The 72,089-nt window shown below is 45.3% G+C and overlaps 1 protein-coding gene across 1 annotated transcript; it reads right to left on the bottom strand.

Moving 5' to 3' along the window:
* Nucleotides 1-15,832: 15,832 nt before the first annotated feature.
* Nucleotides 15,833-69,533, bottom strand: C2H14orf132 (chromosome 2 C14orf132 homolog; the record flags this gene model as incomplete). Its single annotated transcript, XM_077319108.1, has 2 exons — nucleotides 15,833-23,329; nucleotides 69,096-69,533. Coding segments are annotated over 2 exons (663 nt in total), but the record flags the coding sequence as incomplete, so codon positions are not given.
* Between the last annotated feature and the right edge of the window lie 2,556 nt (nucleotides 69,534-72,089).

Raw genomic sequence — 72,089 nt, 5'->3', positions numbered from 1 at the left:
TTCGCCCTCCTACGGCCCCTGTTAAAGGGTTGTTACCCCCAAAGGGATCCCAACCCCCAAGTTGAGAACCACTGCTGCAAAAGGTCCATTTGCCCAATGGGCCCATTGTAAAAAAAAATGTGGATCTTGAACAAACAGAAGGAAGTTGAAGCATGTGACAGTCAGAGACTGCCTAGAGTTCACAGAACTTGTTAGTGGAATCCCAGTCCTAGAGTTCATAGGACCAGCCAGTGAGACCATCTTTCTCAATGTAGGACATCCAAAGCTAGAAGTTTACTGACAGATCTCTGTCTGGCCTCTGACTGAATACATCTGGTGAGCAGTTCTGCCAAGTTTCTCTTGCCTGCCATGACACTGAGTGGGAGAGATTTTCTTTTAAATGCCATTTGTGATGTCATGTTACGTTGCTTCTGGTTAAAAAATAAAACAGAAGTGATATAGGGTACCTCTAAAAATTGCTTGAAAATATTTCACTGTAGAGTTTCTGGCAATTCCTAGAGATACCTGGGTCACTTCCTGTTTGATGCCAAAAGTGACGTGACATCACAATCAACATTGTGCCATCACCCACAGCCCTCTCACCATTGCCTACCAGGAAGTGAGAGAGAAAACCCTGATCCAGGGTAACAGTGAACTGTTCTTACTTGAAACAACACCATGTTTCTGCCAATGTTCTACTGCTCTCTGTTCTCTAATGTTCTCCTGAAATCTGCCGTCCTGTTATTTCAATCCAATTGGATCTACTGTTCTGGAGCCTTGCACTGTTCATTAAGATAGGCCTTAAAAAAATGTTATCATGCTATCCATTCCATCTTCTCTTCCCCAGCCTAAACACCTCCCGTTTCTTTAATTTTACTTTCCAAGGCTTGTTTCTGAGACCTCAAGCTATCATTGTTGCCCTCCTTGGTGCTAGTTCCATTTTGTACAGCAAAAAAAAAGTACTCCTGTTTTTAAGACTCTAATACAGTTAGCAGTTCATTTTCCCTGGACGGCCACAATAACAAGTAAGTGGAGGGTGATGAGCCAGAATCACATTTCCCCCACAAAGAGGGCAATCCCCCAAGAGGACTGCCATTGCTGCGATGATTACTACCTCCACCTTTTCACTTGCTTCTGGATTGGCAGCTGGGGAAAACCAGCTGGCATTGCTCAGGGAGCTAGATTTTGCCCCATGACCTTCCTTTGCTGATCGGTATCTCCAGCTGTTCTATACGTGGAGACAGGAAATTGCTTGGGCTGCTGGTCGCGTTCTGCCTAATTGCCCAGCAAGCACAAAATCCATTTCCATCTTCCATTTCTGTCAGTGTGTAATTAGGGTGACTGACAGGTAATAATATTGCGACGCAAAACTGCACAAGTCGGAATTGAAGCACTGAGTGAAGACGAGAAAGGTTTCTGGACCAAATCTCAACATTAGGGCCCTCGACCAATTAATAATGATAATAATTTGTCATTCTTGCTGCTCCATCTTCCTGCCAGAATTCACTTTAACAAGCGGGATCGCCATGTAAAATAAATCTGCTTTTATTTTCTGTTGGCAGGGTCCAAGGAAAAGACTTTCATTTGTCATTTAAAGACAATAAGTAAAGATGGCTTCTGAAAATTGCCATTAGTAAACTTTTCTGGTTTCTCTTTCTCTTTCTTAAGGCTACTTAATTAAAATTTCATTCGCAATGGGGTGTGCTGGGTCTTCTCCAGTGTAACATCCCCAAAACCTAAAGAATCGAGCAATTATGTTACTGACTTCTAAACTCAAGGCTAGACATGATCCAGTTTGTTAAGCGCTTCCATTGATTTCCATGAATGATCTAACCTCATGCTCAACTCTCAACTGGAAACCAAGCACCTTAATTTCACATGAACGTGCCTTACACTGAATCAGACCCTGAATCCATACACTGAATCCATCCCTGTCACTATTGTCTACTCAAACTGGGAGTGGTTTTCCAGGTGCTCAGGTTGAGGTCTTTCACAACATCTACCACCAAGACCATTTATCAGGAGATGGGACATGGGATCTTCTGCATGCCAAGCAGAGACTCTACCACTGAGCCACAACCCCACCCATTGGCTGGCTGGTATTCATGTTGTACACTCATCCTGAGTACTTTTCATGTCAAGGTTAGATTAATTAGTTTGGGTCTGAAACTCAGGACAGATCTGTAGCTATGATTGTGACACCCCAACACTGGAACTCTCTCCCCAGGGAGAAAAATCTTCCATCAGAGGAGGATGGCTTTTGCTTTGTTTGGTGTTCCATCGATGATACCTCCTTTCTGACCAATTGTTTAATGTCTTTATCTCTGCGGTGCTTTTAATTGTTTTAACGATGTGTGTTTGAGAGGTAGGGTTGATCTCAGTGGTTGTAAAATGTGCTTTTATTATACAAATTATAAATTTGTTAGCCATTTTGGTGGCCCTTGTGAGGGCAGAAAGGAGGGATATAAATTCTGTAAAATAAAAAAGGGTCATACAGTGTCAGAACATGCTAGGAGCATAAGCCATGGCAACGAGAAAAGGATGGGGATGGAGGAGAAATAATATCCAGTATATCTGGGGGGGGGAGCAGGGGGGAGGAGGGAGACGATCAAGGGCACAGAATGGTGGGATGAAGGGGTGCAACAAAAATAAAGGTGCAAGCAGGAACCATTTTGCAAATTAAAAAAAAAACCCTCCAGGGATATGTGAAAGATCAGTGGTGCAATACGATTGAAATTGTTAAAAAAATAACAGGAAATTACCAGAGTACAATGGCTTGGCTGCATTGTCTGTACTAACACAGTGAATGAATAATTCTAGGGAAAAAGTGGCTATTGTGGAAAAACATGCCTTCTGATTCATATGGAAATGACAAATGATGCCAGTTATTTTGATTCTACAACTCAGGCATAGACCAACAAACAAAATGTAAAACAATGATCTGCTACCATGAAAATTTGGGATTTCATTGGAATTCTTTATCTTCTCACTGTGATTTCTAATTATCCTTTCAGTGGAAAGAATTACATTATGGATCAGACGCCCATGCGGACTAAGGAGAATAAATGATTGTGATAGCATCAGGGATAAACAGAAGACCAGCGGTGGGAGGGGGGGGGGGAGAAAGAGTTGTGATATCATCCCCAAAGGATGATTCATAAATAGGGCAATTTGCATTATTCATAATGAAGTCTTTGCAGCTCTCCAGATTCAATATCCCTTTCAAATGTCAGCTGTGGCCCGTTGCGTGGGAGGAAGTTATAATAAAATTTCACAAAAATCCCAGTAAATATGCCTGCCCACACTGAGGCTTGGAGAAAACCAGGAGTTCCCCAAGGCAGAACTTTGCCTCTGGGCAGTGTGAAATCTGCCCTGTTCCATCGTACCTAACCACCACATATTTTAGGCAGAATTCATTGTGTTGCATCATGGACTTTTCCCTGAAGCTGGATATTGCATTGCTCCAATTATGTCTGAATCATGGAGTCACATAGCTTGGGATCACCTTGTTCATAGACTGGAGCTGCATCTGCCAAGGGCGACATAGGGACTTTCCATATAATCAGACTCATGTTTGCACTATTCAAATAATATCAGAGCTTAGATTGAAATGGAATACTGTCTGAGGCCATAGCATGTACTCCTGTGACTTTCCACTTGCCAGCATGGTTAAGTGGTTAGAGATTTGGACTAGAGATCTTGAAGAACCCAGGTTTGAACCTGACTCTGTTATGGAAGCTCAGGGGGCAACCATGAGCCAGTCACTCTCCAGGCCTAACCTACCTTATGGGTTGTTGTTATGAGTATAAAAGGGAGGAGGGGAGAACAACATTGCAAGTCCCTTTGAGTCCCCACTGCGGAGAAAGGCAAGATAAATAAATATACATTGAGCTACTTCCTGTGTAAAACAACTGCTTGGCATGTCGAGCTGATTTTCATGGGTAGCAGCCCAGTTTTAATTTGATGGCAATTGAACACAGAGTCCCCCACATGGATGCTTCTGCCTCGGCCAGCCTGATCTAAATAAATCAGGGCAGTGTTTGGTCATGTGACAAGAGCTGCCATTTTGTTTTTTGAATGAGGGAAGGTTAAAGAGATTTCAGCAGGGTGAGAAAGTGAGACAAGGATCTTGGAAGCACTTATAGTCCTTGGAATACCAATCCGTCCGTCCATCCATCTGCCTGCCTGCCGATTAAATTTCTAGCCACTGCTCCTAGCCAGCTAGCTTATGGTGGTTTACTTGCTAAAGTACATTCAAACAACCATAAAACAACCAGTAAAAAGCCCCTCTCACCCTTCCCCCTCTCACAACCCCCCACCTTTCTCCAAGCCTGTAGTCAACTGCTATACGTCCAGGGAATGATGTAGAATTGGAGCACCAAAGGAGGGGCAGATGCTCCTTTGCATGACCTCAACATAAATTCATAATTAAATATAAAAAAGAAGAATGCTTTTAGTTGCATTTGTTACAGTTAAGTCCACATAACTCGTGTAGATTGTAGTGATGCAATCAGCGTAGGTTGAACAGTCTTTTTTTCAAGCAAAAAGTTTTGTTTTACTTGGACATGTGTATCTAGGACACAGTCATTTAATTGCTTAAAAAGTGATCGTCATAAGGTGCGGCAAACAAGGGAATAGGTCAGAAATATAGTTGCTCATGAGCAATAATCATCATATTTGGTCTGAGATGTGCAGGAAATGTCACTCTTGCTTCTCCAAAGGGCACACCAGCACTATGAGGTGACCATGCAAATTATATTTTGAAGCACAGAAGATGGATGGTTAAAAAGGCTACTGGGGAGGTGAGAATGTCACAAGAATTCACAGTCCGTGAATAACACTAATAGGACCTGTTGCCATAGCAACACGGGAACACATTTATTCTCTACACAGACTCGGAGTGTGTGGGGGCCTTCTGGAGCATCAGCATCCTGCTCTGCCCACTTTGGAAAAGGTAATGGAGGCTTCGGTGTAACAGGAATTTGGAGGATGGCTATAAAATTGGCCTGCTGGACCTGTCGTTACTGAGGGAGCTGATAATATGTTACACACAAATGTATATAGAAGATCTTTTTTTAAAAGAATGAGATCCTGCCCAAGGCTGAGGTTTTCAGCAAAGGAGTAGCATATAGAGCAGCCAAAACCAGCTTGGGAAATTCCGGGAGATTGTGGCCTGGGCCCAGAGATGGCTAAGCTTGAGCTATTGTGAAAGCCATCTTGGAGTAGTGGTTAGGAGTGCAGACTTCTAATCTGGCAAGCCAGGTTTGATTCCCCGCTCGTCCTCCTTGGGCTGGCCACAGCACTGATAAAGCTGTTCTGATCAAGCAGTAATATCAGGGCTCTCTCAGCTTCACCTACCTCACCGGGTGTCTGTTGTGGGGAGAGGAAAGGGGAGGTGATTGTAAGCCGCTTTGAGACAGCTTTGGGTAGAGAGAAGTGACATATAAGAACCAACTCTTCTTCTTCTACTGGTTAAGAATGGCAGGCTCTAATCTATCGAACCAGGTTTGATTCTCTCCTCCTCCCAATGAAGCCTGCTGGTTCGCCCTGAGCCAGTCATAGTTCACCCACCAAAACAGCTGTTTCAAACAGGGGAAGCAGCCTGGAGATTAGTTGTAATTCTGGGATATCTCCAGGCACCATCTGGGTGTTGTCAACCCTATGGAGACTTCTAAGTAAAAGGCCAAATACCACTTACCCCTTATTGGGGGTCGGGGGTTACCTGCAGGAGTCACCTGCAAATTATTGAGAGCGAGGGGTGTAATCCTTCCCACACCTGCCAGAAATCTTCCTCAGTGTTGCCTTCCACCTCAGGGACTGTCTTCATGTTCAGAAGAAAAGCAGATTTCCAATGGTGCTGGGGAAGGATTAAGCAGCACAGAGTATGAACAAATGCCACCCATCTGCTATGGGTGACTGTGGGCCAGTCTCCCTCTCTGTCCACCCATGCTGCATAGATTTGTTGTTAGCTGGAACTGGTGACAGGAAAATTTGGGGCTGGGAGTGCATCGGTGCTCATGTTTCAAAGCCACAATGACTCACAAGCCCAGCCTCCGTGCTCCCTGTCCTCATTGGAGTCAAAAAGCTGCCAGATCTTCCAAGCTATGCAGAAACTGCAGCGCTTCAGTTTCATTTTATTCTGCCTTGCAATCTTCATTTGTATGCTTTTTGTGTGTGTTTCATTTATGTGGTTGGGTACATTGGTTCTCCAGAAGGGTCATGGAGGGTCAGATCTCATTGTTGTTGTTGTTGTTGTTATTTATACGGTCACAGACCAGGCTATAAAAATCACACACAGCAAAACATTAAGATTCCAAAACATGTTAGGGCCATATAATTAAAGGATATGTGTGCGGGGGTGGGGGAGGTGCCAGTACAACTTCAGTAACATTGAATGTACTCAAAGTTATCTGAGTAACATGGCTATAAACAGAATCTGGGCAATGGCAAACCACCTTCGAAAGCCTCTTGCTTTGGACACCCTATGGGCTCAACACCACCATGAAGTCAGCTGAAGTCATCCCCAAAGATATAAAAGAACATAAAACCAGGAAACAGAGCTCAAAAGCACCAATACAAATTCTCATAGAAAGCTGTAGGTAAACGCTATCCATCTTTTATTTTGAACCAGCTTGTAAAATTACCCAATATACTCGCGTATAAGCCTAGTTTTTCAGGACCTTTTTTCACACTGAAAGAGCCCTCCTCGGCTTATGCACAGGTATATACGGTAATTGAAATAAAAGCTTGTTCCAGCCATCCAACCATTGCATTGCCTTTTGCAAATGTGTACTGCAAGCTGAGTTTGCTCTGACTTGTGTTTCTTTTAAAAGTTGATTTTTACAGTTCTTTCTTTCAGTGTTCAGTTTTACAGTTCTTTCTTTCAGTGGTTTGTTTGGGGTGGGGGGGGCACTGTAATTAGAGTTGTCTATTCTCCCAGTTTGGTCGTGTCATGAACTGGGCAGAGTACAGTCCTCTCAAATCAAGCATCCGAGATCTCCAGGTGAAATCCAAAGAAAAGGCTTTATTGAGTAGGCAATACAAAAGACTGAAAGCAGCCATGAAGCATTGAGCCAACTTCTTGGCAGAGACAAAGGGCACAGGTACATTGGTTACATATATAGGATTGATACTATAAGGGAGGGGGACATTGGAATTATGGTGGGAGAGCAAAGAACACAAAACGGTGCTAAGTTTTTCAGGCTGAACCAAATGGGCCACCTTTGATCTAATTTGTAACATCTCTGTTTAGTCTCTGCAGACTGCAAGGCCGCTAGGGCGGAAGATATAAGAGCGTCCTGCTGGCAACATTAGGGAGATGCCGAAGGGAGGATGGGCACCAGATAGAGGGCAGGAGAGACATGACTGTTTATGGTGACAGGTTCAGAGGGCATCAGGAATGCCGGAATGCAAGGCAATCGAGGGGGAATGAATCGGGGTTCATGACAGGTAGTTGTTTTACTTGTTGTAGTAGGTTGCCAACTTTGGGTACTGTTGTTCGGATCCAGTTTGCTGGCCTGGGGGGCACTGTTTGATTCTCCTGCCAGAGCTGCTCTCACAGAGCAGTTCTGTCAGAGCTCTCTCAGGGTGTTTGGCATCAGGAAAGGAAGGGAAGGCAATTGTAGGCTGCTTTGAGACTTCTTTGGTTAGTGAAAAGCAGGGTACAAAACCCAGCACCTATTCATCCACTTGACTTTTCTGTATTTGTTGGAGGGGAGGCTGGATGGGAGAGCCTGTGATGATGGAGCATCTCCCACCCTCGGCTTATATGTGAGTCAATAAGTTCACCCAGATTTTGTGGTAAAATCAGGTGCCTCGGCTTATATACGGGTCTGCTTATATGTGAGTATATATGGTAGCTTGCTTGGATGTTATGATGTAAGGCCAAGTGCATGGTGGATGAAGAGGCAAAGACCCCCAACCCGATGGCAGGAAACCAAAGGGGTTAATCAGCTCTTGACAAATGCTGCACAAGCACTCCTCCGGAAGTAGGGCCAGCATCTCTGAGCTCTTGGGCAGGGCTGCTTAGCTCAGCCAGCCATCTGCTGTTTACACAATTCAGGAGCAATTACTGGGGAGCCGGCTATTAGCACAGCTCATTTGTGGCGCTGCTTACATTCTGCCTTGCCTGAGCTTTAACTTGAAGGGAACTGTGCGGGACGTGTGTGGTCAGGGTTGTAAAGTTATTGTAAATTACTGTGTTCTTTCTTCACATCCTGCCAGAAAAAACAAAACAATGTTTCTTGTAGAAGTTTGCAAGTGACCTCTTCCTGGCATGCTGTATAAGTAAAACATGGTTATGAGGGAGGTAAACAAATCCTTTGTGGATCTTGAATTTTGGCTTCTGATATACAAATATTGCCTGAAATGTACCAAGCATCTTCTTTCCGTGTCCCTTATTATAAACTACTAAATTTTTTCCAGGTCTTATTTTAGATGATGCTGCTGATAATAATAATATCATAATCCAGTTTTCCCAAGATAGCTCAGGTCATGTAATAACAAGGTTCAAAAATAATCAATACAGGTTTATATAAAAAAAAAATCATATAATACATTTAGAGGTTGGGGTTTAAATTTGGGGTTTAAAAGCTTTAAAAAAACCACTTTCTCTTCAATTAGATTTGTCTCCTCAAGGTGCAAACAGTTTTAAAAGGTTTTCCTTTAGGTGGATGGATTTTCAGGTAGGGAGTGTTACATATGTGGACTAAATGGTGTTAATCTTGAACACTATGTAAATGAAGGATCATAACTGAACCTATCACTGACTCTTGTTCTTAGGACTCATGAACCAATGGGTAGCTTGGGATAAAGACCAATCAGGTTCTTTGGTGGGTTAGCCAAATTATTTATTTATTTTAAGATTTATATCCTGCCTCTCCCAGTACTATCTCAAGGCACCTTTCAATCTTTAAACCGCCCGTGAGGCCACGGGCGCCACAGACTAAATAAATGGTTAAGGGCTGCCGAGGTGGGATTTGTCCGTGATGAGGAAGGGTCCGGATTGGACCCTTCCTCACGACAGACAATCGGAGGGACCAATCGGCAGGCGCGAAGCGCCTCTCGCCGCGTCAGGCTCCCTGCCTGGCTGCCGCCGCCGAAAGAACACCGCCCAGGGCAGCCACCGCCCCATCAGACCGCCGCCGCCGAAAGGACGCCGCCAAGGGACCCCCACCCACAGTAAGTCCCTAGCGCCCGCTGCATTTAGCTGCAGCGGGCTTGATTACTAGTAAAACAATAAAACATATCAGTGGTTACACAGTAACCAACCCCCATTAAAATACAAACTAACTTCTAGCCAAAACACAAATAAAACAAGATGGTGGAAAATACAAAAAATACAAACATCCTCCAACTCCACCACTACAGCCATAGTTGTCATAGGTAGCTATCCAATTTTCACATACCATAGTTGTCATAGGTAGCTATCCAATTGTGCTCTTTAATGGTTGCATAAGTATACCGGGTGGGACCCCAAGATCGTAACTCTGGGTGCCCTCTCCCCAGCCTCAAACAAACGCCTGGCAGAAGAGCTCCATTTTGCAGGCCCTGTGGAACCTTGACAACTTTGTCAGGACCCTTAGCTCTTCCGAGAACTCATTCTACCATGTTGGGGCCAAAGCCCAAAAGGCCCTGGCCCAGGTTGAGGCCAGGAGGATGTCCTGGGAGCCTGCGACAACCAGTAGGTTTGTCCCTGGCTGAGTGGAGTGCTCTACAGGGAGCATAGACAGACAAGAAGTCCCTCAGATAGGTAGGACCCAAGCCATGTATAGCTTTGAAGTTTAAAACCAAAACCTTGAATTTGATCCAGAAACAGACTGGTAACCAGTGCAGTTGTTGTAGCATGGGCAGGATATGGGTCCTCCTTCTAGTGAGGACCCTCACAGCCGCATTCTGTATCAATTTGTTTTAGAGGGAGCGTTAAGGCTAGGGATGAGTTACAGTAATGGTTAGGAAAGGACATGGGATGTGGAAATATTTTTTCTCATTATTTTTCAGGGGGAAAATACGTAAAAAAATCTGGATTCATATTAAGTTTAATTTTAAAGTTAGGGCTAGCTTAAATATAACTCAAGGTAGGAAGTAATTCGTTTAAGATGGAGCGTTGGGGCTAGAGAAGAGTCATGGTTAGGAAAGGCAATGGGATGTACACCCCCCCCCCCAATTATTCTTCATATAAAGATACGTAGTAGAATGTGGATTCATATTGAATTTAATTTGAAGGTTAGGGTTAGCTTAAGGAGGTTAGGGAGTTGCTAATTTTAGAAGGATCATTAAATCTAGGGAAGACTGAGATCCATTCTGCACCCGATAAAAAACATGAAATTCTTACCTTTTGTAAATGCCATATTTTTGGTGTTTTGCATGACGTCGTGAACATCCAGCATTATAGCAGCAAGCCAGCAGCTGCATCCTTCATTTTAAAGCGCTTGTAGGGGAATTGCATAAACTAAATTCCTCCTGCCATGTAGCACGAGCAGGAGGAGAGCAGCCAGAAAGCCACTAGCAAACGACACGTGTGTTACTAAAGTGGCCGAAGTAGCGAGATATCCAGCTCCAGTGCCTGCCCTCGAGCCCACCTCCCTCTCTCTTCACCTGGAATGGGGCTTTCTTTCTTTTTAAAAAAACTGCCTGGAGCAATGAATAGGCGCACAATCCTCCTGGCAGAGCACAAAATAAACTCCCCCACCAGTTTGCCCATAAAGCATGCCTCTTCCCCACCCAAAAAAAAAAAAATCACCAAATGTTTTTTTTTAAACTGCAACGCTCTAGATTGCAAGAGGGCTTGCAGTCAACTGAGCCGTATGCATCTATGAATAGAAATATTAGAAACACCCCTGTTCTAGATCATAAGAGAAGCTCTGTATGAATAGATGCACCTATGAATAGATGCATACGCATTTAAACACATAAGTTCAAAATAGTTCACATTGTGGTCCCTTTAAAAGAGGGAGAAAGGTGATTGGCCACCTGTCTTAATTGACAGGTAGAAGAGAGGAACCTATAGCACGTTCCCCTCTTCCACCATTTCAAGCAGGTGTGCAAAATGGCAGGAAGCATGAGACAGCAGCAGAGGAGCCAGCAGGTGAGGAATTCTTGGAGGTACGGTTTTTTTAGCATTTTGCCATTGCACTGGCATAACGCTAGTTTTTTTTACTGTGCAGAATTTTCCGAGAGTCATGGTTAGGAAAGGCCTGATCCAAGAGGGCTTCTCTTATGATCTAGAACAGGGGTGTTTCTGATATTTCCCAGCAGCCCCTGGGCCCTCATGGTCCTCACCTACCCACAGTCCTCACCTATCAGCATCTGGTGGTAACAGACTCAGCATTAGAAAAGAGAAGAAGGGATTGTCATCAAGTCCCTACTGACTCATGATGACCCCTTCTATGAGGGCATTCCAAATATGAGATGAGCAGATTACCATTCCAAATATGAGATGAGCAGAGGTGGATTACCACGGCCTTCCTCCACATAGCTACCCCAGCCTTCCTTGGAAGTCTCCCATCCTGCTTAGCTGCCAAGCCCTGAAGCTTGGGTCAAACTGGGTTATGCAGGCCAGTGTTAGATAACACCGGGCTCAAAGGCCAAGCTTTCATACCCAGAGGGTCCTGTCCAAATGATCGGTCTTAGCAAAATTAAAACACGCAGCTCTTTTACCTTTCACGAAACGTACACCATGGATACAAATGTAAGGTGCTCTTCTGCCTCCCTTTTAAGACAAGGTGACAGCTGGTGGAAACAAGCAACTTGCGTCTGGGAATGCAACTTTTATGCATGGTTTCTGCCTTGATTCTGACACCAGAATACAGAAATGAGCAGCAGATGTTTGGGAAACAGCACAAGCAGCAAATTAAACCTAGAGCCTTTAGCCAAACACAACACGCACACAACCCAAAAGTGAGTGGGATATATTTAAAAGTGAGTGGAATATATTTATGTGTTTTTCTCTCTCTGCCTGTGTGCATGTGTGTGTTTCGAGTATCATCAAGCTGCTTCAGACTCATGGTCAAACTATGAATTAGTGACCTCCAAAATATTTTATTGTCAACAGCCTTGCTCAGGTCTTGCAAACAGAGGGCTGTGGCTTCCTTGATCCTTCTCAGCATGGCTCTTTCTCTTTTCTTTCGATTTTCCCTAGCCTTATGGTCTTCTCCAGTGAATCTTGGCTTCTCAGAATGTGCTCCCTTGCCATTAATTATATCCAGGGTTTTTAAAATTTAAGCCACAAGGTATGGCCTGGATTCTAGGAATCAGTTTTCAATGCAGCTCGAGAGTTCTCTTCCTCTTAAAACTTTTTATGCAAGGATCCTTTGAAAAGCATTGATCTTACAGAAATAGAACATGTACTCTCGCATAGGATGCATAGAACACTTTCACAGAATGACAGACAGAGCTGGATGAGACCACAAAGGGCCATTCGCATTGTCTGCCTGCATTTATTTTTCTACTTTTCTCCCCAGTTGGGACTTGAAGCAGTTCAGAGCATCATTCTCCCTGCCTCCTTTTTCCCCACAACAACCCTGTGGGATAGGACAGGCTGAAAGATTTTGATGGGCCCAAGGTCACTCAGTGCATTTCCATGGTAGAGGTGAGGGGGCTGTTGTGCCTTTCTTGTGTTCTCCCCAAAGGCCCTTCTGTGGTACCAGTGGGAGGCAGATTGCTAAGCAAGGCAGAGCTTGGGTTTCATCCAACCCTGCTTTGTACTAGAAGAAGAAGCGGCAGAAGAAGTGTTGTTTTTATATGCCGCTTTTCTCTTCCAGAAAGAGTCTCAAAAGCGGCTTATAATTGCCTTACCTTCCGTCTCCCTGCCACATAAACCCCATGAGGTGGGTGAGGCTGAGAGAGCCCTGACAGGACTGCTTGTGAGAATAGCACTATCAGGACTATGCCCAAGGTCACCCAGCTGTCTATTTGTAGAGGAGCAGAGAAACAAACCCAGCTTGCCAGTGAGAAACTGGCTATATGAATATACAAATATGTAGGTCTACTGTGCTGAGCGGGAAATATTTCTCAGCACAAAGAAGCATGTCATTTAGTGTTTATAGCAGGGGTAGTCAAACTGCGGCCCTCCAGATGTCCATGGACTACAATTCCCAGGAGCCCCTGCCAGCGAATGCTGGCAGGGGCTCCTGGGAATTGTAGTCCATGGACATCTGGAGGGCCGCAGTTTGACTACCCCTGGTTTATCGCAACAGGGAGCAGATTTGGCATGCTGGCTCTCACTGCAATATTTCCGTCCGTCAGGATCCCTGGGTGGACGCCCACTGCTGGAAACCAATTCGGTCAGCCCTTTCCTGAGGGCCAGCGGCAGCACTCACAGATGAAGGTTCACGGGTCAGAAGAGAGCTCCGAAGCTCTGTGACATGGCTCTCTCCTCAGGGGGCGCTGGCAGTTCAAACAGGCCATGTGTGGGCTGTGCGCAAACAGTCATAGAAAGATGCTACTCAGGGGAAACCGGCGAAGCTGAAAGTCCCTGTTGCAAGTGGAGAATTCTGATGAAGGTAAGCAAGCACAGCCGTTTGGATCGTAGGGCTGGTATTACACGTGCAGAGAAATCACACGGGTCAGCGTCCCTGGGACTGTACCATTCCATCATGTGGAGCGTGTAGCTATGCGTCATAACCTCCCTTTGCCAGAAAACTATGTCAGGGAGAATACATGAGCCTAGGCTAATCTTTTCTCTTTGTTTTCCCTCCCCAGAAGAACACTCAAACCTGCAATTGCTCACCTGCAATATGAAATGGTAACCATGACCTGGATACTCCAGGCCTGATCTGGCCAGATCTCAGAAACTAAGATTTTACTCCTCATCCATCCATCCATCCATCCATCCGATTTTTTACCCACCGCTCTCAAAACTGACTTGCAGTGGGTTACTATCCTGAATAAAGCCCCAAAATATAACACATTAAAACCATAAAACTTAACAAAGACCTGCTCTGGTGGCAAGAATAAAAACCGCTCCTCTACTTCCTGTATCCCCCCCCCCTCCATCAGTGCCTCGGGGCACAAATAAGGGGGGGGGGTTGATTGGTCTTAGTTGTGGAGAGGCCCCTGCAATCTCCCTTGCCCTGGCCTTAACCAGAGACCTGGCAGGAGAGCTCTGTTTTACAGGCCCTGTGGAACAGTGGAAGTTCCTGCAGGGCCTGTAGCTCTTCCGGGAGCTCATTCCACCAAGTCAGGGCCAGGACCAGATTAGTCTACAAAGCTCACTTCTTGCAACCCAGTTGGTGAAAGAGATTTAGATGACTTTTTTTTTGGGGGGGGGCAGTAAGTTACTCTCTGTAAAACGGGCAATTGAAAACATTTAAGATGTGAGCATTAGAAATTGGAGCCACTGTCATTTCAGAAAGTCTACAAAGACATCTGAAGTTCTGGTGATCCGAGATCTCAAAGAAGTGATTTCGGATTAGAAAATGGTTGTGTCAACCTCCTCATCCCTACTGCTGATTTGGTGAGCCAATGCGATTGACCCATGTAGACATGAAGCTGCCGTATACTGCATTGGACCACTCATTGATCAAGGCCAGCACTGCCTACTCAGAGGGGCAGAGGCTCTCCAGGGTCTCAGGCAGAGGTCTCCCACACTTTCTACGACCTGATCCTTTTAACTGGAGAGGCTGAGGATTGAACCTTCTGCATGCCAAATCAAGTGCTCTACCACTGAACCGCAGAATTAGCAAAGGTGACCTTGGAGGCTAGATTCAAGTCCCATTTCTGCCTTGCTGACATGATTATCCTATCAGCCTCCAAAGTGAAATACGAGCGTCCTCCCCAATTGTTATGGGGTAACTGGAACAGAAACTGTACAGCAATTGCCAGAACAGGAGTGCCTTAAAAAATACAGAGTTACTCTCAGGGTATGAGTTGCTTTCCTAACACCAGTGTGTGTTATTTTTACACGGAGGGGTAACAGCTGAGATCACGGCAGCCGTGAGAAGAGACCTATATAACAAACACACTCTTCATAGAAACGTGGCATCCCCATGGTTATGACTCTAGCAGCCACCCACACAGTCAGAGATATATTTATGAATTGGGCCTGGGGTAATGTAGCGAGTCAAGGCCAGGAAGCAGATTGGGGATTTGGAACTGTGACTTCCCTCAAGGGGAAGCAGAGTCAAAACGAGATGTTGGGTGAGGGAACTGGGGAACTTGACGGCAGCCTGCTTTTAAGTCAGCTCTGGCTTGGCAGTTCCAGGCTGAAGACGCAAGAGGTAAGTCTTGTCAGGATCAGAGCCAAGTCCAAATAAGCCCAGAAACATCTGTGCAGTCAGGCAAACAGAGCCAGCTTGGGAACCGAAAAGCAGGGCAGGAAGCAGGCCCACAGAAGCTGGCAGATGGGCAGAAATGAGTGATAAAGACAGCCAGCCCATTGTGATAAGCTTCGGGCAGAAGGCTGTACTGTGCAGAATTATCTTGTTGCTCTGAGCCAGCAATGTGGGCCAGCTTCTCCTCAGCCGCTTCTTTTTGCAGGGGACTCGGTGAGACCAGGGTAGTGAAATCAGTGATCACTATTTCCTGGTGAGTGGCACCAGAATTGCCAAAGCCCTGAGCCCTGATATTACTGCTCGTTTGGAACAGCTTTATCAGTGCTGTGGCGAGCCCAAGGTCACCCAGCTGGCTGAATGTGGAGGAGGAGCGGGGAATCAAACTTGGCTCACTAGATCAGAAGTCTGAACTCCTAACCACTACACCAAGGTGGCTTTCATGAAGCTGGAAGTCTGGGAAAGCCTGTAAGTCTATTCCAGCATGTTGCATCTTCCATTTTACTTGCATAAACGTGAGGAGCTGTGCTCAGCCTTGGCGACCCATCAACTTTCATAATGACAGGGAATTTATGCAACGCAAATGCAAACATTGATAACTTTAATATATTTTTTTAAAAAATCACAAATAGAATTGTACTTTAACAAAAGCAGTTCCATTGCCTCTTAATAATGCTCGTAAAGAATGAGGCCTGTAAACAAGGACCACTGAAGTAGTCAAAAACACTACACATTTGATTTGCTAAAACCACTCATGAATACATGATGCAAAGCCCAGATAAACACAGAACCCTTTTCAGCCCCTCCCTGTATCTTGAACGATTTATTACAAGAATAAAAGCTTCTGTAGAACGATTATTACAAGATAAAAACAGTACAATTGTAGGCTTCCACCTGGTGCCCCCTCCCCAAATCTACAAGTAGTATCAAAGAGAAAGAGAAAGAAAGAGAATAGAAGAATGACAATATCACAGGGCAATTGATAAAGACGGAAATGTAGCTTGCTATTGAATATCAATACATGAACTTCAGCCTTCTCCAACTTTAATGTTCTCCCTGCCCATTCTCTCTTCTGGCATTCATTTCCCTTTAATGCTCTCCATCAGTCTCTTTATCCCAGGGGTAGTCAAACTGCGGCCCTCCAGATGTTCATGGACTACAATTCCCAGGAGCCCCTGCCAGGAAATGCTGGCAGGGGCTCCTGGGAATTGTAGTCCATGGATATCTGGAGGGCCGCAGTTTGACTACCCCTGCTTTATCCAGTCCTCCAGTGCCCTCCATTTTTCCTAGACCTCTGGTTTAACCCCACCAGCCTTCTACCACTTTCCCTGGAGCAAAGCAGCTCAGTCAACAGTGTCCAGATGTCCTTCAGCCTCACCCCTTCCTCTGTCATTTTGGTCGTCACCACCTCCATTCACTGCCACAGGCTTCATCCCAGACTGCATTGCATTGCAGCCATTTCAGCATCCTTCTTTTCAGGAGACTGTGGCATTTTAAGATACTATAAGAAGAGTCGGAAGGCCAAGCTTTGCAAAATGGAGGCATTGCGAAAATATCTGAATAATTTCCATCAGACTGCGTAAAAGATTGCAAGAACATACAGAAAAGCCTTGGCAAAGTTGGGAAAAAAAGCAACCTGTATACCAGAGATTTACCCACGCTACATAAATACATGAAAAATCTATTTGACATTGGTGCAAAGGAACCTAGCAGGTAGGACTATAGGATAATAATATTTGCAGCCTCGTATACTATTTTTGTCAAGGGTTGGATAACCTCTTTATCATCACTATGGAACGGTCCCATGAAGCAGTCATCAGGACAGGCTACTACAGAAACAAGGGCGTTGGATAATTCACTATGTGATAATATTTGACTACAAACCAATTTCAGATAGCCACTTGACCAGTCATTAGAGATCAGTGAATGGATCAGCTTCTCAATTCTAGTTGGAAACCAGCTATAAAAGCACCTGCTATATTTTTATCATTAATTTGGAGCACTACAAATATTTATATGAGAAATGCTATTTAAGCGAGCCAGCTTACTGGGAGCGGTGGTATACAAGTCAAATCAATCAATTAATTAATTAGCTAGCACAGAGAGGTTCATAAGGGTTCAAGGAAACAGCTTGCAACATATTTACTCCCCAGCCTCAGTGAATATTTTTCCATTGCTTTCAATCTTACTATGGTAGCAATTTTTTTAAAAAGAAAATATGATGATGGGACACTCAGGATTTTAACAAGTCCGTGGATTGCATATAAAAGCTTTGGGAAGGGAGGTCATTTCCCCACTTCTGTGTTAAAGAAGAGATCATTTCCCTAATACAAAGCCATAGTTCCTACATGAAAGCTCGATTTTGCTCATGCCATGATACAAAAAGAGTTTTCTTTCTGGTGCCTCAGCATTGCCCTACTTAAACGGCTGTTCGACACAGTCCCTCCCCCTCTTTTTCAAAATTCATATCGCTGCCTTACTCTGCTTCTCTGATCAGCTGCAGGAAACTGTGCAAAATTATATTTTCAGAGGCATGGTGTGAAAACGGAGCTGCACTACACATTAATAACTCTCAAGCTCCCTGCAGGAGAATGTGGAGAAGTTATTAGGATAGTGAATAACTCCCGGATATTGGAAAGGAGAAGGCTCTTCAGAAGAGAGGGCAACGTACACCATAAATCATTGAACAAAAAACATCACTCTAATTTGGCAACGCGTAGGTGCTCAAATTCTAGCCAGCATGAGCTGGGAATATGGGAGTGGGAAATTATCAGTGAAAGTCTGGCATACCCTGTAAGATATAGAAAACACAAGCTGATGGTGGCAAAGGCAATATTTAATTTGCAGATAGTTCCGAGCCAAGTTGTCTTCACCAGTGACTCTGGGGCCCATTCTGCACACATAGGATAATGCACTTTCAATGTGCTTTGGCAGCTGGATTTTCCTGTGCAGAACAGAAAAATCTACTTCTAAAGTGCATTGAAAGTTCATTATCTATTGTGTGCAGAATATGCCTGCCTGTGTATTATAAATAGAAGTTTATGTTCACTATCTACTTTATGTATAAATTTCTATTAGTATTCATGGACCACAAAGGCTCAATTTCTTAGGTGGAATGGGGATCAAGAGGTGAGAATACCCACAAAAACATCCCCTTTCATTTGAACAGTGAACATGGTTTGTAGCTATACAGAGTTTTTCTAGATAGTGGCTATCATACTGGTCACAAAGTCCATGAGATTCAAAATTGGTGGGGGATCTTTCACTGGACACACACAAAACCAGGTGAACTGGGAAGGCAGCAATGTATCTGCTGTACAGAGCAAAACACAACTGTTTCCAATGTTGTTGTCTTTCCATTCTTCCTAACAGAAAATTCCATGAATGCTCAAGCTTTCCTACCCAAATCCAAACCAGCCTGATACACTGCTTGTAACAAGAACTTGCCAGCTGAATACAAGGAGCTTATACTGAATTAGATTACTGATCCATCAGGGTTGGCATTATCTATTCCCACTGGCAGAGTCTCTCCAGGATCTCAGGCAGAGATCTTTCACATGACTAACTGCCTGGTTCTTTTAAATGGAGATGCCAGGAATTGAACTTGGTACTTAAATGCTCTACTGCTGAATCTTGGTCCATCCTCTGTTCAGGGCCATGTATGCAATTTGTATCAAGAAGAAGAAAAAGAGTTGGTTCTTATATGCCGCTTTTCTCTACCCGAAGGAGTCTCAAAGCAGCTTACACTTGCCTTCCCTTTCCTCTCCCCACAATAGACACCCTGTGAGGGAGGTGAGGCTGAGAGAGCCCTGATATTACTGCTCAGTCAGAACAGTTTTATCAGTGCTGTGGCGAGCCCAAGGTCACCCAACTGGTTGCATGTGGGGGAACACAGAATCAAACCCGGCTCGTCAGATTATAAGTCCGCACTCCTAACCACACCACCAAACTGGCTTCACTTGGGTGCATGCATGTAAGGAGAAACATTTAAGTGTGGGGAAGTTCCCTTCTGTTGCACTCAAACTCGATAGCATCCACCCTATGAAAATGTCCATATATGTTTCATAGCAATATTTCTCAGGTAGGTGATTTTATCTACATACACAATTACATGGAGCTGATCAGCAGGAAGTACATTAACAAATCAGCCTGAAAACACAAAACCTGAAAATATATGTGTAAAATGTAGATCACAGTACTTCTTATAGCTCCTGGGATCTCTTTTATTTTGTGTCTTACCCTCTTGAAGCAAAAACATAATATCTTTATTAGGCTTGATTTGAGCCTCTTGTGGTGCAGAGTGGTAAAGCAGCCAACACGCTATCTCAAGCTCCGACCATGAGGCTGGGAGTTCAATCCCAACAGCCGGCTCAAGGTTGACTCAGCCTTCCATCCTTCCGAGGTTGGTAAAATGAGTACCCAGTTTGCTGGGGGGTAAAACGGTAATGACTGGGGTAGGCACTGGCAAACCACCCTGTATTGAGTCTGCCAAGAAAATGCTAGAGGGCATCACCCCAAGAGTCAGGCATGACTTGGTGCTTCTACAGGGGACACCTTTACCTTTACCTAGTAGGGAGCCAGTTTTATAGTTTGACACAGTCCACATATGAAGCTGCCGTAGACTGAATCAGATCCTTGGCCCATCAAAGTCAGTAATACCTACAAAAATTGGCAGCAGCTCTCCATAGTCTCAGGCAGAGGTTGCTCCCATCATCTACTGCCTGGTCCTTTTAATGGGAGATGCTGAGGATCAAGTCTGGGACCGGCTACACACCAAGCCGATGCTCTACCACTGAGCCCTTGCCCGAGGCTCAACATTGTGTGATGTGACACAAATTAAAAGGGTGGGTGGTGAATAGGGCAGTGGTCCGAAGGTATGATGAACACCCAGTAGGACCACTGATTGCAGCTGGTCACTGTAGAAGCTCTTTGCAGACTAATTAGGTTAGATTCTACCCCATGGAAACCATCACAGGAGACTGGAAAACATCATGGGAGAGAGAGGCAATGGCAGCTATCCCTTTGAGGAGCGATCCCCAACCTGTGGGCCGTCGACTAATTGGAGGTGGGCCCCGAAGGATGCCTCCCCCCCCCCCCCGGCCCTTTACTTCATCCCCTCCGCCCCCGGCCCTTTACAACACACTTCCGGTGTCCTTGTCTCCCATCACTCCCAGATGGGACTATCTCGTTGCAGAGAAACAAGCTCAGGGTTCCCATTGATTTGTCATTGTCATGAGTTAAAATTTCCATGAAAATAAAATGTTCCTTGTGTTCATTGTTGTGGTGTGTCTGTATCTTATTTTGAAGGGATGTTTAAACATTACCATAGCGATCAGAGAGCGTTAGGGCAGTGGTTGAGAGTAGAGGAGTAAACTACCCCCACCCACCGGGCCTCAGTAAAAGGCGTTGAGTGGTCCCCGGTGATAAAAAGGTTGGGGACCACTGCCTTTGAGAACAGGAAAGTGTTGTGTGAGGCATGAGGCGTTGACCGACACAATCAAATGGGGGCTACAGAAAACGTGGGGAAGATATAAAAACGGCTGCTTCCTTTCTTTTCTGAAATCATGATACTTTTCCTGTCAGATCACATGGCAATCTGTCGCTTAAATGCAGTCTGGACTTTTTATTCCAGTTACTCCCATCCCTGCTCTTTTTTCAAGTCTGAGTGTTCTTTTTCAATCTGGCCCAATCCCATCGCAGATAAAACACAAAGCTTTGCTAAACGCGTTTAGATTAAAACCCACAAATTAGCTCAAGTGAAGCCCTGTATTGGCAAATTCATCAAGTTGCCCAGGAAGTCCACTGGGTAAGAATAAGCATCCTCCAACTGAGTGTAACCATGGTGAAATGACTTTTCTCAGCTATTGACCGCACAAAGGCCATTTCACCGCAAGATGGAGTAAAGCTCCCGAATCTTCGTTGAGCGGCTGAAACTTCTATGAATACCCAATCAATCTAATTATAAGGCTAGCTACACTCTCAGATTCATCCAGGAATGTGAAATGGAACTCATTTACTTTTCATTAGTTCCTTTAAATGAGAAGCTGTGAGGAAATTGGGAGATTCAGGCATTCAGAAGCAGGTAATTGGCACAGTCTGAACAACACTGGGGGCTTCGGATGAAAAAAAATAACACAAGCACACCTGACTGTATCTCCAGCCTATCTGTGTCTAGCTCCACGGCCATCTTTGTCTTTCTGGAGCCTTACAGGCTTGGCCTCCATTTTTGGCTGTGGTTCAACATTAAAACACAAAAGATCTGAACTCTACTTCCATGTTAGTGTGGGAAGGTTCACAGGTACAAGCCTCTGACCATTTAAAAGGTTGTTAGGGTACCGTTTTAGATTGTGTGAGCGTTTAAGTGTGTGTGTGAGGGAGGTTCTCATCAAGGTTTAAAGGCCCACTGTTGAATATATTTTAAAAAATACAGTGGGAAAGTGGAGTGAGAATAAACCCAGCATTGCAGTGCTGCCTGCAGCTGAAACAATGTGAATTCAATCTGCACAGCCCATCAGACACCCTGTAGGGCCCCACATGCCCCACCTACTTCCTGGTGGGCACCATGAAAGAAGAGTTGGCTTTTAGATTTCCCCTTTGCACTGCCTGAAGGAGGCTCAAAGTGGCTTACAGTCATTTTCCCCCTTCCTCTCCCCACAACAGACACCCTGTGAAGTAGGTGGGGCTGAGAGAGCTCTCATAGAAACTGCTCTGGGAGAACAGCTGCTAACAGAAATGTGACTGGCCCAAGGTCACCCAGCTGGCTGCATGTGGAGGAGCGAGGAGTTAAACCCGGATCACTGGATTAGAAGCTACCACTCCTAACTATCTCCATGCTGGCCCTGATGAGCCCCCTTGTGCCCACAGGCACCTCACTGGGGACCTTTGGCTTCTTAGATGGCTTTAAAAGGTTGTTTATATGGCCTTTTAGTAGCTATTAGGCATTTGCAGAGGCAGTATGCACCAAATCCCACAGGCTGGGCTACTACACTGGGAGACAGCTGGTTGGTTACCGTAACAAACAGGATTCAGGATTACATAAACGCTTGGACTAATCCAGCTACCTTCTATAACAAAATCACTGTGACTCCTTTTTTATCATAAGGGTCTGCCTTCCTCCGAGTCGGTCTTTCACAGTCAACATATTAAATTCACGCACATCTTATACTACAGCTTTCTAGAAATCTACACTATTTCCCTTCTCCAGCTGAAGAAGCACATGGAAACGAACCCAAATACCTACAAGCTGCTTGTGACATATATGGCATGACCAATGGGCATCACATGGCTTTTGGCAGTAAACGCATTTTCCCAACACGCTGACTTATCATAATCTGCCTTACCACAATGAGATCATACGCCATGCTCATGTGTCCTGTGCCCCTGAAGAACAATGGGAATTAAGTTACCGCAGAATGAAAATGGGTAAGGCATTTATACAAAAATCTATGTTCAAAATTCGAATCCACACCGGGGCAAAATTACAAACAAAAACTACAGCCATGAAGAAAACAACAGGTTTGCTAGTCAGCAGAAAACAAAGCCCCTGCTGAGCAAACCTGTTGTTCTTGCATGAGTATTAAGTGTACATACACACTGGCCCTTCGCATTAGATTTGTACTTTGTTGGTTATGCTGTTAATTACCTGTTTCACCCTCAAAACCATTCATACAGGTCCTCAAGGGGTTTTTCAAACCACGATCACACTTGATCTAATGTAGGTAACAGCATTTAACTACATATACTTATAAAGGTTTTTTTTTTTATATATATATATGAATGTGCGATATATAGACACACATGAGTAAGAGACAGCACGTCGACTGCCAGCTTCTTTGGGCCTTCTTCTTGCTTCTCTCTCAGAACGTGAATGCGTACACCACTCCAACCACGACTATGTTCCCGATCGTTGCTATAATTGCAATCCATAACAAAATGGCATCGTTGGAAGAACGGGACGCCTCTTCGGGCTGGTTTGGTATTGAGGCGGCTGTGTGGACATTGGCGGATGAGTTAAATAAGGAGTATTCCGTACTGAAGTCCTCATTGGGTGAGTCCATAAATGCTGCTCCCATAACGGGAATCTGTGGAAGCAGAATTTATAATATTAGAGTTAAAATTCGAGAAGAGCTTCATAGTATATAGACAGATTAGTACCCTGGGCAAGAATGCTTATGCAGTGATGAGAGTCACAACTACTTTGTAGTATATCTTTGCTTTGCTCCCAGTGTATATTACTACTTTCCCCCCCTTGGGCATTAAGTTTCCTATGCTGCTGGCCAGAACTTCAGGAAATCAAGAAAGCAACCAGGGAAACAGGGAAGCCTGGGAACCATGTTGTATACCAGGGGCCCACAAACTTTTTGAGCCTGTGGAATTCTGAGACCAAGTAAACAGTGCAACCACAAAATGGCTGCCACATGAGCTGGAGCCATACACACAGAGAGAAAGCCCAAGTATGGGGAAATGGAGGGTAATTTTTACAAAAATACACTGGCAAAGAGGAGCAACTGGTGCTGAAATGATATTATTTAAATCTGCACTGTCAATCAAATCTCCAACAGCCAATCAGAAGCCCTGAAGGGTGAGAGCCATACCTACCCACACCTGCATTCTTAAAACACTTGGTGGGAATCAGGAAAGGTGTCAGTGTGTGCCATTGAGCCCAAAGGTATCCCTCTCTTTGTGAACTGTGCTGCCCACGTTAGCCACTAGTTCTTTTCGTGCTCAGGCACCATGTAAGAACCCTGTAGGACAGAACTTCTAGGTGGATATGCCCTGTCTATGAGAAGTTATGTGTTCATGAAATATTTTAATGGCAATTAACACACTGGCTGAATTCAAAACTTCAGAAGATTAGGGATGCTGCCTCCTCCCTCTCACTCTCTTGTGGATTCTCACCACCCTCTCTAAGCTCCCGCCCCCCGATGAAGATTTGCAGCCTCTTGGGTTCAGCTCTCCGTTTTAATTCTCAAAATGCCTGTATTGAACTAGGCTTTCCAGAATCCTAGTCCTGAAATAGGGGCCTTTTCAAAGATTGGTTCTCTAGGGCAGTTGACGGGCAAAATGAATACTGGCCAATAGGAAACATGCCCCAGGAATTCTGGGGATTTCAGGACTCAATAGAGGCAGGCTGTCAATTCTGCCCTGAGAAATTCTTGGAGGTTCGGAGGCAGTGCCTGGGGCTGTGGAAGCTTGGGAGAAGGGAAGAGCTTACCAGGGATATTATGCTATACAGCCCACCCTCCTAAGGGACCATTTCCTCCAAGGGAACTGAGGTCTGTGATCTGGGTAGCATTTGTAATTTCAGGAGATCCCCAGGCTACATCTTGAAGCTGGTAACCTTAGGCAAGGGCAAATACATATGATATATTCTAATGAGTCAGGTCCAGGTTACCTTAGTAATTAGTCCATTCATATTTAATACTATAAACTTACGAAGATTGAAAGGAAACACCATTCATTTTATGCTTTATTTCTTCTGATCCTCCCCACAGTGATTTCTTTTTTCTAGCTCCTTTGTTGATTTCTTTTTTTCCCAGCTCCTTTAAGTTCCATATGTGCACAATTAAAAAAAATGTATTTCACATTCCACAAAAACTTCTAGCCACAGATTAAAATGCATTACATTCCTTTCCTGGGTGTGCGTGATCACAGTTTCCTATAGCGTCCAAACTAGGCAACTGATAGTTATTGCTAGCCAGACCATTATTTGAAACTGAATTTGAATTCTGAAGTAGGTTTGCAAACCATGATTTGAAGGCAATTGTTGGTGAGCTTGTTGGAAAAGCAAAAGCCAACTTGGTGTAGTGATTCGGAGTGCGGACTTCTAATCTGGCAAGCTGGGTTTGATTCCCCGCTCCTCCTCCACATGCAGCCAGCCGGGTGACCTTGGGCTCCCCACAGCCCTGATTTAGCTGTTTTGACTGAGCAGTGATATCAGGGCTCGCTCAGCCTCACCTCCCTCACAGGGTGTCTGTTGTGGGGAGAGGAAAGGGAAGGCGACTGTACGTGCTTTGAGACTCCTCCAGGTAGAGAAAAGCGGCATATAAGAACCAACTCTTCTTCTTCTACTACCACAAGAGAAAGTCTTCTACTGACATTTTGGGAAATGGAAAATGTAAGCTATATCTACTGGTTGGGAAGAGTTGATTGTAGCAGTTGATGGGGATGTGAGCATGGATAGGCTCGTGTAAAGTATGTTCTCAGCAGGTCCTAATACTTGTAGGCTTCTGGTTGTTGCCTCAATTCTACCTCACATTAGTTTTGTGATTCCTACCTTCTATGGGAAATAAACCAGTGGCTCACCAAAGTTCTGGAGGTTGTTATCCTACAATAACCACTTTTGCCAAAAGCTGTTGAGATAAACTCTGGTTACAGGATTTCTAGCTTCTGGCTAAATAATTTACTTGATGTTTTTGGATGTGGAAAAGCACTCAGACTGGATGGAAATTATTCAGTACATGTTGCAGACTATAAAGCATCTCTGTTTCCAGGCATGCAACCAAATTTTTAGCAAGAATTTAAAAGGGGCCTCTATTCAACTTGTCCTTCAATGGAATTTAAATTGTGATTTTCTGGAAACAGGCACAGGGCTTTTTTTTTTTTTTTTTTTTGCCCTGAGAGGTAACAGCTGGTCTCAAGCTAAATTCCAAAGCCTCTGTCTCCCCTTTCTCTCACAAATCCCATAATCTCTCATGTTCATTTAAAACAACATTAAACATCGTTGTCTTTGCCCCTGTTGACGTAAATCCTTAAAAACCTTCAGCAAACACATAGCGGCCATCAAGAACCATAGCATCATACAGGTGGAAGAGATCTCCTGGATCATCTAGTCCAGGGGTAGTCAACCTGCGGTCCTCCAGATGTCCATGGACTACAATTCCCATGAGCTCCTGCCAGCGTTTGCTGACAGGGGCCCATGGGAACTGTAGTCCATGGACATCTGGAGGACCACAGGTTGACAACCCCTGACTAGTCCAACCCCCTGCACTATGCAGAACACTCACAACCCTATTGCTCATCCAATCTAACCTGCCACCCCCTTGAATATTCATAGAATCAGCCTCTCCGTCAGATAGCTATCCAGCCTCTATTAAAAAATTTCCAGAGATGGAGAACCCACCTTTGGAAATGTGTAAGGACTGTATCAATAAGAGCCTCTTGTGGCGCAGACTGGTAAGGCATCCGTCTGAAAGCTTTGCCCATGAGGTTGGGAGTTCGATCCCAACAGCCGGCTCAAGGTTGACTCAGCCTTCCATCCTTCCGAGGTCGGTAAAATGAGTACCCAGCTTGCTGGGGGGTAAACGGTCATGACTGGGGAAGGCACTGGCAAACCACCCCGTATTGAGTCTGCCATGAAAACGCTAGAGGGCGTCACCCCAAGGGTCAGACATGACTCGGTGCTTGCACAGGGGATACCTTTACCTTTACCTTTAAGGACTGTATCACTGCTTTTAAAACACAGCTACTTTCATGTTCTTTGTTCCCGTAACCCCCATGCACTATTTTTCATGCTTGGGCATTTCCCCCTATTGCTGCTGACTCTCCCAAGGGTTATCTAGACCTGCACCTGAGATCGGTTCACAGCATGCTGGTGATATAAAGAAGGCTGAAAATAGTTTCACTAGGAAGGGGATGGTCAGGTAAAACTCTGCTGTTGCTCAAAATGTGTTAGCTCAAGTGGTTTCCCATGTGCTGTGACCCAAGAATGCCTTGACCCAGGGTCTCCAGCTCAAGGCTGAGAAAGACCTGAAGATTTTGGGGATGGAGCCTGGGGAAGACAGAATTTGGGGAGGGGAGGGACCTCAAGCAGGGTAAGATTCCATAGACTCCACCCTGCAAACCTGATCTTGGTCATCTGGAGATCAGCTTTTCTAGCAGGAGATCTCCAGGTGTTACCAGATGGTTGACCTTTTTATGCAGGTTGACCTTCATTGTGAACCGCCGTGAGCCAGCTAGTCTGGGAGCAGCGGTATACAAATTTAATTATAAATAAAATAAATAAGTGGTATCCTGGGTTAAGGGTCTTTTCCAAGTCTTCTAACAGGGCTGCAGGATCAGATCCTAACATCTCCAGATAAATGGATCTGAGGGAGCTGAACAGGCTAATTTATTACTCTCTCCCCCTCTTTGTAGGAACACTTTCTTCTCCACCAAGATGCTGGAGAGCTAGGTCATACAGGCCAGTTTTAAGGCTCAGCCCACACATCATGGACTCCACTGCTCTCATCATGCTCCTAACAAGAACTCACAGCTATATTTCCCTGTTCTGGCTCAGAGCAGCTCACAACAAACATAAAACAATCTATAATACATATGTTAAAATATTAATTCAACAGATTATTAAAACAATTTTAAAACCATCTCTTCTATTGCCAAGTGTACTCTCACTGACGGGGTCTACCCAACGCTGAGCATTTAGTGGGTGGATGGATTCTCAATTAGACCGTTTATGCACTGGAGGTTTCATGCCAGGCTGCAGGCTGGAGTTTTAGTCGTGGCAGATTGACCCACCTCTTCCTGCACCCACATGGGGGAGCATTTGGCCTGGTGCATCTCATCCGCCCCCGATCTGTGCTCCTGCACGGGAGATGGGGCAGTGAAGTTCTCAGTGCATAAACGGTCTTAGGGAGGCCAGTATTTTAAATGTTAGTATCCTGCCCTCAACCGTAGGCCTGGCAGAATTGTTTGAAGTACCACAGGGCCCAGATCTCATTAGGCAGAATATTTCACCAGGTCAATGCCACTTTTCCTTTTTTAGGCGTGGGGTCCTGAGCAAATGCTGGTCGCTCAACTGGCTCATTCTCTGAACAATACAGGAACAATATTTCTACTATCACTACAGCCCCCCTTTGTTTTGTAACCCCAAAGCTATAATTTGAAATTTGAAGCTGGATTTACCAGATAAATGTATCTATGTACCAACTTTGTATTGATTCACCCACAGAAATCTGTTTTTTTTTTATTTTGCAGTGTCATTATAACTGTACCCTTCATAAGCACAGTCCAGTGGCAAGTCAGTGGTGTGTGTGTGTGTCTCCATAACTGATTCATTTGAAATGACTACTGAATCAAATCAGAAGGCCCAACAACTCTATTTGTTCTGTCAGTCAGCTTCTGCCTTGCATTGTCAAAGAGATTTAACTAACCTCCATGGTGAAATTGACATCAGATGGGGAACTATCAATCAGAGTGACGATGGAAGGAAAAATATATCAATATTTATTTCTCTCACACAACAGTATCCCAATCCTTCCTCTGAGGGATTGAGGGCAGCATACACAGAGAACCATAGGGTGTGTGTGAGAGAGAAACTTGCCCAAGGCTAGTCAGTGAGCCTCAGGTTGTTGAAAACACCCTTCTTCCCCTTGGCTTTCTTTCCCCTTTCTTTTTATTCCCCTTTCACATCTTATCAAAGGAGCCTCACTTGAGTCCAATCCCGTACACTTGTAGAAGAAAAGATTACACTTTAGTCAAGAGGGAGTTTTTGAAGCACATAATTGGAATTCTTACATTTTGTTTTCTATACTAGTGTTTTCTACTTGGATTCTATGAGGGCTCTTAGATTCTACGAGGGTTTTAAAAAATTATCTGAGCCACTTCTGTATGCTTATGACTTTAGCCAGCTTGATTACTGTAAACAAGCCTATTCACTAATGCAGCCTTTCTCAACCGGGGCCTTGCGAAACCCTGGGGTTTAATTGATGACCCTGGAACGGTTTCCCAATTGGATGGGAATTAATGACATTCTGGAGGTCCTTAATTTAGTAGGGTTGCTATAAACCAGAAACAATTTGGCATAAGTGCAAAGGAAGAGGATGGTGGAAAACCTGTACTCTGGGGTTCAAAAGTGTCTTCGGACTCTGCAGTCCAAACACCGAGGATGTCCTGTTAATGTCAACTAGTAAGACATTACTAAAAAACAAACTATATTTCTACTAAAAAACATATTATACAGTTCAAAAATGAAAATATGGGTTTATTTGGGGCTGAATAATGTTCATGTAGAGGCTACATTGGATTAGCAGTGAAATCCTAAACAGAATTACACCCTTCTAAGCCCTTTGACTTCAGTGTTTAGGACTGCACTGCGAGTGTGGTAGAAAGGCTGACATTTCCAAGTGACCTTTGCACAAGCCAATGATTTTTGCAAGCACCCTGCTTATGTTTTCTCAGCAGCACATAATCTGTAAATAAAGGGAATTAACTGAATTGGGAGAAGCCCAACATTAAAGAGGAGGGAAGTAAACAATTTAATCTCTGGAAAGATGTTTCTGGTTCCAGATCTTCCAACAAGCAAACAAACGTGGATCAAATTTTCCAGCGACATACCAAGGAACACCCGAGGGGTGAGGAAGAGGCTGGTTTTTCACAGGCTGTTGAACACTGCACAAAAAAAGATGTAAGGCAAAGACCTTTTTAAGGCTGTCAGCCTACTCGGACTCAGAAAAGGAAAGACTAATGGCTTCCCAAGGGAATAGAAAATCTGCAAAATCAATTCTTTCCTTTTTTTATGAAGCACTTGTTGCTATGGAAGCAATTTTTGAACTCAGAAAGCACCGACTGTGTGTGCATGTGCCACCAGAACAATGCCCCTCTTGATGGCTTGTGATCTGTATGGACTAATATAAAATGGCCACGGGGGGTGGGATCATAGGGTTGCCAGATCCCACCAGCCACTGGTGGGAGATAGTAGTAGGAATGTCAGATCTAGGAGATTTGGGGATGGAACTTGGGGACTACTGGGACCTCAGTAGGGGACAGTGCCAGAGTCTGCCTTCCAAAGCATCCGTGTCTCCAAGGGAATTAATCTCTGTAGTCTGGCAATGAACTGTTAATTCTGGACAATCCTCAGGTCCCCCCTGGAGGTTGGCATCCCTAGTTTATCACACTTCACAGATATTTAAAGTGACAAACTTTAGTGAAAATGACATGTCATTAAAAAACTTAGCATGTTCAATATCTACCTAGATAGAACAAAGTTTGCATCCAGTGACTCCTCTAAGACCAATAAAGTTTAATTTTAGTATAAGCTTTTGTATGCATGCATCAGATACATTGAAACAGTTTTCCTCAAGCCTTAGATTAATTGCTAGGAAGGGCTAGTTAAGAGTCAAGATGCAGAAGTCTTCGTAAGGCTACCCACCTCAATCTACATGGGTAGTATATTTTATACGAAATACAGGTGTATTTTCTTTGTCGATGGCACTGCTGTGGGCCGGGGCAACACAATATGAAAGCATCTTCATGCTTCAGAACAATGCTTCCTCCATGCTTGCCCATTAACCTCTATTTGAAATTCATTGATGATATTTTCATCTCCTCAACACGTGGAAAGGAAGCCCTTAGGAGATTCCGCCAGAAGAATTTCCACCTCTCCATCAACCTGAGTGTGGGCCAAGCTATGCAACAAATATATCTTCAAAACACCACTGTAAAATTATATAAAGAGTGCTTAAGCACCCCCTTAACACCAATGGCTACAAGACAGACCCAAAGCAGCTTGGATAAGCTGAAAAGTACCTGAGTACCTGAAACAGTGCTGATTTGGGTACCCTGAAATCCCCCATCCCTGTACTGAATCAGTGGTATCCAAATCACAAATGGACCACAATTTGGCCAGATTAAACTCTCCCCTCCCCTGCACCCTTTCCAGGTGCTCTTGGCTGTTTTGGAAGGGTTCGGAAGGGAGAGTGTGCTTGGCACACCCTTTAAATGCCTCCCCCAATCCTTCTCAGGAAAAAAGTGTACTTTTCGTTTTTGGCCGAATCTGAACCAGTGATTGGTGATATTGGTGTTTTGAATTCAGCTGAATCAATTCAGGCCAAATCCAAGAAATACTGTAATTTTTTCTTGTGTACATGCCTTGTTGTTGTTGTTAGGTGCAAAGTTGTGTCCAACCCATCGCGACCCCATGGACAATGATCCTCCAGGCCTTCCTGTCCTCTACCATTCCCTAGAGTCCATTTAAGTTTGCACCGACTGCTCCAGTGACTCCATCCAGCCACCTCATTCTCTGTCGTCTGATTGCCCTCAATTGCTCCCAGCATTAGGCTCTTCTCCAGGGAGTCCTTCCTTCTCATGAGGTGGCCATCTTCAAGATCTGGCCTTCTAAGGAGCAGTCAGGGCTGATCTCCTTTAGGACTGACCGGTTTGTTCACCTTGCAGTCCAAGGGACTCACAAGAGTCTTCTTCAGCACCAGAGTTCAACAGCCTCAATTCTTTGACACTTGGCCTTTCTTATGGTCCAACTTTCACAACCATACATTGCAACTGGGAAGACCATAGCCTTGACTAAACGCACTTTTGTTGGCAGGGTGATGTCTCTGCTTTTTAGGATGCTGTCTAGATTTGCCATAGCTTTCCTCCCCAGGAGCAAGCATCTATTAATTTCTTTGCTGCAATCCCCATCTGCAGTGATCTTGGAGCCCAGGAAAATAAAATCTTTCACTACCTCCATTTTTTCTCCATCTATTTGCCAGGAATTGAGAGGGCCGGATGCCATGATCTTTGTTTTCTTGATGTTGAGTTTCAAGTCAACTTTTGCACTCTCCTCCTTCACCCGCATCAACAGGCTCTTTAGTTCCTCTTCACTTTCTGCCATTAGAGTAGTATCATCTGCATATCTGAGGTTGTTGATATTTCTCCCTGCAATCTTAATCTCAATTTGTGACTCATCTAATTCCGCCTTTCTCATGATGTGCTCCGCATACAAGTTAAATAGGCAAGACGACAGTATACAGCCTTGCCGAACTCCTTTCTCAATTTTGAACCAATCAGTGATTCCATGCCCGGTTCTCACTGTTGCTTCTTGACCTGCGTATTGGTGTCTCAAGAGACAGATAAGATGCTCTGGTATTCCCATCTCTTTAAGAACTTGCCACAATTTGTTGTGCTCCACACCAGTGGTCCCCAACCTGCGGGCAGCGGCTCGCTGCCGGGCCGCGAAGGCCATGGCGCCGGGCCGCGGCTCCCTCTCCCCGGCCACACCCCCCCGCAGTAAAAAACTTCCCAGGAAGCAAGCTTGCGGCCCGGGAAGCTTCTTACTGCGGGAGGGCGGGGAGAGGAAATCGGGGCCGGGCCCGTGTGGGCGCGGCCCGATGTGCGGGCGCGGCCCGATGCGGGGCGCGGCCCGATGTGCGGGCGCGGCCCGATGCGGGGCGCGGCCCGATGTGCGGGCGCGGCTTGCGGGTGCGGCCCGATGTGGAGGCGCGGCCCGCGGGTGCGGCCCGATGCGTGGGCGTGGCCTGCGAGCCGCGCCCCAATGCCCTTCCAGTCCCTAACCTCAGAAAGGTTGGGGACCACTGCTCCACACGATCAAAGGCTTTAGCATAGTCAATGATGCAGAAGTATATGTTCTTCTGGAACTCCCTAGCTTTCTCCATGATCCAGTGTATGTTGGCAATCTGATCTCTAGTTCTTCTGCCTCTTCGAAATCCTGCCTGTACTTCTGGAAGTTCTCGGTCCACATATTGCTGGAGCCTAGCTTGTAGGATTTGTGTACATGCCTAGTTGTCACCTATTGCTCACAGCTCAAACTAGTTCAGTGCATCCGCTGTGACCCACTGCCTCTCCCGCACAAGGATGTTTTTCTGTCACAGTCCTCTCATCACCTATGAAAAGTCACCTAACTTTAAAACAGGATTGTAAGAGGATTCCGTCCACCTTCCCAGCAACCCAGCAAACAGTCAATGCTGTTTCCGTTTGCTGCGGAGGAGAGGACACACAGCAATGGGTTTAAACTACAAGTACAACGATATAGGCTTGATATCAGGAAAAAAAATTTTCACAGTCAGAGTAGTTCAGCAGTGGAATAGGCTGCCTAAGGAGGTGGTGAGCTCCCCCTTACTGGCAGTCTTCAAGCAAAGGTTGGATAAACACTTTTCTTGGATGCTTTAGGATGCTTTGGGCTGATCCTGCATAGAGCAGGCGGTTGGACTAGATGGCCTATATGGCCCCTTCCAACTCTATGATTCTATGATTATAACCCAGAATTTGGAATTTTTTTTCCCTTTGGTAACACTATCCAATGCCGCACCATAAGCTTCTTTCAAAACCTCCCTGAATGTTGGTGATACCATGCAGAAGAGCTGTTCTCTTACAAGGCCCACGTCTTACATCCCACCCCTGTTTACTGTACCACAGGCTTAGAATTTTGTTCTGCAGGAGGCTTTATCGCTCAAAAAACACCAATCCAGCATGTGGAATAAATTATTCAATAACATATAAATGCAAATCCCACCCTACAAGTTTCCTTCCTAAGCCTTTAAATTAATATTGTACTTTAAAAAAATTGTAAACCTAAAGGGATAATGTTAAATAAGTGGTAGCAAACAATGAAGCGAAGCCTGAGGCGCAAGGAGGAGAGGCAGTTTAATCAGTAGAGAGGCTCTGACCTACCCATGTCTTCCAAGTTTAATATGACAAATGTGCTTCTCCTGCACTTTATCTTCCTGCCTGAGAGAGGCATTCAGAGAGCTTCATGGGGACTGAAATCCAGGCCTGGTCCAAGGACACTCAACAAGCTTTCAAGGCGGAACGGGGATTTGAACCTGGATCTCCCAAGTTCTAGTCTTACACTTTTAACCACGCCACAACACTGAGCTTGTATTCCATTGGACTAAATGAGGCAAGATGCTGGGAGCCCCTCGTCTGGATCCTCAGTGTTTGTTTTGATTCAGAGGGTGGCTCGAATGGGGTCAGGATAGCCGTGCTGCGGGACATTTAATAATGGATGTGAGCAGACTTTGTAAAGGACATTCTGTACTAGCCTTGCCATTGCACCTGATGAACACTGGAAGGGGCAAAGCAACTCACCTGAGTCACCGAAAAGCCTCCAGTGAGGCTTCTTTCTGCATTAATTAGCCCCAAGTCTCCTTTCGATTTTGATTGACACCACCATTCCTTGAGCAGAAGGATGAAACGAAGGCTTGTCCCAACAGACTGGATGGGGTTGTCTAGCATCAAACACTGATTGGTAAAATACGGATTATAAAGGGACTGTATAAAGGGACCATCAGTGTTGCTCTGGACCTGTTTGCACTGTTGCATTTTTTGCACTCTCTGCACTCTTACAATTATCAGTTATTAGTATTATTGTTGCGGTATTTACATGTTATGGATTTTTTCATGTATTGTTTATATGTTTTATGTAAACCGCCCTGAGCCTTCAGGGAGGGTGGTATATATATGAATGAATGAATGAATGAATGAATGAATGAATGAATGAATGAATGAATGAATGAAAATAAAATTTGAGGATAGGTTTGGTTTGGGGAGACTTACAACAAATAGCACAAGTAATAAAATATTTTATTTAGAAAGAATAAAATATTCTATTCTGATTTACTCTGAGCTACCCCTTTCATAGTGCAGTTCTAAGCAGATACCCATCTATGCCTGCTGATTTAGGAGGGTACAACTCTGCTTGGGAACCCACTGTTAATTGCCTTGTAAAAATTATATATGGGTATTAATCACGAGCACCTACAAGTCTTTTTTTTAAAGAAACCACTTATGAGTGAATGAATGGGGACTCTTGCTTGAACCAGTAGCACGACAGGCATGATAAACCTCTATTGTGCAGTTAACTTCAAATCACAGTATAACCCATAAAATTTGAATGAGCATTCAATTACATCTCTCCACGAAGCTCAGCCTAGTTCCATCAAAGAAATAGCTTGATATTCTATGACAAGCTCATGAGGCATCCAGCTTTCTGGCTGGGAGATTCTATGCAGAGAATTACATTAGAAGCAAGTCAGCAGATAGTGCCCACTTCCCAGATAACTAACTGCTGCCAGTAATGGCAGTAACTCCTTCATTATCCACATCCATCTATAAACCCAGCCGGAATAATATAACATGAATCAAATACAGCAGCAGGGCTCAAACCAGGAAGAAAAATCTATTCTCAAAGTGGAAGGTAAAGTGCTTTTAACCAAGCGTGGCATTTTTAAGATGCCTCTGGATTCAAATCTGGCATTTTTAAGTACTCCTGAATTTGCAGATGATTCATTTATATTCCATTTTCTCACTCTGATCCAAATAAGGAGCTCTACACACAGAAGCATGGATGATTGAGGATGCTTAGGGCTGATCCTGCGTTGAGCAGGGGGTTGGACTAGATGGCCTGTATGGCCCCTTCCAACTCTATGATTCTAAGCAGAAAGGTACTTCTGCACTAGAGCTGCCAAGAACCTGGAGAAAAACTGTCCAGCCCATTGAAGAGGAGATTAATAAGACATTGAGATGCTAGGCGACAGCCTTCTCATGATGACAGAGGGTTAAATTATGGTTTGTTAAAACAGAGGAAAACCCTAAGAGATAAGAGGAGGTCAACGAATGATGATTATGAGAAAATGCTGAAGATTCTGGGACTTTTCAGTTTGGAAAAGAGATGACTAAGAAAGGACAAGATAAAGGTTTATATAACTCTGCATGAGGTGGAGTGTGTTGACAAAGAGAACTATTTCTTCCTCTCCCAAAATACTAGAACATGAGGGCATCCAATGAAGCTGATGGGTATTAGGTTCAGGATAGACAAAAAGGAAATATTACTTTATACAGAGAATGATTAAAATATGGAATTCATTGCCAGAGGATGCATGGATTTATTTAAATATTTTCTTGAATTTCTATACCTCCCTCCCATAAGGCTCAGGGCGGTTAACAAAAAACCTCAAGAGTATACACCATAATCTAGTGACAGCAAACATAACAGTGGTTCCAAAACTGACCATAACAGATCATAACAAAATACTAATAGATTCACAATGTGCCAATAACTCCCAGCTTTTAACATGAACCTGTGGGAAGTCAGCATAGCTCAGATCATGGAGAGGGGTGTTTGGGAGGGACCAGAAGATGTTGTTGAGTTGGCCAGCCTCAAACAAATGACTAGTGGAGGAACTCCCTTTTACAGGCCCTTCAGAACTGTGGTGGTTCAGGAAGGGCCCTGGATATCTTCAGGGAGCTTGTTGATGTGGAAGATCTACTGACGTGGTCCGTCCAATGGAAGTCTACGGACATTGTCCATAGACTCGCCCCCAGAGACCGTGCAAGTAGATGGGCAGTGGTGCCAGCCTCCGGAGAGCGGAAGCAGCCTCAGGAGACTGCTGGGCCAGCACAGTGATGTACAACATTGTGCGTTGCTGGGCTGGGGCTGCCTCTGCTATGCCTCCAAGGCTGTCCCCTCTCTCCAGAGGGTGGAGGCAGTCTTGGGAGACTGGAAGGGGTGGGGGCAGCTAAGCAACAAGATGAACTTGTTGGCCAATGTGTAAGTTAGGATGCTGGACTAGATTATCATTGGTCTGATTCAGCAGGGCTCTTTTTATGTTCTCATCAGTTGCTTAGAATGAGGCTTGTCAAATACAACCTTACTGTCTCACTTCAGAGGGCTGTTTCCACACCATCTTTCCTAATACAATAAATGGCTTGTGCAGTATACAATGCCACAGTATAGAGGGGTATGTTCCATGTGGTGTGTTTTTTTCCCTCCTGCTTCTCAACAACACAGCCTTAAATGGCTAATCTGATGTTTTGACTGATTTGCGCCTTAGAGGAATCCGTCTGAGAGAATCCACTAAATGCTCTAATGTTCCTAAACTAAATACTGTCACTGTGTATTGGTGAATCTGAATTAAATCGGTCAATGTCCTTGGTTCACAGGGGAAAGACAAACGGTCAGTGGGAGGTTTCCTAGCTTGGGGGGGGGGCGGACTAGGGCAGAGTCTGCACTTACTTTGTTTATTCCATTGTCAATCCTGTTGAATTCAGATCGCTTTGAACTCGGGTCTTCCTCTTCCCCCCCTCCCCATTGAAACAGGAAAGTCTTCTGCATGTGGTTAGGGTAGTTCAGAAGGTGGGGGGGAGCCAAGCCTCTTTCTTTCTTTTCTCGGAGGGGGGGGGAGAAGATCGAAAAAGGCAGAGGAGGGAGGAAAAATCCAGGACCGACAGAAGTTGAGAGAAATTAGGGGCTTCTCCTTTAAGGCAAGCTTGTCACATGACCAGGTGTGACCTATCAGAGGTTCTCTACCACAGAGCTTTCTTTCCCAATCCAGATTTTAAAATATATTGAGGATTAAAAGAACTCTTAAGATATCGCACAATAAAGGTAGGGTCACTCCAGATCAATCCTTCTTGCTGCAGAAGGAAAATTTAAATCGCCCAAAATCCAAACGGAAATCGCATTCTGTGTAGAGGGCAGGGACTGAATCGACCTGGGGTTGGAATAAAAGCTCTGTGCAGTTTATACCCAGGTGTCTCCAGAGTTCGCGCCTATAGAGATCAAAGAACACTCTAACGTGAACCCCTTTTTCCTGCCTAAAATTCCAGCCTCGCAAAAGGCTGTGTAGATTCCAGTTCCTCGTCTCTGTCAATTTATATTCCTGCTATGTCCTGAGATTCCAGATACTTTCAATAACAACTTTTGTTTTCCCATGTACTCTCTGGAGTTGTTTGAAGTGAGTCGAAAGAAGGGTCTCGCCTATGCTATAGAATCCTGGATTCGTGGCACCTGAGCACTTACCAGTAGCCAAACAGCATGGGAAGGGCATCACAAGGTTTTGTTAGGGAGGGAAAATTTCATCCTGTCTCTGTGTCTCAACCCTCTGACTCCTGCTCTGTGTTTCCCCCTCCTTTTTAGCTCTACTTCCCACTCATACTTGCTTGGTCTTCCCTCCAACCCACCAGTTTGATGTTCCCTACCTGGGGGGAAGAAAATCCTATTTCTCCTGCTTGCTTTATTTCTATTTGCCACTGCTTCTCCTGCTGGCTCCATTTCCTTCCCCTTCCTTGAGAGCCAGTTTGGTGTAGTGGTTAGGAGTGAAGACTTCTAATCTGGCATGCCGGGTTCGATTCTGCACTCCCCCACATGCAGCTAGCTGGGTAACCTTGGGCTTGCCACGGCGCAGATAAAACTGTTCTGACCGAGCAGTGATATCAGGGCTCTCTCAGCCTCACCCACCCCACAGGGTGTCTGTTGTGGGGAGAGGAATGGGAAGGTGACTGTAAGCCGCTTTGAGCCTCCTTCGGGTAGGGAAAAGCGGCATATAAGAACCAACTCTTCTTCTTCTTCTTCTTCTTCTTCTCCTTCTTCCTGCCAGGCAAATTTTGAGAGCTCTGTCTCACACAGAGCCTTGTGAGGAATTCCCATAAGGCAGTCCTTCTCAGCTTTTTTACCATTGAGAACCCTCTGTAATCTCCTCCAGGCTTCAAGAAACCCCCGGAAGTGGTGTGATCATGCCTAATATGGTTGGGAAACATAGCTATGTACGTGCCCACCAGGGGGCACCTTCTTTTCCTACCCCTTCCAGGCCCATCATTGGCCATGGGGGGGGGGCAGGCCAACATAACCATATATGGTCATGCCACCCAATAAATGTTTAACGAATTTTAAAAATATATAAAAAGTGAATCAACTCCCACCCTTCTGGGAAATCCCAGGCTTTTACAAAACCCTGGCTGAGAAAGCCTGATGTCAGAATTCAGTGCCTTTTTCCAATTCCTGGTATCGGGGGGGGGGGGGGGGGTCACTTGATGCTTGGGAAGCAGCACTATGGGCATCTTTTATATTAATACAATAGTGCAACAGAGGCTCTGACATGGTATTATGTGCCAAATTCTGCATATTATCATAGTTTGGTTCAATAATTCACTATACATAAAAAAGGATAATACTGTTGCTACATTTTTATGCCCTTCAAATAATACATGTACCTGCAATGAAATTATAGCAACTTTTCCAACCTGATTCAACTAGACATGCCATAGCTGCAAAGCCTTGAAGAAACCTACCGATTCAAAATTAGTTCTATTGAGAAATGAATAGACGCTTTCTTCAATTGCTTTTGTTCTCATTATGTTTCATTATGCACTCATACGCCCCAGCATGGAGATGTCAGGTTGTGAATAACACTCTCTCGGGGTATATGTCTTACATAAAATAAAAATAACATGTATTTCTTTTGAACAAATTCTAAAGTGTGTAAAATATATACCTCGAAATTTCAGTCCTCGTAGCTAAATGCTATGTGCCAACTCTTTTGTCAGCCATAAGCCATGGTGACCTTTGAATTATAGATGATATTTATACATCTAGATTTTGGGCTTCAGTTCTGCATAGATGCTTTTCTTGCCAGGGCAGAGGAAAGTGATGAAATCATAAAATATCTTGATGCTTTAAAGCCCACGGAATCATCAATTAAGATTTTATATACACAATTGCTATGTGTTTATGTTGGGACCCTATTTCTCCTCTTTATACTTTAGAAACAATGACCTGGGAGACGCTGTCCAGGTCCACATCCTGCGGTCCAGGTCAGCAGCCTCTGTCCGGGACAGGAAGCCCCTGTCCGTCCACCAGTTCCATGGGCCAATCTGGATGCACCCAGCAAAGCTGAGCGCTTCCGGATTGGGCCAGCCCCTAGAGCGCCCACCTCTGCCAGCCGCGCACGAGCTACAATCACGCCTTCACTGCCAGATGGCCCCTGGCTACCGATGGCTCCTGGCTACCGAGGGCACCACTTCCACGCCTGCAAGGCCACCCCGGCCTTGGAGCTGGTGGCCGCACGCCCACTCCCGCTCCCAGCCCAACGCTGCCGCCTGCCACCACCGCCACATCCCACCTCGCTAGCCGAGCCCTTCCAGCACTGTCTACCTCTCCCATCTGCCCATCAGGCCCACTGATGACACCGCGCCGCTCTGCGAGCCACCGCCGCAAACGCTCCTCTCGCCCGCCACTGCCAGGTGCCGCGCCCCATGTGAACGCTGACCTACAGGACAGGTTCAAAGAAACCAGCCTCCTTCCCATAAAATGCCCAACTCACACAGACAGGTGGGAGTATTCTGTCCAAGTGGACTGCTGCTTCAGTGCCTGCCTCAGAAGATGCTCACACATTATACCGGTGCAAGAAAGAACGTTTTGGTCAGGATCGCAGTAATTGGTACCAGTAGAGGCTCCATAAGGAAAGTGCCTCATTAGACTGCTAGTCTCACACAAAATGTTCCTGAAGATCTCCTTTTTTCAGGAAGGAGAAGGGAGTGAATAGGGGAAAGCAGACAAAATTCTAATCTGCTATGAAGTCTTGCCAGGCATCTGCACGTGACCTTAAGGAGCCAGAGCTAAGGGATGCGATGCAGAAGAGCTGCCTAATTAACACTGTGATTCGAATCTCAGATGCAGTAGAGTAAACATGTAACAACACTGGCCTTTTTCCAGCAGATTCTCTCAGGCAGACTCCTGTTTCGCTGGGCTAATAACTGTCATATATAATTAGGTCACTGATTTCAGAGGGGCTTACTTTTACTAGTAGGCAAATAACATTATGCAAGGAAAGAAAATAGTGCAGTTCCAATCTAGTACTTTGGGTGGTCCAACAGAGAGGTTTGGGAGACCCTAAGTACGCTTAAATGGACTCCGGGGAATGGTAGAGGACAGAAAGGCCTGGAAGATCATTGACGATGGGGTCACGATGGGTCGGACATGGCTTTGCAACTAACAACAACAACAACAACAACAACAAGTATGAAAGGTGGAAAACAGAGTAGTCTGAAGCAGGTTGTAAGTCCCATGTAATTCAACGTCAATGTGTCCTTGGGACAGCTGCTCCAGTGATTTAATAATTTGGGCAATGTTTATGGAGGCCATGCAATCATGATGATAAAGTCCCAACTGCAACATGGTTTATTGTCATGGTCAAAGAATTACAAGAGCGTTTTCTCAAGATTTTATTCTGACTCATCTTGCAACGAGAAAATGCGGAGCATTTCACTGCATCTGCCTCTGGGCGCTTTCTCCTGGGCCATTCACAGGTCATTGTACTCACCCATGGCATTTTGGGGCTCCAGTCCTGCACATTACATCTTTTTAAAAAATCCTATATTAGTCAACAGTAATTTGTTTACATCCTCTAGCTGGGTTCTATATTAGTTGCCCATACGTTGCAGAAGAAAAAAAAAATCACATTTGGGTAGCTGCTTGATAACATGAGTGGGTGAATACTGAAGTTTTTTAAAAAATCCAGTGTTGGGGATCCCTGCTCTAAGGTATATGAAGCAAATTTTTTATTAATAGGTTCAATGCAGATAACAAAGGGGAAAGAAAGAAATGGAAATAACAACAGAGGAAGGGAAAGGAAGAAAATGAAAACACAAAGAACAGACATATCAGTCTCCTTACAGTGAAAGCCCAAGATCATTGCTTATTCATTCATATTTCTCATTTAGATTGATAAAGGTAAAGGTATCCCCTGTGCAAGCACCGGGTCATGTCTGACCCTTGGGGTGACGCCCTCTAGCGTTTTCATGGCAGACTCAATACGGGGTGGTTTGCCAGTGCCTTCCCCAGTCATTACCGTTTACCCCCCAAGCTGGGTACTCATTTTACCGAACTCGGAAGGATGGAAGGCTGAGTCAACCTTGAGCTGGCTGTTGAGATTGAACTCCCAGCCTCATGGGCAGAGCTTTCAGACTGCATGTCTGCTGCCTTACCACTCTGCGCCACAAGAGGCTCTGCATTTAGATTGCTATAACTTCATAATTATTACAGCAACTATCGTTCTTAATCTCTAAAGCAGGGAGGATGGGGGCGCCTTCTTTGGGTTCCCATATAATTGGATCCTCTTGTCTAATCTTTTTGAAACTTGGGTTGTCTTCTGAGGAGTAACATCAACTACACTGAAAATTTAGTGCCTCTGCCTCAGAAACCAGTCCCTTCAGATAGCCCTGGATTGATTCCCCGTTATTGTTGAAGGAAATCATAGACTATAATGGAGCGGCAGATGCTTTCAGCTGTCGCAGTCCCTTTAAGTGCATTCGTGAAGCTGTTTCTGCAGGAAGTATTCCAGAAGCCAGTACCCTCTAACTCCTGCAGATGGCAGCAGAAGTGGTAACTCTCTTCTCTTGTTGGAAATTCTCTGCTGCGTTTTGTTAATGGGCTGCCCACTGGTTAATAACTCACTGAAACTTTAGGTGTCTGATACTGTGACCCTGTAGAAATAGACAAACAAATAAAATGGTTTTAAAAAGAGTACACTGTAACTGAAACTAAAACTTAGTAAGGAACTATCCATTTTTATTCCCAGCACCCTGTCTTGCTTGACTTTTTGTATGGCTCCTATTCCCCACAATTTTTTGGATGGAATGGATAGAGCTCCCCCTCCTGGTTTAATTGTCACACTGCCCATGGGCCGCAACAAAAATAAAAGAAGGCAGTCAGACCATGCTATCTCTTCACAACCTTCCTTGGGCTTGGCATACAAAGTAGATTTAATGCAGTACCTTCCATTTTGCTATTATAACAACCTTCTAGGATAGGGTGGAATACATGTTCAAATCAATAAATATGGCGATTCCAGAGGTCCCCAAGTTTAGCTGCAGTATATCTCCCAGATGGAAATATGAAGCTATTTGATAGCAGATCAGAACACAGACCCCTGTCTCAGTCCTGTCTATTCTAAATGGGAGCAATTCTCTAAGGCAGAGTCCCCCATCCTGTTTGAGCCTGCAGGGATGATTAGAATTCTGACTTGGTATGATGGATATACAAACAAAATGGCTGCTGCAGGAAGCCGAGCCAGCCACAAAATGGTTGCCACAGCTTGACATCCACCACTGTGCCTGCTGCCACAGCAAAATCTAAGAAAGAACAGACATATCAGTCTCATTACAGTGAATGCCCAAGATTATTGCTTATTCATTCATATTTCTCATTTAGATTGATATAACTTCATAATTATTACAGCAACTATCGTTCTTAATCTCTAAAACAGGGGTAGTCAAACTGCGGCCCTCCAGATGTCAAAATTTAAAGGACACAGAAACATGAGCTGCATTCGCTGGCAGGGGCTCATGGGAATTGTAGTTCATAGACATTCTGGAAGGCTGCAGTTTGACTACCCCTGCTCTAAAGCAACAAGCCATCCGTTTAATTGCAAGTTCATAAGAGGGAGGGGGGGCTACTCTAAATTATCAGGCATAGTAGAACTCAAGCAACAGCATGTTTCAAAAAGTCAGAAACTTAAAAATGACACCCTCTTAATATTTGTGGGCAAGTTGTTGTGAACTGAGCCTCCAACTAGAGTGTCAAAGACTGGGCTCAGGAAGATGAAACATTCAGAGCCCGGCAAGAAGGAGCTGATGGGAGCAGCTTTAATGCAGTGCAGGGGACTAAAATCAGAAGGGAATTCGGAGAAATCCCATTGTGCGTTTTCATAATGTTTTCAGTTTGCAGTAAACAAATTTAGATGAAACTGTTGTTTTTTAAAATTTTTAATCATCTAAAAATGATGTATATTGCAATGCAACAGTGGAGCATTACGCATGCTGCCTGTGGCCGTACTGTGCGGAATATGGCTCACAAGTAAAGCAAACACCTGATACCTGGCTCCTGGATGCTTACAGCTCATGTCTCTATGTCCTTTCAATTTTGCCGTTTGTCAATTACTTCCGTTGCATTTCCGTTGCATACCTTAAAGATTTTCCCTGTGGCTGCTGCAAAGGATGTTTCACATAAAAAAGAATTGTTTAACACTTGTTTCATGGGTGCTCCTGCACTTGTCTTCAGACACACAGTTTGAGAATTTCTATACTGAAAGGCTCAGGACTCCTTCCCAATCCTACAATCTAGTACTACATAAAGAAGATGATGTCTAAGATTTTCAGGGCCAAAGTCCTGCAATTTATTCATCAAAGCTAAGAATGCAGACATGAATTAAATGTGGCTGCGGTACGACTCTCAGATTTAGTGCTACAGACCATCAAAGAGAATGCTTGGCCTTGAACGGGTGAAAATATCCATTGCTGACAAAGACAGATGGACTACTTACATACCCAGAGGCATCTCCACACACATGTCTGCGCACATAAATTTTTAAACATGCATCCTCATCCATAATCTGGCCTTCTGATGTGGCAGTTCAAAGGATAATGGGCTGCACCCTCCTTCCCTGCCCAATGGAAATCACCAAGGAAAACTGCAGTTTTCTAAAACAATAACTTTATCACAGATTACAGCAGCTGTGCCCTTTGACGACTTAGAAGAAGGGTTCGTTTTTATATCCCTCTTTTCACCATCAAAAGGAGTCTCAAAGCAGCTTACAATCACCTTCCCTTTCCTATCCCCACAACAGACACCCTGTGTGGTAGGTGGGGCTGAGAGAGCCTGGATATTACTGCTCTGTGAGAACAGCTCTATCAAGACTGTGACTAACCCAAGGTCTCCCAGCTGGCTGCATGTGCAGGAACAGGAAATCAAACGTGGCTCTCCAGATAAGAAGCTGCTGCTCTTAACTACTACACCAAGCTGGCTCTTAGACTCTCTTCCAACATGACCCCAAAAAAGCGTTAAGATCTAGCAATCAAAATTTGCACAGGGCCCCAGCGCCTAAGAGGTGCAATTGGACTCAACTAGAGCCATGATATTTTCAGACCTGACTCTGATTTGGTGGGACACTACCTGATGAGATCAGGGCTCTGTGGGACCTTAATCAGATCTGCGGAGACTGTAAAACAAAGCTGTTCCTCCAGGCTTATGGTTGAAGTCTAGAAATAACATGATGGCCTCTCTGCTTGAAAGTCCACCCCAAATAAGTTCTCTAAGAACTTACATGGACCCCTTCACTCCTGCGACCATCTATCTCCCATAAAGAAGAGGCGGCCTGAAGGTGGAATACACAAGTTTAGGTTTTAAAATCTATTTCTTAATGTTGTATATTTTAATTTTTTTCAGCTGCTCTGAACCTCTAGGGAAGAGTGGCATATAAATGCATAAATACCAAATCAGACCATCAATGTCAGTATTGTTGAGTCTTAATGGCTTCAGATCGACAGTATCTCAGGTCTATAAGATTGCCTGTCTCTAGGTGGGGTCTGGAGATCTCTTGGAATTACAGCAGATCTCCAGACAACAGAAGCCAGTCCCCTGGAGAAAACTGTTGATTTAGAGTGGTGTTCCCCAACCACCGGGCTGCAGCCTGGTACTGGGCTGTGGAGGCCTTGGTACTGGGCTGCGGCGGGGGGGCGGGGGCGGGAGGGAGGCTTTTCTCTTTACAGATTTGCTTTTCAAGGTCTAAAAGCAATTATCAGGCTTTCTGCTTTTGGTTAGAGGTGGAATGTCAAACTTCCTTGTTGAATTAAAGAGCTTCAGACAGTGATACAGCTTGAAATGTTCTGTCATAAGTACAAATCACAGCTGTCGGTGCTCTGCGCTTAAAGACAAAAACTGTCCAGGTGACTCAAACTTGCCCTCAGAAAAGGTGAATTCTGTGACCTGTACGAGTTTAAATTCACAGTGATTTATTTTGCAAGATGTTTGCTATTTTGCAGAAGGATGCTGAAATTCTTAGGAACGATATGCCCAAAAACCACATTCTACAATCACATTCCACAGTCCATGAAAACAGGCTATAATAGAAAAAAATCAATATCATACTATGCTATGACAAAGGCCTATTATGCAGGGTGCTGGCTGCAATGAGCTGCCAGTGGTTCATGCCCTACCACGTCTCATGAGATCACTGGGGACCAAATCCCCTAGTCTGCCCCGGAATTGTGCATTGACACAAACAACTCCAGGACAGACAGGCTTCTCGTGCCATGTAGCGGCAGCAGCAAGGGGGGTATCCCTGCTTGAGGGTGGGGTAGCATGGCAAGCAGATATGATCGCAACTCAGGGAGTTCTATGTGCAATTGTTCCTGGATCTAGAAAGACTAAAGACTACTTGTTGAATCGTTCCTTCCTGGGTTCCTTCTGACTGGATATAAGTCAACATGTCTTGGTTCTTATATTTAGAAAATATCTGAGCTACAAATAGGGAATTTAAGAAATGACTTAATCCACAGCCAGTCACATTCCTCTACAGATACTTAAACACCAATACTAATACTGGCAAAGGAATTCCAGCTGGGGAAGAAATAAGAAAGGAACATCTAAACATCCGGAGAAAGTTCCTGACAGTTAGAGCTGTTTCTCAGTGGTGGGTTCTCCATCTTTGGAGATTTTTAAACAGAGGCTAGATAGCCATCTGGCAGAGAGGCTGATTCTGGGAATCTTCTGTGAAGATTCAAGGGGGTGGCAGGTTATAGTAGATGAGTGATAGGGATGTGAGTGTCCTGCGTTGAGCAGGGGGTTGGACTAGATGACCCATGAGGTTCCTTCCAACTCTATGATTCTGTGATTTTATGATTCTAGGAGAGGTTTCAGCTATTTGAGTCTCGGAAAGGCACTAAGGGACCACAAAGGGCTATGGAGCATCTGTGTGTGTGTGTGTGTGTGTGTGTGTGTGTGTGTGTTTGTGTGCAGTGCTCTCAAGTCACCGCTGACTTATGAAGACCCCATAGGGTTTTCAAGACAAGAGACGTTCTGAAGTTGTTTGTCATTGCCTACCTCTCTGTGGCAATCATGGACTTGCTTGGGGATTTCATATCCAAATACTAACCAAGCATGGGTGGGAAGGTCATTGTGAGTTTCCTGCCCTGTGCAGGGGGTTGGAGAAGAAGAAGAAGAAGAACAGTTGGTTCTTCTATGCTGCTTTTCTCTACCAGAAGGAGTCTCAAAGTAGCTTACAATCGCCTTCCCTTTCCTCTTCCCACAACAAACACCCTGTGAGGTGGGTGAGGCTGAGAGAGCCCTGATAGTACTGCTTGGTGAGAACAGCTTTATCAGTGCAGTGGTGAGCCCAAGGTTGGTTGCATGTGGAGGAGAAGCGGGGAGTCAAATCCAACTCGCCAGATTAGAAGTTCACGTTCCTAACCACTACACCAAGATGGCTGTCCTGGAGGTCTCTACTAATGCCATGATTCTATGATTATGTAGGCCCATCCTACTAAACCTCTGAGAACTTCTTGACACATTCCAACTAGCTGGACCATCTAAGTCAGGGCTACGCTATAGTAATTCCCTCTTACTCTATCACAAGCAGGAAGAAAACAAAGAGCTGAATGAACTGGATCAAAAAGGATGAAGGTGCAGCAGGAAGAGAATGTTATTCCAATATGTTAATAACCCCTACACACTTCACACTGAGCTTCCTCAGCGGGATTTAAAGCAGCTACGCTCCTGTTAAACCAGCTTTGATCCCCCAAAGAAGCTCAATGTGGAATGCGTAGGAGTTATTAACATATTGGAATAACATTTTCTTCCTGCTGCGTCTCTCTTTTTTTCTTTCATAAGGAGGCCAGAAATAAAATAGGTGCATCCTTAAGTATTTGATCCCCCCTCCTTAAGTTCTGGGGATGCGCAACACAACTAGACATTAAAAAGAACTAGCTTGGACAGCTTTGATTTGTTGGTTCTACAGCACCAGTTTGGGGATAAAAACATGAAGAGGTATGTTAAACTTTTTAAAGCAGCCATTTTCAGCTGGAGTGTTTGTGCGTACACTGTGAAGTCACAGCTGACCTATGGCAATCCCTTAAGGTGTTCAAGGCACGAGGCATTCAGAGTTTGTTTGCTGTTGCTTGCCTTCAAATCACAACCTTCGCATTCCTTGGAGGTCTCCCATCCAACTATTACTCAGGCCCAATCCTGCTTAGCTTTCGAGATCTGAGAAGATCCGGCTAGTCTGGGCTTTCCAGTTCAGCGCATTCTTGCATTAAAGTCTATTAAATCATCCTTTTTTTTGGAGGGGGGGGGGGAGGGATTACTACAAATCTGATTTAAATTCTGTTCTCACCATCTGGCTTAGTGTCAAAGGGGGCTTCCTGAGAAAGCAACCTTGATTCAGGAGAGGTCTTTCTCTGCAGAAGTCTGAAACTCTACGGAGAAAGGCAAAGATGTTTCCAGCTGATGTTTTGTTTGCTGCTTCCTGCTTTTGCATCTTTGCGCACGCTGACTGGTCAGTATGTCGTTTGTCTCACCTTAATCATGCATCTGTCATTAAAGAGTTTGGACTGTCATTAAAGAGTGCGCCGACCATCTGCCCGCTTCCCCTTCCCCCCATGGCATGCTCAGACTAGTGGCGCGGAATATAGATTTGCCAAATGACAGCATTTAGAGCAAAGGATATTCCAGCAGTAGGTCGTATCAGAGCTGAATGGAATGCCCCCAATGGCACCACTGGCCAGCAAGCCTCTGCTATTTCCCTAATGAATCCCCTATGGAGCAGCCTCAGAGCGGTTAAAATCATAAAATTCATACATACAAAGAATTAAAACTATAAAATTATGAGTTCCAAAACAAGATGCAAGACCAGAATTAGTTAAAAGTATGAGATGGGAGTAAGGGCTCCAATACTTTAATTACTCATGGAGGGGAAGCAGAGGAAGGCCCAGTTTGGTGTTCCATGGCTCATTTTGGCCTCTACCATATGCCTGGCGGAAGAGTGTCTAAATAAACAAATTTTACTGTCTTAAGCAACTGGTAATATATTGGACTTGCCTTAAGACCACATGGCCTTATTACTAAAACAAGGCTTAGACATTGCTGTACACAATGTTTTAGTTATTGGGTCTATTAATTCTAATTTATTCCTCTTTCTGTTATATCTTTTATCTGTGAACCAAGAAAATAGTCCATGTAGGAATTTGCAATGTAAAAGCATGTGCACAGCTCTGCCAGTAAGCTGTTTATGGGCTCTGGGATATTTCAGCTATGGCATCATCAACTCTGTGCAAATGATAAAATTGTGCCACCGTGATAAAGGTCACATGCGGAGCCATCTGACAAGGGACGTAAAGCTGTTTCATCCAGCCATTGTTTATGTAGTGAAGAAAACATATGTTGACTTGAGGCAGGGCAAGAGAGAGGTGATGCAAAATCACCTCGTGAAGCCCACCCTTGCAACTTACCATAATACAAAACTTCTCTGGGAAAAAAAGTTGAGACAAGATTTGGTCGACAGACGGTACGAGCATTCACAAGAGAAGTCTATCGCATCAATATGCCAAGAAAAAAAAAACATTTGTGATATTGGAAACAAAAACAAGGCTTTCAGGAAAGGGCTTGATAACTTCCACAAGCTGTTTCAGCACTCAAAAATCAACTTAAAGGGGGTGGGGGAGGTGGATGGAGACAGGGAGTAAGGCAGCACATTAATAATTCAATGGCACAGGGTTGAAATGCTTTGTGAAACCAGGAAAACTGGATGGCCTGGGCTTGCCTCATCTCATCAGCTCTCAGAAGCTAAGCAGAGTCAGCTCTCGTTAGAATTTGGATGGGAGACTATCAAGGGATTCCAGGACAGGCAAGGGCAAATCACCTCTGTTCATCTCTGGCCTTGAAAACTCTAAGGGAAGCTGTCCCAAACAGGGTTTTATGAAACCCTGGCATGGCCCTTGAAGGATTTCCTGAATGGATGGGCCATACAATGCGATCCAACTCAGTGGAGAAAGTGATTATAGAATCATAGAGTTGGAAGGGGCCATACAGGCCATCTAGTCCAACCCCCATGGTCTACGCAGGATCAGCCCAAAGCATCCTAAAGCATCCAAGAAAAGTGTGTATCCAACCTTTGCTTGAAGACTGCCAGTGAGGGGGAGCTCACCACCTCCTTAGGCAGCCTATTCCACTGCTGAACTACTCTGACTGTGAATTTTTTTTTCCTGATATCTAGCCTATATCGTTGTACTTGTAGTTTAAACCCATTACTGCGTGTCCTCTCCTCTGCAGCCAACAGAAACAGCATCCTGCCCTCCTCCAAGTGACAACCTTTCAAATACTTAAAGCTAGCACTGGTCAGTGAAAAAATGAAACCAGGCCCACAAAGGGCACGGTGGTTAAATATGATCAAAATGGACACCACCCAAAACATTAGACAACTAAAAGAAGTGGTCCAAGATCGGGAATCATGGCAGCAGTTAAGCCATAGGATCACTAAGAGTCAGACTCACCTAAATTGCTAACTTCATCATCAAAGAGCTCATGTCTATCTACAATCTGCATCTACTTCTGGAAGCATTAAGTATTCATGCATGAAAAAATTTACATGGTCTTGAAGAGACAACGAGAACAACACATTCCTTAAACCTAGAAAGCTGGGGTCGCAGGGGGTTTAAGAAACACATTAAACTTTTGCTAAAGGACAAATTTCATCCTTGTGTGCGCTAGTCTTCTGAAAAATACATGCTGCGTTGCACATGTAGAGATTTGTGTTTCACTATGAATAATATCGAGCGAAAATCTCAAAAAATGAAGGGTGATCCTGACATTTTCACTTAAGGTGAATTTAGATCTGGGTTTTAATGTTTTAATATTCTGCCAGCCTATTATTTGTCATTTTTCCCAGTTATAAAAAGGCACATCTTGGATGAATATGATACCTCATCTGTCTGAGAAGTTTTATCATTTTAAAACACATTTCCATTTTGAAAATAGTAATATGTTTTCCAAAGCACAAGATGGACAGTGTAAGCCACTAACAACAATCTCTCCCTTTTCCTGCTGTTGTACATCACGTGAACCAAGACAAGGACCTATCAGATTTGCCGCCTTAATGTTTCAACAGAGCTACCTTAAGATCAAAAGATAGCACGTCGCATCTTTTGGAGGGATTTCATGCCACGAAAAAGTTTTACATTTGGTCACAGTTCACATTTGGTCATTTTGCTTCAAGGATCTAAACAGGGTCCTTCAAACTCCACTATGACTTGAAAACACACACCAATGATCACAGAAAAGAGAGTTCATGCTGTAGGCTGAATGCTTTCTATAACTGTTGCTTCTCTCTTTTTGTTTTGTTTTTGAAAACAGCATTGAATAAACCACTGATAGCAGGAGCTGTCCCTTGGGTTACACCAGGCTGTATGTTTCTGCCTTTTCTACAAGCCAGCTTGCAGGTAGTCAAAGCAGTTCCCCTGGCTATGATTGTTACCCACCAAGCATGGGTGTGACTTACTGCCATGATGGAGAAAGGCTGCTTAAAAAGACATGCAATGCCATCCATAGAAGATTTGTACCCTCCTAAGCCCACTAGAAGAGCCTCTTGTGGCACAGAGTGGTAAGGCAGCAGACATGCAGTCTGAAAGCTCTGTCCATGAGGCTGGGAGTTCGATCCCAGCAGCCGGCTCAAGGTTGACTTCCAACCTTCCGAGGTCGGTAAAATGAGTACCCAGCTTGCTGGGGGGTAAACGGTAATGACTGGGGAAGGCACTGGCAAACCACCCTGTATTGAGTCTGCCAAGAAAATGCTAGAGGGCGTCACCCCAAGGGTCAGACATGACCCGGTGCTTGCACAGAGGATACCTTTAAGCCCACTGGTTTCACTGGACTTATAACTGTTAAGGAATACACTGATCTTCTATCCAACATTGGCTGATGCTGGTGACATCAAATACATTTGCTGTGACACGCTGCTCAAAACGAAAAGAAGGATGTCTTTTACTGCAAGTCATCAGAGATGCAAGATTAGTCATGCATACATAGCTATGGTCGAGGGGAGTGCCTGTGGTTCATGAAAGATCCTCTGCTTTGCATGGTTGCAGGTTCAAACCCTTGCATCTCCAGCTAAAATGACCAAGCAACAGGGGATGTTAGAGACCTCTGCCTGAGACACCAAAGAGCTGTGGCCAGTCGGAGTACACGATACTGACCTTGATGACCTGTATGGCCCCTTCCAACTCTATGATTCTATGATTCTAAGATGAAAGATATCCACTGGCCCAAGGCCACACATGACCATCATGGCTGAGTAGGATTCCACTCTGGGTCTCCTAGATCCTGGACTGCCATTCTAACGACCACGCTAATGCTCATACTAGCCTAAGTATTGTCAGTGGACCAGCCCAGTAGTTCTTACATAAGCATTGAGAATATTATTTATTTTATTTGATTCACTTGATTTCTATTATCACCCTTCCATATGGCTCAGGGCAGTTTACATACAACATCATGGGGGGATACATGGAACGAATTAATAGATAACATAAACAAACACAACAAGAGCAATAATCTACCAGTGGTTCTAAATGACACAATTTCAGTGATCTTAAACAACAATATAACAGGAACAGGAACTTAGCTAAGGCCCTTAGAAAGGTCAGACTGGTTCAGGCCATGGAGGGGACGTCTGAGCGAGGACCTGTTGTCGGTCTCAGACAAATGCCTGGTGGAGGAGCTCCCTTTTGCAGGCCATGCGGAATTGTGGGAGTTTGGGCAGGGCCCTGATCTCTTCAGGGAGCTCGTTCCACCAGGTGGGGGCCAGGACAGAAAAAGCTCTGGCCCTCGTTGAGGACTGACGTGCTTCTTAGGGGCCAGGGATCACTAGCCAGTTGGCATTGGCAGAGCGTAATGCTCTTTTGGGGGTATAGGTGGAGAGATGATCTCTTAGGTACACTGGGCCCAGACCGCATATGGCCTTGAAGGTAAGAACCAAAACCTTACACCTGATCCAGAATTCAATTGGAAGCCTGTTGAGTTGTTGAAATATAGGCCAGATAGAGCAGACCCTGAGAATACAGAAGCTGGCGGTCTTGCTATTAAACCAAGAATAATTCCTTCAGTTTGCCAAAAAGTGTTTTTTAAAACTCCACCAAATTCTGCAAGTTCACAGTCTTCTTCTATTAATTAGTCAAAATGACTACAGTTCCCTTTTTTTAAGATAATGAAAACACACAGTGAGATGGACAAAGATAATGAAGTGTTTACCACAATTGCTCCAAGGACTCTTTTTTCCCCACCAAGTTTTACAGGAAGGCATTAAGAGCCCCGGCATATCTTGGACTGATGAGGAAAACCATATCCTCTCCAGACTGTGTGGCCCCAGTCCAACTTAGTCCCTGTGTGACTACAGCTTTTAAAGACAAAAAGGCAGCCATGCGCTTTCTCTTTAGCCTGACCAGTTGGTTAGGAAAGCGACTCACCCCAGTTACTTTCTTTGGGCATGGGTGTGTGTGTGGAGTACACAGTTAGTCTAAGCCAGTGGTAGTCAAACTGCGGCCCTCCAGATGTCCATGGACTACAATTCCCAGGAGCCCCCTGCCAGCGAACGCTGGCAGGGGGCTCCTGGGAATTGTAGTCCATGGACATCTGGAGGGCCGCAGTTTGACTACCCCTGGTCTAAGCCTTTTCTGTAACTGTAATTCTGCACTCTAGCTGAAGTCTGCAAGTAATGGGACAGTGAAATAATTGGGACTTTCCAATCTGTTAAGTTGCTGTGAATTTTCCATGTTTAATGTTCAAAGAGATTTCTTTCCAAGAAGTTACATTTGCATTTGTGTGCATGTTATAGCAACGAAGGGACTCATCCTGAGCTTTGCAACAGGATGTGACAGAAAGGAGAGAAGGAGGGGAGAGAAAAAGAGGAAAGCAAAGCTGGAAAGAGGATTTTATGATGGTGACGGTTAAGAAAGATATATGAGGAGGCAACAGCTGCATGAAGGAATCACAAACAAACCTCCATTTGCCCTTGATGAGAACAGGCCTTTATTTAATGTATTTATTAGATTTTTAGCCCACCACTCTCTGGAAACTCATGGTGGGGTACAATATAAAATCCCCCATAAAAATATGATAAACCATCCTATAATAGAACATAGGTTAAAAAAAAGGCGATAACACAAAATTGGTGGTATAGTCCTTCCCCACATCCCTGCTGCAGTCCACCCCCCAGGGTAGGGTATGCAGGATGCTACGGTGTAGCCTGAGGAATTAAAAATATATTACAAATTATTGGGTGATATGACCATATTTGGCCATGTTGACCTATTTCCCCCTCCCAAAATGGCCTATGATAGGGCTGCAAAGGGTGGAAAGTAAGGGGCCCCAGTCATAAAAAATTGCTGGCCAAGGCTTGGCACGAGTGGTAGTGACTGGAGTCCAGAGATTGCATACTTTCATTTTAAATTAACTGTGTTGGAGGGGGCGGGGTTGGCAGGGAGTGACCGAGTAGCAGATACCTGCTCCAGCCCTGTTCCTGATCCAGAGGAACAGGCCTCTAGGCTGTTTCAGGAGTTGGGGAGACAGGGAATGACAGAGTGTGATGTCACATCCAGTGGGAGTGTCCAGATGATATCACTTCTGGTGACATGTGACTTCCGGGAATGTAGCAGGGAGGTGTAACTTTCTGACATCACTTCCAGGGTTTCTTGAAGCCTGAAGAATGTTTCAGGGGTTTCATAATTGTAAAAAGGTTGCTCTCAACCAAGATTACACTGTGGTTTCAAATTCTGGTTTGTTTGGACTGTATTTGAGGTCTGAATGCAGTCTGTGGCTTCCCATATTAGTAAACTTAGCTCTGCGATTTCGTTTACATTCACTACTGAGCACCAAAGGAATGGTGTGGCTTTTATCTCTGAGCAGCTGACATACATATGCCACAAGTAAGCAGGTATTCATGCATCTTTAAATTATGCATATCTGTTTTCTCCCCACTCCCAAGATATTATGATCTGTCTTCCTCCTTTAAACATTCATTTCCTTGGATTTGTTCCAGAATTGAACACGTTGCCAAGTGAAATTTGAATAATCACAGATTCACAATCATGATACTAACTAAGCTGGGAAGATGGATGAGTGCGGTCCTAAATGCACTTAACCCTTTCCCAAGTCTACAGAACTCAGCAGGCTTGGAAGGGTGCAAGTGTGCTTAAGACTGCACTGTTGCAAAGAGATAACGGATCCGTGTTTCCATGCTGTCGAACCACAGTGAGAACTAGTGGGAGCTCCATCACACCCCCTTTGGCGCTTGCACAAGTTCATTGAATAAGTGCAGTAACAACAAGGGGTTAATTTTTTAAAAATGCCTAAAATGAACAGCAAATGACATAGACAACTATAATGCAAGTGTGGCTTGATCATGGGAGGCACCTCTGTCTCTGGCCAATCAGTCCAAGAGCACACTGGCAGTCTTCAAGCAAAGGTTGGAAACACACTTTTCTTGGATGCTTTAGGATGCTTTGGGCTGATCCTGCGTTGAGCAGGGGGTTGGACTAGATGGCCTGTATGGCCCCTTCCAACTCTATGATTCTGTAATTCTGTGATTCTGTCCCCAGGCAATTCCTCCCCTGTACTCAAGTTCCTTCAACAAAGAGACCACCTTAGCTTGGCTTCCCTCCCACATGTTCAATCATTTCACACACTGACCTTTGTGGATGGCAAACCCATTGTCCAAAGAGCCGACTATTTAACTTCTCCTTCCTCGGTGCCAGAGGAGAAGAGGGATTTAATACCTTTCCAATACGTGCCTTGGGCACCTGCACTTCAGCATCCACAGCACCGATCGCCGACATTCAGTGGAAGACCCAGAGTGGTGCAGCTCTGGATTCTTAAGGCTTTATCTCTGAACACTTCAGTACAAGACTCTAAAAACGCCTCTAAAATATTCAGAGGTGGGTTTTATGAAAGTTCTGCAGAAAGACAGCATCCAGCTACTAACAGTGCAGTCCCTAAATACAATTTCACCCTTCTAAATCCACTCAAGTCAACATACCTAGAAAGGTGAAATGCTGTTCAGGATTTCACTTTAAGAATCCCTCTGCATATCCTCGTGATTCACAGATGCACTGTGAACAGGCATCTGTCAGAAAGTCATGGAACAACCCCAATGGGATAAAATGACTGAGGCAGTTCTTAAGGTATGGAGGATCCAAGTTTATTCCAAGTAGCTCAAGGTTTCATACAGGAGCTCATTCCGTCTTCCTATTCCCTTCCTCCAGGTTGCTAATCAAGAATTTGTGACTTATCTCATCCAACCTGGAAGTGAAATGCCGCAAAAGCTTAGTGCAAATACCTTTGGTTCAGCACACTCACTGATACCATGTGCCATACATTCCGTGGCACAGCCATACTAAGGCTTAAATCAAATAAATCAATCAAATAATTCAAATCAATCAGTCGATAAAACTTTCACCCATCTAGCCATGCATGCAGACAGAACACATGAAAGCTCTACAAAAGAAGAACTTTTCACTATACAAGGGGGTTTTCAAGGTGGCTTACAACTGCCTTCCCTTTCTCTCCCCACAACAGACACCCAGGGGGATAGGTGGGGCTGAGAGAGCTCTGAGAGAACTGCCCTGAGGAACAGCTCTGTGACAAGCCGAAGGTCACCCGGATGGCTGCATGTGGAGAAGGAGTGGGGTTTAATTCCCCGACTTGCCAGATTAGAGGCCGCCGCTCTTAACCACTACAAAAGCCATTTCTGTTCTTCACATGATAGAACTGGGTATGATTAGGTTTTTCATCTTCAAAGACAAGGGAAACCTCTTAAAACACTGTATGCCTGTCAAAACCTGTGCATTCACATGTGTTGGATAATGCACTTTCGATGCACATATACAAGTGGGTTTTGGCACAGGCATTTATTGTGTGAAGTGGGTTTTGGCACTTCACACAATAAATGCCAGTTGCAAAGTGCTGGGAGAATGGACTGAGAGGACACTATTCATTGTTTATGAAAGCACTTGTCTGAGACACAAAAACGCAATTAAGCGTTCCCACTTCCAATCTTTTGTCTTTGCACATGTCATTTTTAAACATTGTTCTTTTCTGATCTGATGACACCTGTGCCACAAGATGCCTTTGGAATGTGCCTGCTTCCCCCCCCCCCCCACGCACACACACACAGGGTGAGTGGTGTCCAGGGCTGAAGGCAAAGAGGGTTCTCTGCTTCTTTTCACAGACCACAGTGACTCTGCCCAGTGAAGCAGGCAATAGATTTCCCCTGATCAGGTAAGATGATAGAAGCTTTCAGATAAAACTCTGGTATTTGATTGGACAGCAGGTTTGGTTGTGTCTGCATATGTTCCCCAGCCCCAATCCTTTATCCCACACTGCTTTGCTCTCTGTAACTGCCTAAGGCTTTATAAGAAGAGAAGAAGAAGAGTTGGTTCATATATGCCGCTTTTCTCTACCAGAAGGAGTCTCAAGGACCTATGCACTGGAGGATTTGTGCCGGGCTGCAGGCTGGAGTTTTAGTCATGGCAGGTTGCCCCACCTCTTCCTGCACCCACACAGGGGAGCAGTTGGCCTGGTGCACCTCATCCGCCCCCAATTTGTGCTCCTGCATAGGAACTGGGGCAGCGAAGTTCCCAGTGCGGAAACAGTCAAAGTGCCTTACATCCGCCTTCCCTTTCCTCTCCCCACAACAGACACCCTGTGAGGTAGGTGAGGCTGAGAGAGCCCTGATATCACTGCTCGGTCAGAACAGCTTTATCAGCACCGTGTCGAGCCCAAGTTCACCCAGCTGGTTGCATGTGGAGGAGTGCAGAATCGAACCCAACTTGCCAGATTAGAAGTCCGCACTCCTAACCACTACACCAAACTGGCTCTCACCTTATCAGCATAAAGATGCTAGCAGTGATTCATATCATGCCAAGGATGCAACCTAGTTGTCACAGGGCACAGTGCAGTCCTTCCCCAATGCTAATAGTCAAAGAACTGCCCCGTTGGCTTACTTAGAACCTGTAGGACATTCACCCATTCGGCAGGTGTTACTGATTCTAGAAGACAAATAGTTGACACCAGACGCACCCTTTGTCCAGTGGAACTCCCTTTCTGCATTTAGAAAAAGTACACCTCTAGCAGCCTGAACTGCCCCATCTTGTCAGGACCTGGAAACTAAGCAAGGTCCGTCACAGTTAGTTCTTGGATGGGAAACCGCCAAAGAATATCACGGTTGCTACAAAGAGGCAGGCAAAGGGAAAATATCTATGAACGTCTCTTTCCTTGAAAACCCCATGGTCCTGGGATCACCATGAGTTGGTGGCAACTTAAAAACACACCATTGTTATCGTATTGTCTGACATCTCGCCACAGAGCTGCTCAATGTAGCTCACAAAGTAAAATGAAAACAACAAAAGAGTTAAGAACATCTTTAACCGCTCCTGCGGAGCGGATTAAATAAAAGGGTAAGGGCTGTCTGGGAGGAGTTAGCACCCTGGGCTAAAGTGACATTGATGGCCCTCCTCCAAACCCCGCTATATTCTAGGGGAATGGGTGTTGTGTGCCATTACCATGTTCTGTTCTGTTTGTATTGTATTATTGCTGTATCCAGTTTTCATCGGGGGTTTTATCAAAGGACCTTTGTAACCCGCCACGAGCCGGTCTACGAGAGTGGTGGGGAATAAATTTAATAATAATAACAACAATAATAAAAAGGAGATATTCTGGGACCTCCAAGGACATTATCCTGAGTTCCCCAGAAGAAAACTGGAATATAAATGCAATAATAACTCCATGACCCATCTGGCTGCTACCCACGCTATCTTCTGCATTTTAAAAATTAAAATGTTATTTATTTATTTACATTTATCTTATAGAGACATGTAGACATCAAGGATGTCTAATACTCTGTGCTGTCTAATACTAGTGCAGCTGTTCACACCTGTTCTTCCGTGAAGAAATGCAAAAAGGAAGTCTTCTTCTCCTTGGCTTACCAAAACTAATGAAAGCAACAAAGGTGGTGACAGTACTTCTTTAGGGGGAAAGGACTTGGCTAGGTGAAGATGCCCCTGGATCAGCTACAAGGGCATGCTCTGTAGTTAAGGGGAGAAGGTAACTGAGTGAAGTTTCAACAGCACATCCCTCTTGGGTTTTTAAAAAAGCCAGAGTCCAGTGGTCCCTTCGAGACTAACAAAACGTGGAAGTTATGAACTTTCCTGTGTCACTGCTCACTTCTTCATTTGGAAGAGGTGAACACTGACTCACAAAAGCTCATACTGTGCCACAAATGTCGCCAGTGTTTAAGGCTCTACTAGATTCTTGTTCCTTTCTACGGTAGCAGGCTGTCTAACATGACTACCCATCTTGATTTCCTACCAGCACAGAAACTAGATGATTTACTGCAGATTCCAGGCTAGCATAAGTACATTTATCTTCCTCTCGTTGCTTGGAAGCCTCCAATGTTTATAAGACTTATTTTCAAAGTACACATCTAGGCAGGGGGCTAAATTTGCCGCCATCGCATATAGAGCATGCTCACAGATAATTAGTCGTCAAAAACGGGATTGCATTATTTAAAACTAATTTCAATGTATCAGGATTGTTTTTACGCTTTTTGAAAGGTTTTATTCTATTAGTAATCTATGCATGTATATTCCGTTACAGCTACATGCGGCATTAAGTACATTCTACAAGTGCAGTTAGTGTACTGCATAAAGGGCCCTTTCTAAAACGGAATGTTCTGCTCTCCTTTTAATTTGATTTGGAAAAGGAAATTCAGGACACTAAAAAGACCTTTCTTGGAACACACAGCCTATGCCTGGTTTATCATCCCCCCCCTAAAAGCGTGGAAAGTAACAAATTGTCTCCATTTGACATCTAGTTAAGAGGAAGTCTCCATCATTCCATGCAGAAAGAATACTAGGAGCCATCACTGTGGAAACATCAGATCTCCCCCCACACACACACACCAGCATGAGAGGGAGAAAACTGCATTGTGGGGGATAGAACTGAGCACAAATATATACCAGGGAAAACTGGGGGGGGGGGGAGGGTGTGCACAGGAGACTCAAGGGATTTAATAGCCCTAGACATTTTTCTTTGGTGTTTTTCCCCACAGACTTCATAGCAGCTGCCTATCAAATTCCATTTCACTCCCTTTTCCTCCCTCAGTTCCCTAAGCCAATAGCAATTGTTTAAACCCACCCTCTTGAATTCATTGGCTTAATGACATTTCCACCAGGGAGTTCCTAGCCAAGATAGATCTTACCCAGAGGGTACTTGCTAGTGGTTCAGCATCCTCTTGGAAAAGAGTGACAAGTGGAGTATCCCAAGGATCTGTCCTGGGGCCTGTGTTCAGCATCCTCTTGGAAAAGAGTGACAAGTGGAGTATCCCAAGGATCTGTCCTGGGGCCTGTGTTGTTCAACATATTTATACATGATTTGGATGAGGGTTTAATTTATTAAATTTGCAGATTATACTAAACTGGGAGGGGTAGCAAACACAACCAAAGACAGAATCATATTATAGGAAGATCTTGATAGGCTCATGGAGTGGGCTAAACTGAGGGCCATTCCGCACTCGTTCAAAATTGCACAATGGTTGCAAATTGAAATCGCTACTGATTTGCTGTCATGCACAACGTCGTTGACAATCTGCAACACTCCTGAAACCGATCCGCAAAAAGCGCTTCATTGTAGCGCTTTCAGGGAAATCCCAAAAAGTGCATCCACCCTCCGGAAAGTGCTACACTCTTGCAACCAATCTGCAACACTAGCGGGTGGCTAGCGATTTTTGCCGAGACCGGAAACCTGTGGGAAACGATAGAAACGCAACTGGATTCCACTACAAAGGCAGGTATGCATAACAACGAATTCCACTATTTAAAATGGCGTTTTTTCGTTCCGCAACCAATTTGCTACATAGATCCTGGTGCGGAATGGCCCTGAATAAAATGAAGTTCAATCGTGACAAATATAAAGTTCTGCATTTAGGTAGGAAAAACCAAATACACCTATATATAAGATGGGGGAGGCTTGTCTTGGCAGTAGTATGTGTGAAAATGATCTAAGAGTCTTAGTAGACCATACATTGAACATGAGTCAGCAGTGTGACTCGGTGGCTAAAAAGGCAAATGGGATTCTGGGCTGTATCAAACGGAGTATCATGTCCAGATCACGGGAGATTATGGTACTGCTTTACTCTGCTCTGGTTCGGCCTCATTTGCAGTTCAGTTCTGGGCACCACAGTTGAAGAGGAATGTAGACAAACTGGAGCATGTCCAGAGAAGGGCAACAAAGATGGTGAGGGGTTTGGAGACCAAGACATATGAGGAAAGGTTAGGGAGGCTTGGTCTGTTTAACGGAGAGGACTGAGAAGGGATCTGATAACCATCTTCAAGTATTTAAAAGGCTGCCATATAGAGAATGGGGAAGAGTTGTTTCCTCTTGCCCTAGAGGGATGGACCAGAACCAATGGAATGAAATTAATTCAAAAGAAATTCCGTCTAAACATCCGGAAGAAGTTCCTAACAGTTATAACGGTTTCTCAGAGGAACAGGCTTTCTCTGGAGATTATGGATTCTCCATCATTGGAAATTTTTAAACAGAGGCTGGATAGCCATCTGATGGAGAGACTGATTCTGTGAAGGTTCAAGGGGGTGGCAGGTTACATGGGTGAGCGATAGGGCTGTGAGTGTCCTGCACTATGCTGAGGGTTGGACTAGATGACCCAGGAGGTCCCTTCCAACTCTATGATTCAATCATTCTAGAGGGGAGATCACACAGATCACTGTGGCTAAGTATTCTGGGGCCAACTGGGTACTAATAATTGGGCAGGGTACAGGTAGTAGAATACCAGCTGTGCTAATCTCTTGACCTGAGCCTCCGTCGAGAGGGAGGCATCCAGGATCATGCCCAAGTTCCTGGTAGAGTAAGCCACTGCTAGTTGACTCAGGTGAAGAAAGCTTCCCTCTGCAAACTGTCACCATCACTTCCCCAAGTTGATGGTGTGGGGAAATATACCATTTGTTTTGTGTGCCCTTAAATAGGCAAAAAAAAAAAAACAGCTTTGAAACAGATAAAACATGCCCCTTTCTTCTACAAACCAAGGGGAAACATGTACACACCTGAAGGAGCAGAAGAAAGAGGCAGGTGGGAATGGGTATTGGTAGGGGTGTTAACTTTGGTGGGCAGCAAAGTTTAAGCCCCTTCTGAGGCCCTCTGGGATTTCCCAGCAGGGCCAACACCCCCTGCCCCCACTTGGTTGCCAGGTAGCATCATGAAGGTGCTCAGGGTCTTAAATTCAGTCAGTCCATTTTGTCTTTGTATCCCCTTTCTAGAAGGCACAGGGCTGATTTTGTTGGTTTTGGGAAAGAGAGGGACTAGTCAGTGAAGAAACAACAGAGAAAGAAAGAGCATAGAAGGGGGAAGAGAAAGAGCAATCCCTCTAGCAACCAGGAGGCCTCAGTGGTTGGATGGAATAATGTATTTCCTGTAGTTCGTGACAAAAACTCTTGAGGTAAGCACGTCTAAATTCAAGTCCTGCAGCATCTTAGGGGCCACCTTACATTTTGGAGGTATACGCTTTTGAAAGTCAAAGCTTCCTTTGTTGGTGCTGATGGATTCTCAAAATCTTATCCTGTCGGTCTCCAGAGTGCTCCTGGACTCAAAAGCAAGCAAGCAAACAAGGCTGACCCTCTGAAATTGTCTGATGTAAGTACTGGGTCTAGAGCAGGGGTAGTCTAACTGCGGCCCTCCAGATGTCCATGGACTACGATTCCCATGAGCCCCTGCCAGAGAACGCTGGCAGGGGCTCATGGGAATTGTAGTCCATGGACATCTGGAGGGCCGCAGTTAGACTACCCCTGCTCTAGAGAATGATGGTTTGCCTTCACAGGCAGGATGCTAACCACTGTATTATCACCATGACCTGGTGGCGCTGCCTTAGAGAAATTAATGGCTCCATCTCTGTTTTATCTTTAGCTGTGGGTGTGGAGGGATGTTACCAAGGCCCCTGCTTCCTCCCTAGATCTGTGCTGTCTCTCCTGATTCCATCCCAGGCTAAATCTGCCTTGGCAGGCATGTCAGGAGCAAGTTAAAGGTTTTCCTCAGGCTGTGCTAATGCAAGGCCTAAACCTTTGGTGAAAGACTGACTCTCTGATGGGATGTTTGTAGGCCTACTCTTATCTGTGGCCACAGGGGCTTGCAAAGCCAGTCACCCACCTTTGTCTATCAAGGTAATTTCATCAGCAAATGCATGTCTTCCCAGAGTGCAAAATCTAATTACGATGAAGCAGCCATGTGAGCTGATTGCTTTTTGCTGACCTTTCCTTATTGTCTCGCAGCCTACTAGCCTGTTCCAGGCATGGGGGAAACCTCTACCCCAGGCTTTCTCAACCAGGCTTTCTTGAAACCCTGGGGTTTCTTGTCAGCCCTGGAAGGGTTTCCTGAATGGGTGAGAGTTAATTTTTAATGTATTTTTTAAATCTGCTAAACATTTATCGGATGATAGAACCGTATACGGTCATGTTGACCTGCCCCCCCTCCTAAATGGCCAGTGATTGGCCTGGAGGGTGGGGGAGGGGCCTCAGGTGGGTGTGTACACAGCTATGCTTCCCAACCACATTCTGTATGATTGGGGCATTCTGGGGTTTTCTTGAAGCCTTTCTTGAAGGCATTCAGGGCTTTCTCAATGATTAAAAAAAGCTTGAGAAAGGCTGCTCTATCCTGTCAGTCCTTTTGTTTACCCTGCGTGGATGCAATCTGATGGCATATGGATTTTGGGACTTAGTTTTGTACTGAACTGAGCATGGGCCTGGACCAGGGTCAGCGCATGCCCACCCACCCCAATTCAGAAACTGGGAACCGCTGGGAACTGGTACTGTCATCTCATCCAGAGCAAAGGTATCTAAGAGGCTGCCATATGCATGTCCCTCCTACACCCTTGCAGAAAGAAAGTGGAGAGAAGCTTTTTCAGAAGCTTCAAAGGGAAAGAGATGAAAGTGATTACAGGAACATTGTAAGTGGGGTGGAGAGCTACTTGCACAGTGAAGCATCACTCAGGAGTGGCATTCCCTGTTACCTCATAATACATTACACCAACCTGAGAACCATCTAGCTACTAGCCCCAATGGTTCAGGAGGTCTGTCCACTCAATTTATCTCACCCTTAGATGAAACCTTTGAATGTGTCTGCAGAAGGCCCAACTAAAGGGAAGAGCTTCTATGTCACTGTAGAAGCAGGACTGAGAACTGGCATCTCTCTCTTTATAACATAAATCAAAGCCACGCATGACAGTCCCTGTCCAGGGGCCTTCCTGGAAACCATAATCCAATATTGCCATTATACTCCTGCAAATGCAATTCAAGGAGACAGAAGACCGTAGCTGAGAAAGCTCTATCGATTCATGTCTCAGTTGCATCCATTCAAGATCCCACAGGGCTGACCGCTGCAGTGGCGTAAATGGAAAGGGAGGATTTAGTTCTCAGCCGACATCCAATCACTCAGAAAATGCAAGTGACCTCTCAGTGCCCTCCTAAGCAGGGCTAGACCAGTCAATAGGCCACTCAGTGAGCGTAGATGGAGGGGGGGTGGCGGCGGCTATAGCAGAATCGGAGAAGAAAGCTGTGCAATGAGCTGCCTGAGGATCACCGAAGCGTCGCCAGGTAGGCTTCCAAGTACGCAGCCCAGACTTACCGAAATTTTAGTATTTCACAGTACAGTCCTAAACAGAGAAATGATATCAACAGTCTTAGATGGGTGTAACTCTGGGCACTGTACCCAAACTGGGCCCCTCCCACCTGCCTTTAAAAAGCAGCCAGAATTATTTTACCCTACATTTACACAATGCATAGAGGGTTCATCAGCACTGTTCTTATGCCAAGAAACCACCCTTGCAGCCCTCGTTTGCATCAGACCATACTGAAGAGTTTTGTTATATCAGGTGATATTTTCGTAGGTCAGTGTAAGAGCTCACTTCTTAATTTATCATAGAGGCAGCTACCCAACATACACAATAGATCACAGCCATAATGGTCGTCCACTTATTATTATTATTATTATTATTATTATTATTATTATTATTATTATTATTATTCAATTTATTTCCCGCCACTCCCTACAGGCTCGTGGCGGGTAACAGTAGTCCTAAAATCCCCCGTTAAAACCCCTGCTAAAAGACTATAAAAATACCCAACACGGCGGAAAATACCACTCTCCCCTACCCGAACAAGGGCATTGGGGGATGGAGGGTGATGATGACTACTTTAACCCCCCCCCAGGGGGGCAATGTTCTTCCTCGCCAATCCCAGCCTCAACCATAGACCTGGCGGAAGAGCTCCATTTTACAGGCCCTGCGGAATGCTGACAGCTCCCGCAGGGCCCGCAGCTCACCCGGGAGCTCATTCCACCCGGTGGGGGCCAGGACAGAGAAAGCCCTGGCCCTGGTTGAGGCTAGGCGCGCTTCTCTTAGGCATGCAGGGGGGGGGGGGGAACACTGCAAAAGGCAATACTGAGAATGCATGCGTGTAAATGGAACATGGAGATGGGCCTTATGAGGTCATAATCTGGTTAAACCAGTCTCGTCCTCATTGCTCGCTTTGCTAAAGCAAAGCCATCAACACACGGTGCAAAATTTAACTGGATAACGGAGTGGTCATTGTCAGCATTGTGTTTAAACATTTTTTTTGATAGATAGGCCTTGGTTTTCCTACTTTGCCTCGCAAGAGTCAGTATCGCAACCAGAAGAAGAAACAGTCCATTGCTTCACAATGCATTTTAATTTAATTTATATCATGGAGCCACCTGACAGGCTCGGAGTTTTAGAAAGGGAGAACAGCCTGAAAGATAGTTACCAGCTGGCAACAATAGACTGGCATTGTTCCTGAACAAAAACAGGGCAGGAAACCTTGCCAATTATGAGCACGAATGATTCCATTTAGTGTGATTTCCAGATCCAGGGGCATTTGGGTTCAAGACAAACTTTTCAAAACATGCACTGGATGTTTGCTTAGCCAGAAAAAAATTTTTTTTTGATGACGTTATGGGCCTTCATTTGCTCAAAGACTCCCCCTTCCCCAAGCACTTCTGCATGGCTTCCAAACAGATCGTCTGCCTCGAGTCCAGTGCTTTGGGGAAGCTTCCCCACTTCCCCATAGCATCTCCAGATGTTTCCCTAGCTTTTCTCCAGTCCTTCTCGAACCCACTTAGTTCTGAAGTTTTGGGAAAGACTGCAGTAAAGCCAGGATGGCTGCCATGTGGATTAAAAACCTTGGAATTTCCCAGTCCACATGGCGGCCATCTTCCCCGATTCTGTCATCACAGCAGCCATTTTCTCCTTCCCGTACCTGAGGACGAGTCTTTTTCCTTACAAAAATACCAGGCAAGGATTCCCCACCAGGGTTGCAGGGAAGCCAAGGGTTATATAAGAGCTCCGCAGGGTTATGCAGCCTTTCCCAGAAGTTCAGATGGTCACTGCTATCACTAGAAGTCACTGGCGCACACGTCCCCTGTTGCTCTTTCTCCACACTGGAAATGATCCAATGATTGATTGGCTAGGTCCTACATTTTCCTCCCAGACCCACCTCCCTGAAGGAGCATGTCAGCACTTCTGGCTTCTCAAAGGCTGAAAAGCATTTCAGGGGTTCCTCCATAGCCAAAAGGTTAAAAAAGTCAGACAGAAGAGAAAGGGTCTATCTTTGCAACAGACACCCTGCTGGAAGTTGCACCAGCGGGGCAGTTAGGTAATTTTAGATATAGCAGAGCTCCCCTATAAGTGGTGACAAGTGGGGGTACCCAGAAGGGTTTCCAAGGGGCACCTTATTTCCCCCTGTATCCCATCCCCCACTCTTTTCTCTCTCATAAGAACCACCATAACCAGTTTGGTGTAGTGGATAGGAGTGCAGACTTCTAACCTGGTGAGCCGGGTTCATAGAATCATAGAGTTGGAAGGGGCCATACAGGCCATCTAGTCCAACCCCCTGCTCAATGCAGGATCAGCCCAAAGCATCCTAAAGCATCCAAGAAAAGTGTTTATCCAACCTTTGCTTGAAGACTGCCAGTGAGGGGGAGCTCACCACCTCCTTAGGCAGCCTATTCCACTGCTGAACTACTCTGACTGTGAAATTCTTTCCCCTGATATCTAGCCTATATCGTTGTACTTGTAGTTTAAACCCATTACTGCGTGTCCTCTCCTCTGCAGCCAAAGGGAACAGCATCCTGCCCTCCTCCAAGTGACAACCTTTCAAATACTTAAAGAGGGCTATCATATCCCCTCTCAACCTCCTTTTCTCCAGGCTGAACATTCCCCTCAACCTATCTTCATAGGGCTTGGTCCCTTGGCCCCAGATCATCCTCGTTGCTCTCTTCTGTACCCTTTCAATTTTATCTATGTCCTTCTTGAAGCGAGGCTTCCAGAACTGCACACAGTACTCCAGGTGTGGTCTGACCAGTGCCGTATACAATGGGACTATGACATCTTGTGATTTTGATGTGATGCCTCTGTTGATACAGCCCAAAATGGCATTTGCCCTTTTTACCGCTGCATCACACTGCCTGCTCATGTTTAGCTTACAATCCACAAGTACCCCAAGGTCTCGTTCACACACAGTGTTACCTAGAAGCATACCTCCCATCCAGTAGGCATGCTTTTCATTTTTCTGACCCAGGTGCAGAACTTTACACTTATCTTTATTAAATTGCATCTTGTTCTCATTTGCCCATTTTTCCATTGTGTTCAGACTTGAAGGCTGACAATGCTGTTGTGATACCCAAGCAATGCCACCTGCATAGACTTTATTACCTCATCCAGGATTTCTGTTAGGTCGTGCCTGGGAGGATATGCCACTCCCCAGAGAATGTTTTAATTCACGGTCTTTCCAAGGTCTTATATGGTAGACTGACTTGTCTCTGCCACTGAGTACCGGGTGCAAGGTCTCTCTGTGTCTAGAAATTAAATTTGATTAAGCTGCTCTTGACTCATAGCCAGCAATTAGGGTGTAAGATGTTTAGTTTTTGTGATGTGTCTTGTCTCAGGTTTAGGCTGACTTTGCTGTGTGCAGTTGAGGCCCAGTCAAGTTAGCATACAATTTCTGCACGTTTTATGCTTTATTGAAAACTCGTAAGCAAATATGGATTTTGCATATTGTTTTCCAAGATTTCTTCAAATTTCAGAGCTTCTGGCCAGGGCTCCAAACACCACCAAGAGAGTTTGTTTCTTAAAGCTACAGATGAAGGTTCTACTATTTTGGGAACTAGTTTAAAAAACAGATTTTTAGCAAACCCGCTGTATTTCTCAGGTTTTTAGAAAGATCCGACTTGTCTGTTCATGGCTTCAGTCTCTAGGTTTATGTAACCACAGATTTTGGCCTATACATATTGATGATGATGTAATGCAAGACTATGGCCTGCTTTTGTGGAGGAAAGTTCAGCCTTGACAGCACCACTGAGCTTCACTAAGATGCATGAGAAATACGTTGTTTTTATGTGACAAATACAGAAATACTTCTGGGTGAGTTGTGCCAAAGGTACTAAGAAAAGAATAACAGCAAATACACCACAACCATTTCACTGACTTCACTTAGACTCCTCCAGTCTATGTCTTCAGTCAAGCTGTAGGCAGGGATAGTCAAACTGTGGCCCTCCAGATGTCCGTGGACTACAATGCCCATGAGCCGCTGCCAGCAAACGCTGGCAAGGGCTCATGGGAATTGTAGTCCACGGACATCTGGAGGGCCGAAATTTGACTACCCCTGCTGTTGAGCAAGAGAATTCAAACTGTGGCTCTCCAGATGTCTGTAAACTACAATTCCCATGAGTCCCTGTCAGGGGCTCGTGGGAACTGTAGTCCACAGACTTCTGGAGAGCCACAGTTTGGCCACCTGTGCTAAAGACTGGAAGTGAATCGAAAAACCATCATTCCTCTTGCACAAGGCAAAGCTTAATCTTTCCTTCTGGACCCAATTTCTTCAACTGACACAGGAAAAACAGAAAGAAACGGCCCAAGCAACTAAGTTCTCAAAGTCGGAGCATCGCTGTCACACACGCTGCACTCTGGATTTGTCCGTCCCCCCCCATTTCCAGGACAGGGGGAAGTTATTATAGGGGCAAGGTAAGCGGAGGGACTCCACATGACTGCTCTAGACAGCCTGCCAGCCTTTATTTCTAAGGCTTCCAAGCAGGCAAAACTCCGAAGGCGAGGCTGTATACACAAGGCACTCCCCCCCCACCCCTATGAAAAGGCATAAAGACTGGCCTGGAAGACACACACGCCCCTATTTGATGATGGCGGGTTCTCGGGGTTTTTTTCACGGCGCTTCCAAATCCGGGGCTCCACGCGCGCCTCCCCACGGCAGCCCCTTCTTGCAAAGGATCACTCCCCCCCCCCGCAAAGAAACACCTGCCGCCGCTTAACCCCCGGCGCACCTGAGCGCCACGCCCTCGTGGGCCCGCGACGGCTCTGGCCAGGCGTTCCGAAGCCGCCGCCCCCCACCGCCATCCCCGGGCGAGAGGGAGGGGCTGGCGGGGAAGACGCTTACCTGGGCGGCCATGAAGGAGAGGTCCATGGTGCTGCTGGAGCTGGAGCGGGAGCTGCCGGCCGAGCTGGCGGAGAAGCTGGTGGCGAGGCTGCCGCTGCCGGCCGGCGTGGCGAGGTCTCGGGGGGGCTGGGCGGGCGCGTCCGCCAGCAGCGCCTTGGGGCGCGTTACCAGTTCCAGCTCCCCGGGGTGGCCGAGCCCTCCTGCGCCCGGCTCCCGCGGAACATGGTTTGCCCGCGGCGGCGGCCGCCTCACTCCGGCGCGCAAGGCTCCGGGGCCGTCACGTGCGCGCCAGACCCCCTCCCACGCCTTCCCTCTCGCTCTCGCTCTCTCGCCCCACTGCCAGGCGGCTCGCAGGGAGGGAGGGGAGGGAAGGGAAGAGCCGCGCCGCCGCCTGGCGCAAAGCAAACAAGCCCTCCGCGTGTCGCGCGGCCGGCGCCCAGCCAATCAGCGGCGGCCTCTTCCGGGGGACCCACCTCCCCCCGGTCCTCTTGCCTAGGCAGGCGGGCAGGCAACAGGTGATGCCTTTCCCAGCCGCGCCGGGGACACCTGTTGGATTTCTGCCTAACGAAGTCTTGAGCTTTTTTCTTTCGTTCTTTCTATTTTAGGGACGGGATTCCCGCCGCTGTCTACTCATTATTTACAGGAGAGTCGTCTCGCTTTCTATTCCTGTTGGCGGAGTTATTAAAATCACAGCAGAGAACTGGCGCTCCTGGTAGTGCTAGGAAGACGGAGAGCACAGCAGGGGAGCTAAACCGAGGCCGCTCGAGAGCCCGTTTGCTGCCCCAGCCCCAGCCCGTCCCGGGCTCCGTCCCCAACATCACGACTCCCCAACATCACGAATAGGCTGCCTAAGGAGGTGGTGAGCTCCCCCTCACTGGAAGTCTTCAAGCAAAGGTTGGATGCACACTTTTCTTGGATGCTTTAGGATGCTTAGGGCTAATCCTGCGTTGAGCAGGGGGTTGGACTAGATGGCCTGTATGGCCCCTTCCAACTCTATGATTCTATGATTCTATGATTCTATGACTCCTGGGACGGGTCAGGTGGAAGGGGAGGGGAGAAGCCCCCAGGGGAGCAACGGCCCGTGCCGCGGAGGGGACTGAGCTGATCAGCCAATGCTCTGAAGGCTGCACCAGAAATGAACTTTCAATCAGCTTTTTTTTTTTAAATGGACTCCTAACTCAAGTGTAGAAGCCAACCTGGGTGAATGGGTGCCTTCTTCTTTTCTTCCAGAGCCTCTCCTTCCTTTGTAGGAGGTCAAGTGCCGTTCGGCTACAGCTGGAGACCCAAAAGGCAAGCCTACGCTCTCCACTTCTGAATGGACTGATGAGCATGAAGTCTGAGTTACTGTCACATTCCAGCCTTGTCCTTTCCCATGCATTTGTGACACCCCCCCAATAGGTCCTCAAATGGGCTTTGTCTGCACAAGGACTCCTCTTCTTTCACTCTCGCTCCCTTTCCCTGTCCGGAACACGCTGCAAGCGTCTGGTGTCATTTCCACTTCATCCTGACCCTGCTTGGTGCTCTATTTCGTAAAAAGCAAAGTGGAGTCATGGGCAGGAGCTCAGTATGGAATGGAGCCACTTGGCATGCATGGTGTGTTATCCACCGAACATTCATCAGGGCACAGAGGGACAAGCGGCACTGCTAGAACTGCCTCACGGATGTGCTTTCGTAAAAACAAATCCAAGAACACAGACATTTCAATGGCAAAATACGCATGTGATGTTATTGTAGATTTGCATAAAGGTAAAGGTATCCCCTGTGCAAGCACCGGGTCATGTCTGACCCTTGGGGTGACGCCCTCCAGCGTTTACCTGGCAGACTCAGTATGGGGTGGTTTGCCATTCCCTTCACCACTCATTACCGTTTACCCCCCAGCAAGCTGGGTACTCATTTTACTGACCTCAGAAGGATAGAAGGCTGAGTCAACCTTGAGCTGGCTGCTGGGATTGAACTCCCAGCCTCATGGGCAGAGCTTTCAGACTGCATGTCTGCTGCCTTACCACTCTGCGCCACAGGAGACTCTTTGCATGTTTGCATACTAAATGGCCAAGTTGCCACACAATAAACACAGAAGGAGGTAGAAGCCAGCTCATTTCATGCGCATCAGCTAGGGGAACTGGCCATTTAAATGGCCTGTGCACCATTTGCAATATTCACCCCACCTATTAAATTATTTTTGTGTTCAAGCTGACAGTGTAGAGAATGAGTTCACTGGAAGCAAAGCTTTGTAAGCACTGCTGACCTCACTGAGAAGGAGAAAAATTTCAGAAGCAAGATTCATTCATTTGTGTTTTATTTTTTAAAAAAGGCATTCTCCGTAGAGAGTCAGCATTTCCCAAGGCATCATTGGAAAAAATTGGTTAGGGGGTCAGATTGTTTTACAACCTTTTAAGCCTTGGGGACCTGCTGCTCAACCGTATTGTTTTCTGAGCCTGCAAACCTTCCAGTGTTCTTCTAAAGGTAAAAATCCCAGCACCGTTATTATTTTCTTTGTTCAATAATTTAATCCAGGAATGTCTTGAGTTTAGATCCGCTGGGAAGTGAAGATATATTTTATGCATCCCCCACACCTGGTTTTCCTGTACTGAAAGTGTCTCTTTCAAACTTCAAAGACCTTGTGGAGGAAACACGAGTGCACTGCGAAAGAGAGACCGGGAGGGAGAATCAGCATGTGCCCAGCGGTGGCATTTGTCCTTGGTGCTAAATCCCCACACTGCTTTTTGAAACTTGTCAACAAGTGCCCGACTGCTTGCCTATAGCAAGCAAGGGCTTGGCAAGGAAACTTCTGCTGCAAAGACTTGAAAGACAACTCACAATCAATATCCATTGAATGGATGAGAAGACTGTTGCTTTTCTAGAGAAAATAATGTGCTCAGTGCTGTCTTGGCCTTGAAGACTACTTGAGCAATGTCATGAGAACCAGGAAGGGAGAATTAGATAAATCTAATTAAAGGGAAGAGTCTCTTGTGGTGCAGAGTGGTAAGGCAGCAG

Source organism: Paroedura picta, chromosome 2 (assembly GCF_049243985.1).
Source record: "Paroedura picta isolate Pp20150507F chromosome 2, Ppicta_v3.0, whole genome shotgun sequence".
Lineage (NCBI taxonomy): Eukaryota > Metazoa > Chordata > Lepidosauria > Squamata > Gekkonidae > Paroedura > Paroedura picta.
The sequence above is the reverse complement of the archived record's forward strand: the minus strand, read 5'-3'. Positions and strand labels throughout refer to the sequence as shown.